At 43.3% G+C, this 72,089-nt stretch overlaps 1 protein-coding gene and 2 long non-coding RNA genes across 3 annotated transcripts; 2 read left to right on the forward strand and 1 right to left on the reverse strand.

Annotated features, from left to right (window-relative positions):
• Positions 1-19,639: 19,639 nt before the first annotated feature.
• On the forward strand, positions 19,640-36,965 carry LOC138671140 (uncharacterized). Its single transcript, XR_011319432.1, has 3 exons — positions 19,640-19,829; positions 20,257-20,350; positions 36,902-36,965. It is a non-coding gene; the product is annotated as an uncharacterized lncRNA (long non-coding RNA).
• Positions 25,269-48,240, reverse strand: LOC138671139 (thread biopolymer filament subunit alpha-like). Its single transcript, XM_069759075.1, has 10 exons — positions 47,582-48,240; positions 45,188-45,399; positions 43,925-43,985; positions 43,006-43,101; positions 42,082-42,258; positions 41,116-41,241; positions 39,687-39,800; positions 39,374-39,480; positions 29,151-29,464; positions 25,269-26,001 (listed from the first exon to the last, which is right to left on the reverse strand). The coding sequence occupies exons 1-10, from the start codon at positions 48,188-48,190 to the stop codon at positions 25,979-25,981; spliced, it is 1,839 nt and encodes a 612-aa protein (XP_069615176.1). The 5' UTR covers positions 48,191-48,240; the 3' UTR covers positions 25,269-25,978.
• Positions 43,996-49,463, forward strand: LOC138671141 (uncharacterized). The gene is made up of 3 exons (XR_011319433.1): positions 43,996-44,142; positions 44,263-44,439; positions 49,140-49,463. It is a non-coding gene; the product is annotated as an uncharacterized lncRNA (long non-coding RNA).
• Positions 49,464-72,089: the final 22,626 nt, after the last annotated feature.

Consider the following 72,089-nt stretch of genomic DNA (forward strand, 5'->3'; position numbering starts at 1 on the left):
CAGTTTTCTTTGCCATCTCTTTCAGTACTCTAGGATGTAATTAATCTGGACCAGGAGATTTAAATTCATTTAAATTACCTAAGAGTTCCCTCACCAGCTCTCTGTTTATAGATAATGTGGATTCTGTTATTCCTTTGATAGCACCATGAAAATCATTTGATGTTACATTTGCTTTCTTAGAGAACACAGATGCAAAAAAATAAAAAAATATGGCCTTCTCAACATCATTTTTGACCACTTCACCCTTTTCATCCTGTAAAAATCCTATAGCATCTTTGACTTTTCTTTTGCTTTTGACATACCCCCAAATTCACTTTTTATTGCTTTTGGTCTCCCTTGCAAGCCTCACTTGATTACTGGCTTTAGCTCCTCTAACGCTTGCACTGCATTCCCTGCAGACAGTATTATATTCTTCTTTAGATATGCCCCATTCTTTCCATTTGATATACATATCTTTTTTTCCATTTATCAAGTGTTTAAGTTCTGTGTTCCTCCATCCTGGCCTCTTTAAATGCTTCCAATTCTTCCCTCTTTTCAGGTTTGTTACTGATGCAGTGAGAATTTAATTTAGCAAAGTTTCCCATCCTTCTTGCACAAAACATCACAGAAAAAGACAGGTGACATGAAGCAGAATTACCATGGGTGATAAACAGTTATGTCCATAAATATTGGACCAGTTCTTAGATAGGGAATGTTTTATTGTCCTCTGATTGGGGTCTGGTTCTGTTGTGATGACCTCACATGGTCTGAAGGGCAAATTCCTTAGTTCCTTAGTTGATGTAAAAAGACATAAATCCATGCAACACAATCATTCCTGCACTAAGACTGTCAAATGTCATCATCAGTTTATATTCCCATATTCTTCTGTCTCTTTGAGATTTGAAGTTACCTTTTAAAACAAGTAATTTCATGTCCATAATGTTATGATTGGGGAGACAAAAATGTATTGCCACAGGTAGATCCATTTTTTTTCTCTTATTGTATGGCTGTGAGAATTCATCCTTGTCCTCAGTTTTTGCCCTGTCTCCCCCACATACAGAACCCCAGTTGGACATTTTGTACACATAATTAGGTACACCACGTTAGAAGTGATGCAGCTGAAAGTACCTGGTATCTTCTAGTCCTGAACAGATTGCGCCTCAATTCAGGACTCTATGCAAACAGATAAAAAACAAAGCCAAAACCTGACAACTTGGACAACCACTCCATTCCAAACACAAAAGCATCTAATTGTGTCATTAATCTCTCAGATTATAAACCCAACAAAGTGGAGCTGGCTGTGCTTTCCAGAGGACTCTCATTTTGTCCTACTAAAGCCCTGAATAAAACTGAACTCTGCAGTGATATGGAACATTTTTTCAGGAGACTGTTCTTGAGGGAATATTTCAATGATACAGAAGATTCAGAACCCACCTTGGCTGAAGGAAAAGGGATCCTAACAACAAAGAAGAGGTCAGACTGGACACCTCCACCTGGATGCAACCCTCATTTGGATAAATATATAGACTCCTTCAGACATTTGATAAAATCCACCATCATAGACACTAACAGGAGACAAGCATCCAACATCAGTGCCCAGAAGAGAAAGACCATACAGTTTCTGAAAACCAACAAAGAAATCATCATCAAACCTGCTGACAAGGGAGGTGCAATAGTCATGATGAACACATCAGACTATATGAAGGAAGCAAACAGACAACTTATGGACACACGCTACTACAAAAAATTGGAGTTGGATTCTACACAGGACTATAACAACAAATTAAACAAGTTAGTATCTTGTCTGCCTGACAAATCCACAAGAGCAGATGACCTGATACCAGAAAGTCCAAGAACAGGGTCATTCTACATGCTTCCCAAAATCCACAAATCTGGAAATCCAGGAAGACCAATTATCTCATGGGTGGGCACCCTTACTGAGCAGATATCTGGTTGGGTAGAGGGTATTCTATAAAACCCCTGGTAAAAGATACACCCAGCTTCATTCAAGACACAACTGACCTATTGAATAAACTAGCGGTAATGGGTCCTTTACCAGAAGGAACCATCCTTGCCACCATGGATGTGAAATCTTTGTATTCCAATATCCCACACCAGGATGGATTAAATGCCTGCAAATTCCTCCTCGAAAACACAGGGACTGATGTGGATTCTGTGGTCAAACTTATAAAATTCATCCTCACCCACAATTACTTTGAATTTGACAACAAGATCTATCTACAGGAGACTGGTACAGCAATGGCCCCAAAGTATGCAAATCCTTTCATGGCCAAGCTTGAAAGTGACTTTTTGTCCTCATGTCCCATCAGGCCTCTGGCCTACTACCGCTACATTGATGACATTTTAATCATCTGGACAGAGTCTGAGCAACAGCTAAAGACGTTCCATGAACAGTTTAATCAATTTCATCCCACCATCAACTTGACACTCAGCTACTCCTGTACTGAAATAAACTTTTTGGACACCATCATTAAGCTGCAGAACAATAAAATAGAGACATCTCTATATCAGAAGTCAATCGACCGTCCAACATACCTTAAATGGGACAGTTTCCATCCAAAACACATAAAAAACTCTATTCTCTACAGCCAAGCCATCAGATACAATCGTATATATTCCCACCCAATGGATAGGAATGAACACCTTGGTTGCCTCAGAAAGACCTTTTTGAATCAGATCTAACATCCAAGAACAATTGAAAACTAGATTACAAGAGCCACCAGAATATAAAGGAATCACCTGCTACATTACAAATCTAGAGAAGAAAATATCCGGGTACCTCTAGTAGTTACCTACAATCCAAATCTGGAAGTGCTAAGGGGAGCTACACGGAAATTACAACCTTTACTACAAAAAGATGCCCGCTTACAATACATTTTCCCAGACCCCCCACTACTGTGTTTTAGGCAGCCCCCAAATCTAAGAAGCATCATTGTCAAAAGTTCCCCTCCCTGTCCTCTCCAACATCTGCAGGTACCTTTCCTTGCAATCAGAAAAAATGTAAAACCTGTCCATTTATAATGACCACGGACAAGATAAAGATCCCCAATTCACATCAGGACTACAAGATACCAGGTACTTTCAGCTACGTCACTTCTAATGTGGTGTACCTAATTATTTGTACTTAATGTCCAACTGGGGGTCTGTGTGTGGGGGAGACAGGGCAAAAACTGAGGACAAGGATGAATTCTCACCACCATACAATAAGAGAAAAAAAAAATGGATCTACTTGTGGCAATACATTTTTGTCTCCCAAATCATAACATTATGGACATGAAATTACTTGTTTTAAAAGGTAACTTCAAATCTCAAAGAGACAAAAGAATATGTGAATACAAACTGATGATGACTTTTGACAGTCTTAGTGCAGGAATGAATGTGTTGCATGGATTTATGTCTTTTTACATCAACTAAGGAACTAAGGAATTTGCCCTTCTGACCATGTGGGGTCATCACAACAGAACCAGACCCCAATCAGAGGACAATAAAACATTCCCTATCTAAGAACTGGTCTAATATTTATGGACATAACTGTCTATCACCCATGGTGGATGCTTTCTATGTATTTCCTTTAAGTAGAGGGCTTTTCGGTCTCTTTCGTCCCGCTACACTTAGCCCAACTTGGGTCTCTCCCTAAGGTGGCTAGCATATATGTATCACCCATGGTAATTCTGCTTCATGTCACCTGTCTTATCCATGTTTTTTTTTCTGTGATGTTTTGTGCATAAATATGTGATTCTCCAGAATTTCTTTTGGTCTATGCCTGATGAAGAGGCCTGAGTAGTCTCGAAAGCTTGCAATTTGTTACCATCTTTTCAGTTAGCCATTAAAAGGTATCAACCACTGAGGAATCTCAATTCTAAATATTTTTATATCTACTGGCTAACAAGTACCAAGATATTTATCTTTCCTGTACCATCCTTCTTGAACATTTCTATCCTTTAGAACATACAGCCATTAGACCTTTCCTACCCTCTATCAGAGTCCATTAAAATCTGCCTTCCTGATGTCTAACCTTAAAGTCTGAGTCTTCGCAAGTTTTCCTACTCTGGTAATTCAAAATTTGAATATAGCATGATTTCTGCCTCCTCGTAAGTTCCCAGCCACCTTTACTTCCTCAACCATTTCTTCGCTGTTGGTAAGAATCAGGTTTGAGATGGCAGATTTTCTTGTTCTCTTTTTTACCTTTTGAAAGATAAAATTGTAAGTGAGATAAGACAAACATTTTCTGGACCCATTGCTTTTGCCTGAGAGAGATTACCAACAAATATCTTTATAGTTAAAATCACCCATGATTCTTATTTCTTTCTTTTTTAGAACAAAGTCATCTGATGTAAAAAGAGTTAATTCATATCTTCAGTCTGTCCAGGTGACTTATAGTGAACAACTACTACAGTGTCCTTTCTGTTCTTATCTTGTTGTATTCTTGACCAAACAGTTTCTTCAGAGCTACCATTCTCTGAAGCTTGGATCTCTGTGGAGATTTCCTATCATACAATGCCACACCTTGGCCCCCCTTATTAAGCCTGTTTCTAATAAAAAAAGTTCTAGCCTTCATGGTTTTATTCCAATCATGTGTATCATCTAACCAAGTTTCAGTGATGCCTATCACATCATATCTCTCTTCTTGCATTAGTAGCTCTGATTCTCCTTGTTTGTTTCCCATGCTCTGTGCGTTTGTACAGACACATTTTAGTTTGTAGTCGGTTTTTCTTGCTACTCTTTTTTCATTCATAATTTGTTGTCTTTGTTCTGTATTTTCACTTCTAACAGCAGGGTTTTAAAAATTATTAATAAACTGCATACTTTTTCCTGGCCATATATTTCTCATCCCATACTGCTCTAGTTTAAAACTCTCCAGAACAGTATATCAATGCGTCTACAATCATGTGTTTTCAATGTAAGGTTAATATGTGGTTAACCACAAATTCCCATCTGTTTCTGCTTTCTGAAATGTAGCGGTTGCAATACTTTGTTTACCATAAACAGGGACTTTGCATGTTAGATCTGGCCAATCCTGACCTTGATAATTCCAGATGCAACTTGTTATGTCTCACTTGGAGAGATAGATCCACAAAGCCATTTGCTTGTCTGATCAGTTGTTAATTAGCACAGACAAGTGGTGATCAAAAAGGTGAGCAAGTTGGAACTGTGTTTTCAGAAGTGGCCAAACTGGAGCAACGGCAGCTAGAGTAGCAGAATAGGAGTTATGGCATCTGCTTAAGCAAATTAGACTCACTGATGAAAAATGGATGTGACAGAGCTGAGTTGTGTGAAGAGGTAAGGTGAAGGAGCTTAATCACGCTAGTTCCAATGCAGATACACAAATGACAACGAAGCATGGTACAATACAAATACTTCCCACAATATTAACCATGCAAACGACAGGACTCTGCTAGCCTATCATCAAATACTACATAGAACACTCACAAAACGATGATTATAAGGCAGTATGTATTAATCAAAAACAAATCTTTATTAAAGTACTACAAAGATTAAAAAACATATTGACAGATTTAGGGGAATAGAAAAATATCCCTCTCCAAAATCAAATGTTGACGCACAGCGCCAGATAACAAACGGGTATATACCATATCAGATGTTAATGGCGGGGAATACCAATATTACCAACAATATAATTCACGTATGGTGTGAACACATACTATAATTATGGCGAAACACAATATCACCCACCGCATTGTTACACACTGCCTGGAAAATATCAATAATCCCCAACCTATCTACAGCCCATACCACTGATGAATAGAACCAGTACTGCTAAGCCATATATTACTGGTAAAATGACAAGCGGTCAGTGGACTGGTATAATTACCTGATAAGGGGCCGAGATATCGAATCCCTGCTGTCACCCATGCCTGCGCGTCTGCCCCGACGCGCGTTTTGGACTCCATTATCAAGGGGCCTGTCCTATGCTAGTCTTATTGATTGATGGATTTTATTGGTACTAGGGTAGCACTGGAAACGTTTCAGCCCTTATCGAGCTTTCATCAGTCACTACAATGTTTGAAGAAAAAATATATACATAAAAAACAGTGTGTAAACAAAAATAAAAACAACCAACTATATGTAACAAAGTATATACAAATTCTCACAAAATTTTACAATAGCCAAGGAAATATTTCATAAATTCATTAAACGTGTCACGTAGCAGTAAGAACACGCGTATAAATTCTCACTCGATAGAATTTATGGTGGATAGAGGAAACACACATACCGTGCTGTGCCTTTAAATGTGTATCGATTGTATCCTAAATTGGGATGCAGATCGTGCCTGATGCCTATTATAGCATAAGAAAGGGATTATGTAGCATTATAGCATGGACTAAGAACAATGAAGCCCTGATAAAATGAAATCATACTCACAGTCAAATGACTGCTAAGGGATAAGGTGGTGATTTCGTGTAGTACACAGAATATTAGAGACAAGAAGAGCTGTGAACAAAGGTAGGGGAGAAAAAAGGTTTATAACCATGTATAATAGGGCTGCATACTGTGGTAACATCCTAATGTGTGATTTACCTTGTATAGGTAATGTAAACGGTAGGAGGTAATAACCTCAGGGGCGGCCAGCCTAAAGAGCAGGGGCTAGAAGGAATATAATAGAAATCAGAGAATAACAAGTCCATATGGATCCATTTAGAAGGGCTGTGTCAGGGTGCGATACGACATACCTGGAGGGAAAACCGCCTGAATGCGTGTGATGTCCTCTGAGACGCGGAGTCCACCGCTAGTCTAAGGTGTGTGTGAAGAACCGCGCTTTTTAAACCCTGCACTAACCCAGTGATGGAGCGCCGAGACCGGAAGTGACGTCAGACGTCCCGGTCAGGGCGGAAGTTGATGGCCGTGCGCTTCACTGTGTGGACATGCGTCCCACCAGTAAAGCGCTATGATGGATATGCCTAGAATCAACCTACAAAGCTAACAGGCCGTGCTACCATGAATAAACATAAGCGGTGATACGTCATAGATGTATGTTTGATATAGGATGATAATGGTGTATTAGGTGGGAGGGATATGAAGAAAGGAGGGTAAATGGGAGGAGAATGGACATAATGATAGGGAGTATAGCAGAGATAGAAGCTACGGGATAAAGGGGCTACGTAGAGGGAATAGGACGTGCATACTATATTACCAATGATACCATAGTGTAGCACAAAAGTGTGTGCGTGCTATGCTGTGTCTGATGGTCTATATCGTTGGACCTATAAAGATGAAGTAAGACAGTGGCAGCAGTGTCATTCATACATCATTCATATACGTTTCCGTGGTGAGTAGTGGCACAGAGAGTGGTGCTTCAGGTGGTGATTCGTGATGTGCCACTCATCGTTAATATAGGCGGCTCTAAAAGACAAAATTTAAAGTCAGTACATACTCCAACAACATTAATATCCATAAGGAGAAATCAGGACAACTACAGGAGCACCCAATCGAAGGTACGGACAATTTAGTCATTAACATCTCGTCCCGAACTTTAAGTGTGGCCGAACATTCACTCCTGCAGAAAGGTCTCTCATTTTGTCCATCCTATTGATGCCGCACCTTCGATCTAGACATGGATCTTCAAAGATTCTTCCGGTTAATTAGATTGAAAGCACATTTTTCTGCTATTCCTCCTACCGCAGACATGGTTTCCACGAGTCATAACCCCAAACTGCTATCTTCATCGAGTTTAGGTTTACGGAACAAAAGCCATTTCAGACCCCCACAGTGCTCCCATGCAGTTGAAACCTTTGTTGGGTTCATTAAAGATTCATTCACATCACTCAAAGAAGACATTGAGAGGGGACACCTAGTCTATCCCCCGAACCTAACTATTGAGGAGAGACATTCTCTCAGAAATCTTCAGGAAGATAGGTCCATTATAATAAAACCAGCGGATAAGGGTGGGGCACTAGTCATTATGGACAAGTCTAAATACTTAGCTGAGATAACACGTCAACTGAGCGACAACTCGGTCTATCAGTTACTAGATAGGGATCCTTCGCTTGATATTCGTCATAAAATCGAGGCCACACTTCTCAAGTACACTGACCTAGGCGTCTTGGACCAAAAGACATGTAGTTTTCTTTTAAACCCTAATCCTATAATACCTGTCTTCTACACTTTGCCGAAAGTCCACAAAAACCTGGAAAACCCACCGGGGAGACCCATAGTGGCCTCCACGGATTCCATACTATCTCCCATGGCTAGGTACATTGAATGAATACTCACCCCACTCATACAGAAGTCCAAATCATTTCTACTAGATACCGGTTCCTTTTTACATCTCATCAGTGAGACCAACACTGTTGTGAGTTCTGTTTTTGGGCTCCCTCTGGTGGTTACTGATGGTACTGGGTGACTTGTGTTCTCTGCGGTCTCTGGTGTCCACCTGTTCCATCAGGTTATGGGTGTTTCCTATTTAACCTGGCTGTTTTGTCATTTCCTCGCCGGCTATCAATGTAATCAGCGTGTATGTTTGCCTTTGCTCCCTGCGTCTGTTATCTTCTGGACAAGCTAAGTTTTGATTTTCCTGTTCTATGTTTTGCTTACTTTTTGTCTTAGTCCAGCTTGCTGTTATGTGACTCCTTGCTGCTGGTTGCTCTAGTGGGCTGAAATTACTCCTCATGTTCCATGAGTTGGCACATGAGTTCAAGTAATTTCAGGATGGTTTTATTGAAGGGTTTTTCGCTGACCGCGCAGTTCACTTTTGTATCCTCTGCTATCTAGCTTTAGCGGGCCTCATTTTGCTGATTCTGTTTTCATTTCTACATTTGTGCTTTCCTCTCATTTCACCGTTATTACATGTGGGGGGCTGCTATTTCTATGGGGTGTTTCTCTGGAGGCAAGTGAGGTCTGTGTTTCTTCTTATAGGGGAAGCTAGTCCTTCGGCTGGTGCGAGACGTCTAGGAATCATCGTAGGCACGTTCCCCGGCTACTGCTAGTTGTGTGTGTAGGTTCAGGATCGCGGTCAGCTCAGGTTCCATCACCCTAGAGCTTGTTTTTGTTTTTCTGCTTGTCCTTTTGTGATCCCCTGCCATTGGGATCATGACAGTATAGCCGGCCATAAAAAATAAAAATTGGTCATCGTTTTGGCTGAAGTAGGAGGAAAAGTAGTCTGAGGTTATTTTTTTTTTTTCTTTCCTCCTCAGTGTGTGCTGCCTAGCCTTAATTGCAGCTTGATTGCTTCTTTCCTCCTCTTAATCCTTGAATGGCTCTGACTTTAGCTGTTAATCATGGACGTCCAGAGTTTGGCTTCCAGCCTGAATAATCTTGCTGCTAAGGTTCAAAATATACAAGATTTTGTTGTACATACGCCTATGTCTGAACCTAGAATTCCTGTCCCAGAGTTTTTTTCTGGAGATAGATCTAGTTTTCTGAATTTTAGGTATAATTGTAAGTTGTTTCTTTCCTTGAAATCTCGCTCCTCTGGAGACCCTGCTCAGCAGGTCAAGATTGTTATATCTTTCCTGCGGGGTGATCCTCAGAATTGGGCATTTGCATTGGCACCAGGGGATCCTGCGTTGCTCAATGTGGATGCGTTTTTTCTGGCATTGGGTTTGCTCTATGAGGAACCTAACCTAGAGATTCAGGCTGAAAAAGCTTTATTGGCTCTTTCTCAGGGGCAAGATGAAGCAGAAATATATTGTCAGAAACTTCGGAAATGGTCGGTCCTTACTCAGTGGAATGAGTGCGCTCTGGCTGCAAAATTCAGAGATGGTCTTTCTGAGGCCATTAAAGATGTTATGGTGGGGTTCCCGGCGCCTACAGGTCTGAATGAGTCCATGACTATGGCTATTCAGATTGATCGGCGTTTACGGGAGAGCAAACCTGTGCACCATTTGGCGGTGTCTTCTGAACAGGTACCTGAGATAATGCAATGTGATAGAATTCAGTCCAGAAGTGAACGGCAAAATTATAGGCGGAAAAATGGTTTGTGTTTTTATTGTGGTGATTCAGCTCATGTTATATCAGCATGCTCTAAACGCACAAAAAAGGATGATAAGTCTGTTGCCATTGGTACTTTACAGTCTAAGTTCATTCTGTCTGTGACGCTGATTTGTTCATTATCATCCATTTCCGTCGATGCCTATGTGGATTCAGGCGCTGCCCTGAGTCTTATGGATTGGTCATTTGCCAATCGCTGTGGGTTTAGTCTGGAACCTCTGGAAGTTCCTATTCCTTTAAAAGGAATTGACTCTACACCTTTGGCTATGAATAAACCTCAGTACTGGACACAAGTGACCATGCGTATGACTCCCGTTCATCAGGAGGTGATTCGCTTCCTGGTGCTGTATAATTTATATGATGTCTTAGTGCTTGGTCTGCCATGGTTACAAACTCATAACCCAGTCCTGGACTGGAAAACAATGTCTGTGTTAAGCTGGGGATGTCGGGGGGTTCATGATGATGCATCTTCGATTTCTATCGCTTCATCTACTCCTTCTGAGGTTCCGGTATTTTTGTCTGATTATCGGGATGTTTTTGAGGAGCCTAAGCTCAGTTCGCTTCCTCCTCACAGGGATTGCGATTGTGCTATAGATTTGATTCCTGGCAGTAAGTTCCCGAAAGGTCGTTTGTTCAATCTGTCAGTGCCAGAGCATACTGCTATGCGGAATTATATTAAGGAGTCCTTGGAAAAGGGACATATCCGTCCATCTTCGTCCCCATTGGGAGCAGGTTTTTTTTTGTGGCTAAAAAAGATGGTTCCTTGAGGCCTTGCATAGATTATCGTCTTTTGAATAAGATTACAGTCAAATATCAGTATCATTTGCCATTGTTGACTGATTTATTTGCTCGCATTAAGGGGGCTAAATGGTTCACTAAGATTGATCTTAGGGGTGCGTATAATCTTGTGCGGATAAGGCAGGGTGATGAGTGGAAAACCGCATTTAATACGCCTGAGGGCCATTTCGAGTATTTGGTGATGCCTTTTGGACTTTCTAATGCTCCTTCGGTCTTCCAGTCCTTTATGCACGATATTTTCCGTGAATATCTGGATAAATTTATTATCGTGTATCTGGATGATGTTTTGGTTTTTTCTGATGACTGGGAGTCTCATGTTCAGCAGGTCAGGAGGGTGTTTCAGGTCCTGCGGGCCAATTCTTTGTTTGTAAAGGGTTCTAAATGTCTCTTTGGAGTCCAGAAGATTTCTTTTTTGGGGTATATTTTTTCCCCTTCTACTATTGAGATGGATCCCGTCAAGGTTCAGGCTATTTGTGACTGGACGCAGCCTACATCTCTTAAGAGTCTACAGAAGTTCTTGGGCTTTGCTAATTTTTATCGTCGCTTCATAACTAATTTTTCTAGTGTTGCTAAACCTTTGACGGATTTGACTAAAAAGGGTGCTGATGTTACTGATTGGTCTCCTGTGGCTGTGGAGGCCTTTCAGGAACTTAAGCTCCGGTTTTCTTCTGCTCCTGTGTTGCGTCAGCCAGATACGTCGCTTCCTTTTCAGGTTTAGGTTGATGCTTCCGAGATCGGAGCGGGGGCGGTTTTGTCACAGAGAAGCTCCGATGGCTCAGTGATGAAGCCATGTGCGTTCTTTTCTAGAAAATTTTCGCCCGCTGAACGGAATTATGATGTTGGTAATCGGGAGCTTTTGGCCATGAAGTGGGCATTTGAGGAGTGGCGTCATTGGCTTGAGGGTGCTAGACATCGTGTGGTGGTCTTGACTGATCACAAAAATCTGATGTATCTTGAGTCTGCCAAGCGTCTGAATCCTAGACAGGCTCGTTGGTCACTGTTTTTCTCCCGTTTCAATTTTGTGGTTTCCTACCTGCCAGGTTCAAAGAATGTGAAGGTCGATGCTCTTTCTAGGAGTTTTGTGCCTGACTCCCCTGGAAATTCTGAGCCCACTGGTATCCTTAGGGATGGGGTGATTTTGTCGGCTGTCTCCCCAGACGTGCGACGTGCTTTGCAGGAGTTTCAGGCGGATAAACCTGATCGTTGTCCACCGGAAAGACTGTTTGTTCCGGATAATTGGACCAGTAGAGTCATCTCCGAGGTCCATTCTTCTGTGTTGGCAGGTCATCCTGGAATATTTGGTACTAGAGACTTGGTGGCCAGGTCTTTTTGGTGGCCTTCCTTGTCGAGGGATGTGCGTTCTTTCGTGCAGTCTTGTGGAGTTTGTGCTCGGGCTAAGCCTTGCTGCTCTCGGGCCAGTGGATTGTTGTTACCTTTGCCTATCCCGAAGAGGCCTTGGACGCACATTTCCATGGACTTTATTTCGGATCTCTCTGTCTCTCAAAAAATGTCCGTCATATGGGTTGTGTGTGACCGCTTTTCTAAGATGGTTCTGGTACCCTTGCCTAAGTTACCTTCATCCTCTGAGTTGGTCCCTCTGTTTTTTCAAAACGTGGTCCGTTTGCATGGCATTCTGGAGAACATCGTTTCTGACAGGGGATCCCAGTTTGTGTCTAGATTTTGGCGGACGTTCTGTGCTAAGATGGGCATTGATTTGTCCTTTTCGTCTGCATTCCATCCCCAGACGAATGGCCAGACGGAACGAACTAATCAGACTTTAGAAACTTATTTAAGGTGTTTTGTTTCGGCTGATCAGGATGACTGGGTTTCCTTTTTGCCGCTTGCCGAGTTTGCCCTTAATAATCGGGCTAGTTCTGCTACCTTGGTTTCTCCTTTCTTTTGTAATTCGGGGTTTCATCCTCGTTTTTCCTCTGGTCAGGTGGAGCCTTCTGATTGTCCTGGAGTGGACATGGTGGTGGATAGGTTACATCGGATTTGGAGTCATGTGGTGGACAATTTGAAGTTGTCTCAGGAGAAGGCTCAGCAGTTTGCTAATCGCCGTCGCCGCGTGGGTCCTCGACTTCTTGTTGGGGACTTGGTGTGGTTGTCTTCTCGTTTTGTTCCTATGAAGGTCTCTTCTCCTAAGTTCAAGCCTCGGTTCATCGGTCCCTATAAGATCTTGGAAATTCTTAACGCTGTGTCGTTTCGTTTGGATCTCCCGGCATCGTTTGCTATTCATAATGTGTTCCATCGATCGTTGTTGCGGAAGTATGAGGTACCTGTCGTTCCTTCGCTTGAGCCTCCTGCTCCGGTGCTGGTAGAGGGTGAATTGGAGTATGTTGTGGAGGAGATATTGGATTCTCGTGTTTCCAGACGGAAATTCCAGTATTTGGTCAAGTGGAAGGGTTATGGTCAGGAGGATAATTCTTGGGTGATTGCCTCTGATGTTCATGCTGCCGATTTGGTCCGTGCGTTTCATCGGGCTCATCCTGGTCGCCCTGGTGGTTCTCGTGAGGGTTCGGTGACCCCTCCTCAAGGGGGGGGTACTGTTGTGAGTTCTGTTTTTGGGCTCCCTCTGGTGGTTACTGATGGTACTGGGTGACTTGTGTTCTCTGCGGTCTCTGGTGTTCACCTGTTCCATCAGGTTATGGGTGTTTCCTATTTAACCTGGCTGTTTTGTCATTTCCTCGCCGGCTATCAATGTAATCAGCGTGTATGTTTGCCTTTGCTCCCTGCGTCTGTTATCTTCTGGACAAGCTAAGTTTTGATTTTCCTGTTCTATGTTTTGCTTACTTTTTGTCTTAGTCCAGCTTGCTGTTATGTGACTCCTTGCTGCTGGTTGCTCTAGTGGGCTGAAATTACTCCTCATGTTCCATGAGTTGGCACATGAGTTCAAGTAATTTCAGGATGGCTTTTTTGAAGGGTTTTTCGCTGACCGCGCAGTTCACTTTTGTATCCTCTGCTATCTAGCTTTAGCGGGCCTCATTTTGCTGATTCTGTTTTCATTTCTACGTTTGTGCTTTCCTCTCATTTCACCGTTATTACATGTGGGGGGCTGCTATTTCTGTGGGGTGTTTCTCTGGAGGCAAGTGAGGTCTGTGTTTCTTCTTATAGGGGAAGCTAGTCCTTCGGCTGGTGCGAGACGTCTAGGAATCATCGTAGGCACGTTCCCCAGCTACTGCTAGTTGTGTGTGTAGGTTCAGGATCGCGGTCAGCTCAGGTTCCATCACCCTAGAGCTTGTTTTTGTTTTTATGCTTGTCCTTTTGTGATCCCCTGCCATTGGGATCATGACACAACACCATCCCTGTGGACGCCCTCCTGGTGACCCTCGATGTGAGGGATTTGTACACTTCCATTCCCCATGAGGAAGGCATCCTCTCGGTACGCCATCTACTTGAAGGTACGGATAGGGATACAGACCAAACATCACTGTGTATTGATCTTCTCAGGACTATACTCACATCCAATTTTTTTCTGTTTCAAGACACATTCTATCTGCAAAAACGGGGGACCGCAATGGGGTCGCACGCAGCACCCCCATACGCAAATGCATACATGATCGATTTTGAGGAGAGCATTATTTACCCTAGTTCTATATTCAGGGACAATGTCATCATATGGAAAAGGTACATAGATGACGTTTTCTGCGTATGGCGGGGTTCGGAAGAAACCCTCCACACCTTTTTATCCCTCCTCAATACCTCTTGGCCTGGCATCACATTCACCATGAGTTATGATTTATGGAGAATGAATTTTTTAGACACACTAGTAGTGAAAGACTCGAGCGGCCTATTAAGTACGGATCTCTGTTCCAAGAGTACAGACCGCAATAGTCTCCTACACTTTCAAAGTCTTCACCCCCCATCTACCAAAAGATCAATACCCAAGGCACAATACCAGAGGGTAAAACGTATTGTCTCCAACATTGACACCAGGGAACTACGCACACAAGAGATGACCCAGAAATTCAGAGCTAGGGGCTACCCCTCATCCCTGCTTGAGGAATCCAGAACCACCACTGACAAACTTAGAACTGACGCTACCTCCCGCATTCCGTTGGTACATTCATTTCACCCTTTTATGTACAGATTACATAGGGCTATACGTAGCAATTGGCCAATCCTTTCAAATGCCTATCCCAATGTCAAGGAATTTCAAAATCCATTTCTCCCATGTTTTAAACGAGCCCCAAGTTTGCGGGACAATCTAGTGAAGGCGGATATTGGCACGAACACTACCACACGGCAAAGATTCCTGGGTACACCGAGGGAGGGGACTTTCCCCTGTTTACGTTGTGTTCAGTGCAACAACGTTCAAAAAGGCAATGCAGTCAGACACCCACATTCTGGAAAAGAATTTAAAATCAGAGGGTATTTCACATGTGACTCTACATACGTGATATATGTGATAAAATGCCCGTGTGGCTTGCTGTATGTGGGGGAGACGTCACAATCAATTAGGGACAGAGTGTCTAAACACAAATCCACCATTCGCTGTAATAATCTTTTACTACCATTACCCCATCATTTTCATGCATTGAAACATAGTATTGCACAATTGAAATTTCAAGTCCTGGAGCAAGTCCCTAAACAGCGTAGGGGGGAGATAGAACACTTATGCTTAAGAGACGTGAAGCATACTGGATCCATACGTTAGACACACTATCACCCAGAGGTCTTAATGGGGATTATGAGCTGTCTGCATTTATATGAGGATACTGTATAAAGTTTTTACTATGTCTATATATCATGGATATTAATGTTGTTGGAGTATGTACTGACTTTAAATTTTGTCTTTTAGAGCCGTCTATATTAACGATGAGTGGCACATCACGAATCACCACCTGAAGCACCACTCTCTGTGCCACTACTCACCACGGAAACGTATATGAATGATGTATGAATGACACTGCTGCCACTGTCTTACTTCATCTTTGTAGGTCCAACGATATAGACCATCAGACACAGCATAGCACGCACACACTTTTGTGCTACACTATGGTATCATTGGTAATATAGTATGCACGTCCTATTCCCTCTACGTAGCCCCTTTATCCCGTAGCTTCTATCTCTGCTATACTCCCCATCATTATGTCCATTCTCCCCCCATTTACCCTCCTTTCTTCATATCCCTCCCACCTAATACACCATTATCATCCTATATCAAACATACATCTATGACGTATCACCGCTTATGTTTATTCATGGTAGCACGGCCTGTTAGCTTTGTAGGTTGATTCTAGGCATATCCATCATAGCGCTTTACTGGTGGGACGCATGTCCACACAGTGAAGCGCACGGCCATCAACTTCCGCCCTGACCGGGACGTCTGACGTCTCGGCGCTCCATCACTGGGTTAGTGCAGGGTTTAAAAAGCGCAACGAGCGAGTAGGGACACTATAGGAATGGAGAGTGCCCAAAGTCCATATCCACCTGGACTCAAGTTGGGACAACCTCCTCACCATATCCCCACCACGGATGCTGATGTCTAACATGTCAATCCCTCGGACCCTAAATAGCGTCCCATCACAATTATGATATGTGCGGAAATGGCGAGGAATGGTTTTGAGGGTTATAATATCCGTTGTGGTCGCTGCGGCTGTTATCCCCAGTATATGCTCCCTGACGCGTACTTTCAGTTGCCTCGTTGTCATGCCTATATAGATCTTCCGGCATGGGCACACGCCATAGTAAATTACATATCTACCAGTGCACGATATCCATTTCCTGATCTTAAAAGTCCGGGAATCATCCTGATTCTCAAAGTGGTCTATCCAATCGATATTCGTGCACGCCACACAGTGACCGCACGTAAAACAACCCAATTGTGACATTATTGTATTGAGGAATGTATTATGGGGCTCCCCAATGTAGTGGCTCTGAACTAACCGGTCCCGGAGGTTTTTAGATCTCCTTGCTGCTATTGCAGCTCTTGCCGGTATAAACCTAGAGATCACCGGGTCCGCTTTTAAAATATGCCACGATTTGTCCATAATTTGCCTCATACGAGTAAACTGTGAGTGGAAATCCGTCACAAACCTGATAGTATTCTGATCCCTTTTGAACTCTTTAGGTCCATATAGTAACGTGTTCCTGGATGAATATTTTGCCCTATTGGAGGCTTTTTTAATCATGCGGTTACTATAACCGCTTTCCCTCAACCTCAATTTGAGGTCTTCCGACTGGACCATAAAGTCCTCCTCGTTTGAACAAAGTCTCCGAAGACGTAAAAACTGTCCGGTCGGAACTGATTGAATCATATGTCCCGGATGGGAGGAGGTAGCATGCAACAGCATATTCGTAGAGGTTGGTTTCCGAAAAATGCTCGTCTGCATTTCACCACTCTCATCTTTTTGTAATAGTACATCCAAAAACTCCACTCTTTTAGGATCGTACTTATATGTAATATGTATATTCAATTCATTATTGTTTAATGATGTCATGACTGATGATGATGATGTCAAGGTCATCCTGTGATCCCTGCCAGATCAGTAATATGTCGTCGATGTACCGCATCCACGAAAGGACACGGCACATCGGCGACGACTGATCTGGCAGGGCGAAGTCTCTCTCCCACAGCCCCAGGAACAGATTAGCGTACGATGGGGCAAAGGACGCCCCCATCGCTGTCCCCTGGAGCTGTAGTTAGAAAGACCCCTTAAAGATGAAAAAGTTGTGGGTCAGCGTAAATCTGAGAAGCTCAACAATTAATGCCTGAATCTCTAAAGGTAAATTCGTCATTCTTAGAAACGTCTCTGTAGCCTGAATCCCATCCGTGTGCCTGATACTCGTGTACAGGGACTCAACGTCCCCCGTCACGAGTAGCATATTATCTTCTAATTGCAAACCATCAACACGTTTTAAAAGGTCCCCAGTGTCCTTTAGGAATGATGGCAATCCCTCCACTATTGGTTGTAATTTAGAATCGATCCAACGATTTACGTGCTCTAGATAGTTACCACGCCCAGAGATAATTGGGCGTCCAGGGGGGGTCTGCGCGTCCTTATGGATCTTCGGCAGTAGATAAAACTAAAATGTAGGGATTGTAGGCTCAGATACTATTAGAGCCGTAGCCAATTCCTTTGTTATCACACCTGTTTCCCTTGCCTGATTAATGATGAGATGTAATTGTGTGGTAAAGGAGGATAATGGGTTGAATGTAAGCCTTTTGTAACAGATGTTATTATTGAGTTGGTGAAACGCCTCTCTCTCATATAATATTTTAGGCCAGACAACCACATTACCCCCCTTATCAGCGGGTTTATATACCACATCCGACAATCCCTGTAGGACGCGCAGACGCCACCTCTCCTCCCTCGTAGGATTATCCCTATGTATATAACGTGGAATCTCCTTAAATTCTTTAGAAACAATTTGGACAAAGAGATCCACATTTGTACATGTTGACAATGGGGGAAATTTCTTAGATTTGGGACGTATCGAAGATGGTACTATACCTCCTTCCGGGGTACACTGCTCAATAGATAACTCCTCTAGCACACGCAGGGCTACTTGTTCTTCCTCTGTTGGAAAGAGTTCAGAGAGATTGCCATCAAAGAAATGCTTTTTAAAAATCAAAGACCGAGCGAAAATGCGTCAAAAGGTGCCGCAGGCGAGAAAGATAAGCCCTTCTCCAGGATAGCCAAATTGGTACTTGTAAAAGTATGTTTACTTAAATTAATTACCTTATTGGACTGCCTGGTAACTGCCGAGGAATAGTGTTTGCGTCTACACAGATGGAATGAAAATTCTCTCTGATCGCGTTTTACTGAACCAGATCTTGTATTCATGGACGACCCCGATGCTTCTGATGCATCACTCACAGATGAAATTGATGTCTCAGAGGGGGCACGGCCCAATTGGTGGTTCTGAGAGTTAGATTTACGCCACAGGTACACAGTCTCATTTTCATAATCACGTCGATCACGGCTTAATTTGTTAAGCTGAGTAGATTGTATTTTCTTGACCACTGTTTCCAGTGTCCTATCAAGTTGGCCGTGAAATATGTCTAGCTTCTCAGCTGACCCAATCACTTTTAATTCATCCTCCACTTTTTTGATGCTTACATCCAACTGTGATATCATGCTGTTGTTATGCTCACCAAGGAGCTGCATCAAAGTCTGTGAACAGCTGTTGCAGGCCTCCTCCCACCGGGACATAAAATCCCCATCATCCACCCGGAATGTCGGGATGACTCTCACCCTGAGTCCACGTGGGATCATTTTTTTACTCAAATATTTATCCAGGAACATGCGGTTCCACCATAACTTAGTCCGTTTCACCACAATCTGTTGGAGTGTCACCGTCAAATCCTCCCATCTCCCATCACTCGTTGCACATTAGATCCATTACCCCCAAATACTTGGTCAATATGGGACAGCCAATTTTTCTCCTTGGCCTGAAAATCCATGTCAGATGTACAGCCTGAGCAAAACACAGCAAAATTTATCCATATACACAAATGACAACGAAGCATGGTACAATACAAATACTTCCCACAATATTAACCATGCAAACGACAGGACTCTGCTAGCCTGTCATCAAATACTACATAGAACACTCACAAAAAGATGATTATAAGGCAGTATGTATTAATCAAAAACGAATCTTTATTAAAGTACTACAAAGGCTATTTATAGATCCGGTAAGCGGCGAAAACGCCGTGAACCCGGAAGTGCTGCTCACTGCCCCGGAAGTGGCTACGGTGCTCCATTTTGGTGAATATACTATGTCTATGCAGTGGTCCCGGCGATCCTGTCCCTGCACGCGTGTGTTGCCTGCTTGCGGTCACGCCCACCGGCTCTTGGCGTCTGCTGGCGTGGTTGGGGCCCGCCCCGGCTCCGCCCGCGCTATGACGCCGACGCCGGCTGGCATGCCCGGTGACCAAGCAACAGCGCGTGTCACTTCCAGGGCAGTGAGCAGCACTTCCGGGTTCATGGCGTTTTCGCCGCTTACCGGGTCTATAAATAGCCTTGGACACTAGCATAGGACAGGCCCCTTGATAAAGGAGTCCGAAACGCGAGTCGGGGCGGACGCGCAGGCACGGGTAACAGCAGGGATTCCATATCTCTGCCCCTTATCAGGTAATTATACCGGTCCACTGACCGCTTGTTGTTTTACCAGTAATATCTGGCTTAGCGGTACTGGTTCTATTCATCAGTGGTATGGGCTATAGATAGGTTGGGGATTATTGGTATTTTCCAGGCAGTGTGTAACAATGCGGTGGGTGATATTGTGTTTCGCCGTAATTATAGTATGTGTTCACACCATACGTGAATTATATTGTTGGTAATATTGATATTCCCCGCCATTAACATCTGATATGGTATATACCTGTTTGTCATCTGGCGCTGTGCGTCAACATTTGATTTTGGAGAGGGATATTTTTCTATTCCCCTAAATCTGTCAATATGGTTTTTAATCTTTGTAGTACTTTAATAAAGATTTGTTTTTGATTAATACATACTGCCTTATAATCATCTTTTTGTGAATGTTCTAATTCCAATGCAGGAAAGAGGATCAAACCAAAGGGTGCCATGTCTCTTGCTGGTGTAGCACAGTAGTAACAAACAAAGAGAAAATGGAAGGGATGGCACACCCAAAGGTAAGTAAATAACATGATTAAGGACTTGTGACTCACCAGAAACACATCCATTTTAAATCCTTTGTGTGTTGTTTTAATGGATACAAGATTAAAGAATTATTGACTTTTACTTTCCTTTGGATGTTCGGTCTCTTCCGTCATCCCTTGGTGCAGAACTGAGTTGTGATGGAGGCTCAGTGTACCAGGAATGGTAGAGTAGCAGAAAATTATCAGATTGCTCAGGCAGTGCCCCACCACCTGAGCTGGGCTGAATGGTCTGGGAGGGTGATAGCACAGCAGCGCATTAGTTTGCCAGAGGGACCCAGCAGCAGAGGACAAAGGAAACAGCAGTCTGACCTGGATCAAAGAGAGTAACAAGAGTTTGTTTTTGTGGACCATGACAGGAATGGGACTGCCAAGGTAATATTTATATTTTGGGGCTTTGGATACCACATGAGTCCACCTGTAGCTGGTTCTTGGACCTTTCGGAGCTACAGTGTAGAAGAAATCTAGCTGTGGCCTTTCTGTTGAGTTCATTTTCCACCTTTCTGCAACCTTATAACATCACATTAACAGTCATTAAAGTCACATCAGTTCAGGTATTTCCAAGAATGAGAAATACAATAAGGTCAGAGCTGCACTTGGTTCCTTGATAAACTTAACTCTGATTAAAACACTGCCAGGTCTGTGACATCATGCAACCACAAGCTTATGCCATCTGTGTGGTTTTCCATGCCAGTTGAGATGTGGATGGTACAGAGGAAAGTTCAGTGTTTTGTGGCTTGCTAAATTTGAATCCGTGACCAAAGTGCTATGTGAATATCGGCGCGTTTATAACGAAGCGCCACCAAATTGGAATAACATTACTCGGTGGGATAAGCAGCTGAAGGAAACCGGCAGTTTGGTGGAGAAACCCCGTTTTGGTTGGCCATCAGTCAGTGACGAGTCTGTAGAGGCTATACGGGATAGCTACCTAAGGAGCCCTAACAAATCTGTGCGCGCGTGTGCTCGACAATTACACATAAGCAAGACTTCAGTTCATAAGGTGTTAAAGAAACATCTCTGTTTTATGGGGTGCAAATTGTGGCTGTTGCATGCTATCAAACTGGCAGATAGACCCAAACGATGCATGTTTGCTACAGATATGCTTCATGAGGTCGACAATGATGCAAGATTTTTGCAGAAGATTGTGTTTAGCGATGAGGTGACCTTCCATATCTGTGGACATGTTCATCGCCATAATGTCCGAATATGGTCTGCTGAACATCCTCATGCCTACATTGAGTACGAACGTAACACCCCTAAAGTGAACGTGTGGTGTGGCCTGATGCATGATAAGGTGATAGGCCCATTTTTTTTTTGCAGAGCGGTCTGTGATGGCAAACATGTATCTTGACATGTTGGAATTGTATGCAGTGTCACAATTTACAGAAGGTCTCATCTTTCAACAGGACGGTGCTCCTCCACACTAAGCCACCATTGTTCATGAGTTTCTGGATAGAACATTTCCCCGGTGGTAGATAGGAGGGGTTCTGTCAAGCCATGGCATCACGATCCCCGGATCTGACGCCCTTAGACTTTTACCTTTGGAGTTATGTGAAGCAACATGTGTACATTGAAAGTATCAACGACATTAATCATTTAAAACAGAATCACAGACGTTATTCACTCTGTGACACCAGACGTCCTTACCCATGTGCTCGTGTGTGGCAAGAACGTCACTATCGTTTGGATGTGTGTAGGGCAACAAATGGAGCCCACGTTGAACTGCACTGAATAGGTATTATACTGGGAGAGTTTTTCTTTTATTTGGAGCAGATTTCACATTTCTATCATTTTTTGTTGCTTTCCAGCGACTGGTCAAAAGTGCACCATGACTTTACGGACACACTGTATACAATGAACCCCTTCCCCCCCCCCCCCCCCCAGTGGCTGCAAAAAATTATTGTCAGAAAGCAGAAGAAGTTCTGTGTGTCTTAGTAAGGGTATTCACAGGATATGTCCTTTTTAAAACATATTGTTATAGTTCTGCACAGCATAGATCTGTAATATCACCATTAGTCTTAAATGGTCACTGTCATTGAAACAAACTTTTCATAAATCAGTAACATGAGCGAAAAAAATAAACTTTGCAATATATCTTATTAATGAACTCCGCTTCTTTCTCAACTCACATCCACTTCTTCTCCTCTCCTCTGCCCCTTGAACTCATTATTAACTCTAAAAAGCAATTAAATCCATCCTGCTCAAAACACAATTTGACTGCCAGCTAACGAAGGGATCAAGTTACTGCTGCCTGCTAAATTCTTTGGAGTGGGGAGGATGGCCCAGGAGGGAGGAGCAAAATGGGAGAAACACACAATGCTACTGCTTTTTAGAAAGTGTTCATCTCCCTCTAACGCTGGATTCACAGCTACCCTGCTCCATACTGCAGCATAATATCCTCCATGCTGCTGCTGCTGCTTCTAAACATCAGCTACATAGACGCAGGAGAACAGAAATCCCTCTTGTCTGTGTGTTTCCGGTGTATGTGAGACATCTCTTCAGCCACTCTACACCCACTAGCAGGAGAGATGCAGGATAGAAATCTACTATATAAAGCTGAATGTGTGTATGTGTGTGTGTGTGTATGTGTGTGTGTGTGTGTGTGTATGTCCGGGATTGGCATCTGCACCGTCGCAGCTACAGCCACAAAATTTTGCACAGTCACACGTCTGGACCCTGAGAGCGTCATAGGCTATGTTGTGAGGTGAAATTTTAACCCCGCACTTTCCAATTCACCAAACAATTTTGCCCCTATCTACATAATGGGGAAAAAAAGTGAAAGGAAAAGTGTTGGAGGCGTCGCAGCTACAGAAACAAAATTTTGCACAGTCACACGTCTGGACCCCGAGAGCGTCATAGGCTATGTTGTGAGGTGAAATTTTAACCCCGCGCTTTCCAATTCACAAAACTATTTTTCCCCTATCTACATAATGGGGAAAAGTGAAAGGAAAAGTGTTGGAGGCAAATTGACAGCTGCCAGATGTGAACAAGGGGGACTTAAAAAGTGAGAGCGATGGCGCCAAAGAGTATATACCGATCAGTTGCTAAGGTGGGGCCCCGACATGAGATACTCACCACACATGGGGATATGAACACACACACAAAATGCGCCACACACTACCACGTGCTTGAACACATATACCACCCTCAGCACACATTTCACCACACATACACCAACCTCGCCACATAAAAGTCGAAACACAAAAGTCGCCGCTCAAAACTCGCCACGCGCAAAACTCGCCACATGCAAAAACTAGGCTCACGCAAAACTCGCCACAAGTGCAAAACTCACCTCATGGAAAACTCGCCACACGCAAAACTTGCACACGCGGAAAAATTGCCACACATGCAAAAGTTGCCTCACACAAAACTTGCACATACTCAAAAGGCACCAGACATAAAACTCACCACGCGCAAAACTCGCCATGCGCAAAACTTGCTGCACACAACTTGCTACACTAACCTGTCACATGCAACTCGACACACAAAAAGTTGCTACACGCATGTTGCCACACAAAACTCATCTCACAAAAGTCGCTACATGCATGTCGCCACACACAACTCAACACACACAACTTGACAGACGAAACTTGCCCTAAAACACACACAAGTCTGGTATTAGCCTTCAAAAATAAAAATCTGATTAATAAGCAGACAAACTACAAGAGCAACAAATGTACCATATAGGAAATACAGCAGCTGTCAGTCACATGACCTGTCTATTATGTGTATGTGTGAGCTAATATATACTGCCAGGGGGAGGGCTTCCTGTTGGCTGGGGATTTATCAGGCTGCCAATTTATCTTACAAATACTGAGGTAAAAATACTGAGCAAATAACGTGTTAACGAGGTCTAATACAGGAGATCACACAGGTATATACTATATACAGGGGAGATGACACACAGATATATACTATATACAGGAGAGATGACACACAGGTATATACTATATAGAGGAGGAGATGACATACAGCTACATACTATATACAGGAGGAGATGACATACAGGTATATACTATATACAGGAGGAGATGACACACAGGTATATACTATATACAGGAGCAGATTACCTACAGGTATATACTATATACAGGAGGAGATGACATACAGGTATATGCTATATATAGAAGATGACATACAGGTATATACTATATACAGGAGGAGATGACACACAGATATATACTATATACAGGGGAGATGACACAGGTATATACTATATACAGGAGGAGATGACATACAGGTATATACTATATATAGAAGGAGATGACATACAGGTATATACTATATATAGGAGGAGATGACATACAGGTATATACTATATATAGGAGGAGATGACACACAGCAGGTATATACTATATACAGGGGAAATGACATACAGGTATATACTATATACAGGAGATGAAATACAGGTGTATACTATATATAAGGGAGATGACAAACATGTATATGCTGAGGTGAAAATGAGAGGTGTGAGGTGAAAATGAAAAGGTGTGAGTGCAAAATGAGAGGAGTGAGGGTAAATAGTGTAGTGATCGGAAAATGACAGATGTGAGGTCGAAATGACAAGTGTTAGGCGGGAATGAGAGGAGTGAGGGAGAAAATGAGAGATGTGAGGGGGAAAATTAAAGATGTGATTGGGAAAATGAGAGGCGTGATGGGAAAATAAGAGAAGTGACGTGCTATAACTAACCACAGATATTTACTATGCCCAGGCAACGCCGGGCTCTTCAGCTAGTGTAATATAATAGTGTTATCCCTTATGTACATGCATGTTATTCGAAACAGTTACCAGCAATGACAGGTTTACTTTAAGAAAACATTTAACGACTTGTGATATTATCACTTAAGATTTAGTAAAGAAATTCATAATACACAGACTCCTCCCACACGTAAATGTTTAAGAAATGCTTTTATTTTGATTTCTTTACATTTTTGACATCATAAAGCCCTTATTTTGCACAAGGATCTGTTAAGTGTTCTGTGGAAACAAGAACTCGATGGGAGACTCGAACACGCTCCTTTATGTTAAAGAACACATGGTGCCTGTACCTGGAAGGTAAATGTCTAAGTGTTGGCGGCTCGTTAGTCTCCGTCATGACACATACTGCCAGTATATTATTGCACGCTTACAGCCTTACATACAGTGTGGTGGAGATATGCCCTTGTCTGTTCAGCAGTCCATAGCTCAGTGATAATTCCCAGATTAGGCTAAACTTCCTGCAGCTCAGCAATTAGAAATTTACGTGGCAAGCCTGGGGGTTACATGTATAATTTATGATTTGGTGGGAAAAAAAAAAAAGAATAAGAAAGATATGGAAGAAAAAAAAAATAAAAACAACAAAAGCCTAAAACCACCACAAGCTCACACAGTAGAAGAATAATACAATATGTTCGAAACAAACAAACAAAAAGGTCCCATGCTAGAAAACGGTAGAGATAAAGCGATGTCGTCTTCTCTGGAAGCTCGTTAAGTGCAGATATGAATTTTTATTTTTTTTGCATGAAGAAAAATCCGTCCGGGCTTTTATTATCACAGCAAGATTGTTCAGTGGGATTTCTCAGAAATTCGACAGACGCTGCTCTTCAATTACAGGTTCCTGATCTTCAATAACTGGTGGAAGTAGATACTGGAATATAAAGCCGAAAATGAATTAGTCGCTGATATAATACATCACTGTTGCTGACATTATCTTTACCGTTAAAGAAGATTTCCAGTTTTATGCAAATTAAGCTTAACGGGAACCTTTGTCATCAAATATGGTGTCTTATCTGCCATCTTCATGTTATAGAGCAGCAGGAGCTGAGCTGATTGAGATAGTTTTTTAGAAGTTTGGGTGAATCTTGCAATTTATTCATTTAAATTCATGCTCTTTCTATGCCTAAGAGTCCAGTGGGCGGTCATATTTAGTTTAGGACTCAGTAGGACCTCACTCGACTCCTAAGCATAGAGAGAACAAGAATTGAAATTAATTAACCCTTTATCTACCAATGTCATTTTTTGGGGAAGCCTAATCTTTAGCTTCTAGCAACTAAGATTTTATAATTTTTATAATTAGGTCCAATTTTTTGTGTTGTGTTTGTAAAATGAATGTTTTCAAAATAGGAAATCATGTCATTGTCATTTTTAATTGAATATTGGGACGTCCTTTTCTGAAAAATCCGTACTTGTAAAAATTTTAATTTGGAAAGTAATGGGTTAAACACAGGTTGTCCTAAATCTTTTCCTACAAAACTATATATCAATCCGCTCAGCCCTTCCTGCTCTATAACATGGTCCCTACAGATAGAACTGCTTTCACAATGTGAGAGATTCCCTTGAAAGGGTTTTTTGAGTTTCTAATATTGATGGCCTCTTGTTATAGGCCTTCAATATTAGGTCACTGAGGGTCTAACTCTTGGCAATCTTGCTGGAACTTTATCCCCTTAGCAGAGTTCCGTTGTCAGTCACAGGGGTGACGCCGGCAATGTTTGTCACCATTTTCAGTACACAGAGCGGCGGCTGTAACCGTGCCCCTGGCCCTGACTGGCAACCGGTCCTTATGCACAGCCACCGTCAGTCAGGGCTACGTGGTTACAGCCGTCTCTCTGTATACTCAGAACGGTGGCTGTTGGACAAGTTAGTAACGCTATCAACCTGCAGATTAACCCCATATCTGCAGGTCAGTGGTGTTTTTTTATGGTGACAGGTTCCTTTTAAAGGGAACCTGTCACCTGAATTTGGCGGGACTAGTTTTGGGTCATATGGGCGGAGTTTTCGGGTGTTTGATTCACCCTTTCCTTACCCGCTGGCTGCTTGCTGGCCGAAATATTGGATTGAAGTTAATTCTCTGTCCTCCGTAGTACATGCCTGCGCAAGGCAAGATTGCCCATATGACCCAAAACCAGTCCTGCCAAATTCAGGTGACAGGTTCCCTTTAATGCTTGACTGACTCTACTAGGTAGATGGCATTTTGTGAACATTTATGGAGGCTTCAGTGATTACACAAGCCTTGCGGCTTCTTTAAAAAGCAGATCCCTACCAATCTTATATTCGATGTATGGAGGGAGATGGCTACTCTTAGTAAGCACCTGTACACACCAGTTTTCTGTTTGGAAGTGGCAGTCAGTCTTTTGATAATCTTATATTCAGGGTTCTACCAATTTCTCAACTTGGCAAGATATCACCTATCCATAAATAGGCAATAACTTGCCGATCAATGGAGTCCAACTTCTTCTGATTTCAAGAACAGGGTTTTGAACTTTTCCATTAGCTTTGAGCCTCAATGATTCATTCTAAGAGACTACTGAAGATAATCGGGGATGAATAGTGCAGAATCAGTGGCGATCCAAGACCTTAGATCCCCAGTGAGCAACAGCACATTATCACCTATATATATATATATATATATATATATACACACACACAGTACACATACAGCTATACAAAACAGCTTTAAAAAATCAACAAAAAGCTGTAAAAAAATAATTTGAAATAAATTGCAACCATCATTGAATACAGTTAACCAATAGCTGAATGTATGTGTAAAGGGTAAGTGCTGGGTTTGGGGATGGGCGTGTGTGGGGACAGTAGAGAAAAGTGCAGAAAATCAAGAAAGGGAAAATTAAATTGTTGTTTCATTCTCTATATCATTTATATTTATTGTATTTATATGCATATGTAGAAAAAATATAAGAATCAATTAGTAAGGCTGATGCTGAACTTTCAGAAGTGGTATATAGACTTTCAGAGGAGATATGTGGCTATTCTATATAATCATCTACAATAAGCATTGTAATTTGAAAAAAAACATGTGAAGTTGAATTGCGCTCCCTTCCCGTATCTCATATACTGCTTCTACTTATTCCACATCTGATTGTGTAAAGAGTAAAACCTTCTATACAAGAAATTACACGTTGCTTCATTTCGCTAAAACAAACAGTGCAAAAGTGTAAAATGTTAATCCAGAACTGGCAAAATGGAAATTACCGTATATTGTAATTACATTATATCTTCTCTGTAAATATGCAGGTTAGCGTTATTCGGCTCAGCTAAATTCGTATTATATGTGAGATAAGCAATGGTGGTTCTCTCATATATAGGGGTTAGTAGTGAAGGGTATGGCCTAACACAACAAGGATGGGATATCAAAATCTGATCTGTGGGCGTCTGATTGCTAAGACCCCGAAAGTGGCCGTGGATGCACGATGCCACTTCATCTACTGCAAGCTCCACATGATCAACCCATGATAAGCCACAGAGACCCTGAAATGGCCATCCCAAAATACAGTCATTACATTCTAGCGACTGGTGTGGATCTCAGTGATCGAATCCCCACAGATCGGACATAGATGATGGACCCTACTGATGGGCTATGACTATCTGCTCTGGGAATCCCTTCAGTGCATTAATTATGATAATTAACCAATAAATAATCAAAATGTTGCACTTTCATAATATGCAAATAAAGGGCTTGTTTACACATGGGAAAAGTGTGAAAGAAAGATTTTTTTTTACATAACCTCTGTTGAAACTGAAGAAAACTGCACCAAATACTTGTATGTTTGCACCTGGTTTTGATAAAGTGAAATACTGTAAAGGTGTGAAGGCAATTAAAAAATCTGTTCGTTAAAGATGGCGGCTTTCCACGTGGGTTTTGCAGGCCCGTTGGTTGAAAACATAATGGTAATTGATGTTGGATTGGCCAAATAACACATAAGCACATTACCTTCTATCATACATTAATTTTTAAAAAATAAGAACATTTTTAAAGATTCCTTGGTTTATGAGTGCACTTACTTGAGCTGGAATTTAGGCTTCCATACTGTAATCCTCCTCCAAAGCTAGATCCAAATCCAAAGCTTCCACCTCCCAGGCTTACACCACTGCCAAGTCCGGAGCCAAGGCCAAGCCCTAAGCCACCTCCAATGCCTCCACCTAGGCCACCGCCAAGGCCACCACCAAGTCCAAGACCTCCTCCGAGACCACCTCCTAGTCCTCCTCCAAGGCCACCTCCAAATCCGGCTCCACCACCAGCACCTCCACCACCTCCCACAGCAGAGGATACAGAAGATTTGGACATTTGGACAGTGATGCCACTTCCAGAGCTGAGTCTGTAAGACAGAGAGACACAGGATTAAATACATTTTATGTGCACATTTCCAATCTCAACTGATAAAGTTTGGTAATGAATCCAAACTTGGGAGCTACTAGGAGGTGGGTGATCCTTGTGACAAGGATCCTGCTCCATAGATCTGGAGAAAGGAGTAAAGGCCCAATACACATTAGATAAAAGTCATCCAAACCTACTAATTTTGCAGGGATGGGTTGACCACCTAATGTGTATGGGAGCCTTTTGACTCTCCTTTGACCAATGATGTCAGGAGAGAGAAGGATCTGACCTGTTGAATTTCAATGGCCAATCTATTTTTTCACCATAGAGAGAGGCAAGGCCGGGTGAGATGGGTGTACTGTATGGGGGAATCAGGAGAGATAGCATGATCGTTAAGGTGACAGCTATCTAAGGTGTATGGTCAGCTATAATGGTGAATATCATATATTTTATTTTTTCTCAGGAGTAGAAGAAGATGATGGTCTGCAAATGACAATTTGTCTTGTATCTGTAGTTTTTCTTTAAGCAAATGATTGTGTTCCTTCTAGGCTGTGAAGCAAGTGATGTTATTATCTACAAACTCATTTATCACAACCCCATAAATCCAAGTAATTAGGCACTTCATTCAGAAAATAAAGATTCTTGTAGCTTTTAAAAATACCTAAAAAGCAACACAAATTATCACTGTCTTATTAATGTACACCACATGCCTGGGAAAAGGGAATACATGAAATGGAACTGATCCGAATATGAAATGATGAGAGATGTGGATCAGTCAGTGTGCAGAATTTCAGGTATTGGGTCGACAGAACCTAGTAGCTGTTTGGGATTTTGAGGTAGGGGGGAAACCTGTATTGGTCAAGGAGTCTGCAACTTGGACAACTACCAACTAGTCTGTGTCAGCTTCAGAAGGTACCACAAACTTTAGATAACTGATGCTTGTTTAGCTATTTCTCCAGACTCCATCGTACCCATGAATAATCAGCTTGACCACATTTTCTTGTGTTAGAGGGAACAGGGGCTGTCCAGTTGAGGGAACACATTTTTTCACACTTAAATGCATGTATTTCAGGATAAAAATCATTTTTGCAATCGGTTTAGTTAAAAATGTTGCACTATTTGGCTTTCACAGGCTTTTTGCTTCCATGAACATTAAATTTTGAAGTGGTCTATGGTCATAAATGAGCTGAGAGGAGCTCAGAAAAAGAGTCAGACCGGCAGGACAAGCTCAATGACGGATTTTCAACTGATTCTGCATCCATCAATAGACCGTTAAACACAGAAGCAAACAGGAGGCAACCAGTCCAAAATTTTGAAAGGAACCCAATTGCAAAGAAAAAAGATTCCCCCCCCCCCAAATACATACAATTAAAAAAAAAGAAAATTGTTCCTAATGGTTGATAACCCAAACTTATTGCATACTGCTGTGTTATTGAGCTCAATACATAGACAGTATACCACAAGCTGAGCCCTAGAAATATATACAGAAGTAAAAAACCAGCACAACATTTTAGACAACAATTTTAGGTAATAATTAGTGATGAGCGAGTGTACTCGTTGCTCGGGTTCGAGCACGCTCGGGTGATCTCCGAGTATTTGTTAGCGTTCGGAGATTTAGTTTTCATCACGGCAGCTGAATGATTTACAGCTACTAGCCAGGCTGAGTACATGTGGGGGTTGCCTGGTTGCTAGGGAATCCCCACATGTAATCAAGCTGGCTAGTAGCTGTAAATCATTCAGCTGCCGCAATGAAAACTTAATCTCTGAGCAGTCATAAATACTCGGAGGTCACCCGACCGTGCTCGAGAAAACCCGAGCAATGAGTGCACTCGCTCATCACTAGTAATAATAGCCCACGTGAACTTTTCACAAATGTTAACAATTGTATGTAAATAGAGTTACTTGTGCAAAAAAAACCTGGAGTAAAATTTTAGGCCTGAAGCTTGTAATAACGATTTCCACATGCCGTGACATTAATAATACCAGAAACTAAAGTTTGATATTCAGACTTCATTTAGATTAAAGTTAATCAAGTCGGGCTTTTTTTCAAATGTTAAATTCTCTTTAAGGTGCAGGCAATTAGAACTTTAATTCCTGTTGTATAGACCGCTGCTAATCATTTATTGAATTTCAAAAACTCTAAACCTCTTCTGAAATATTTATTTCCTTCTTTCAAAGTTTGATGAAAGATTTCTAGTCTGGAATGAATGGTGCGCCTGGCTGTTCTTTTCTATAGGAAGAAGAAAAGCACTTAAATGGTCACCGTTCTTCCAGCCGACTTGATGTAATTTCATAGAGAATGTGATAAATAAGCTATCTGCAAATCACTATTTAAAAAAAATAAATTATGCTGAAAAATCACTCTAAAGTGTTGGAGAGTGGAGAGTAGTAGCAGAGACATTGACAGAGATGGCAGGAAATGGGGATTGGTCTTTGTCGCTTTACAGGAAGTGGGGCGGCTCTTTGTCTCTCTGCTCCTGCTCTCCTGTCTGCCAAACTGCATATAGGCCTAACAAAGTAGTGGGAAAGGCAGTCATTGAACAATGGCTTACCAAAAAGTCAAAGGCCGACCTTCATTAATCAGTTTTTGACAAGAAATGTACTTTAAGAAGTCATATTTACATATAGTGGTACGCTTGAAAAAAAGATGTCCATCATTTCAACCAAGTGATGGGAAATGTTAAAGGGAAGAGTTATAGGATCATCCATAATGCAAGATCCATTCTGCCCTATATGCAAGTTTTTTCTTTCTGATCACAAGTGTTGATCAGCACAATCAACACGTAGAACAAGAGTTGCAGGCATTTTCCGGAACATACTTATTTTCTGGGTTTTTTTTTTCTTCGAATTGGCCAATCATACTTGCACATAATTTAGCGACTTTTCTCGAAACTCAACTGAATTGGCGTAAAGTGCGCTTTTTAATACATTTTGCATTAAACCAATTTTTACACTGGATAGGAGTCAATAAAGTTCAGTCTTATTAAATGTGGTCCAAAGAATAAAAAATATTGACCCTTTACATCGCCGATGTCACAGCAAGGGACGGAGAGAGCTGAAGCAGCTCCTCTAACGGAGCAGCACAAAAGGGTTAATGATAAAATGGTAAATATAGGTCAGAGTATCAATTACACACCAGCAGGAAAACATAAGGTAAGTAACCTCTATGCAGGTTGCCACGCTGTATATTACCAGTGATTTATTGATTACAACAAGCAATCTATAGAAAGCTCTATGCAAATGTCACCCTGAGAACCCGGCACGACGCAAGTATCTGCTGCTCCAGTGTTCTGCACCTAGTATCTCCCCCGGCGCCTTCTGTTATGCAATCCCAGCTCTGTTCTTTTATATTATTTCATTCCTTCTAACAAGGTATTTATTCCTCTGTTCTGCTGTAATGCCAGGAAGATAGCAGTCAGCGCCGCATACAGAACATAATGCATTATGCCGCTCTTCTGTGCTCTGCTCTATTTCACTAGTAATATTTTACTGGAATACGGCACGATTATTTTTAGCAACCCATTAACAAGTACGCAATGAAGGAACACATTAAAGTGAGGGTCTTGTTTGATGCAGAAGCCTCTCCAATGTTCAGAGGGATACGCCAGAACATCAAGAGTGAACATCAACAGAGAGGAACATGGTTATGTTTTTTGTAGGGACGATTTGCTCGGAATGATAAATCTATGATGAATAGCTCCTTTTCCCGTTTGTAAAGGAGTCTGTGTCTTTTACATTGGTACATATGCAAAAGAGGGCAAACCAGGAGAGAATGGCTAGGTATCTGTTACTTTTTCCCATCTCTAACCCGTGAGCCATTCCTTACACTCTAATTTACTAACAGTGCAGTTCCTCTGGGGCGGGACCTCTGTGCAGATTATTCTGCCCAGTAGCAAAGAAGATACCACATATTCATGGCATATCTATATTCATCTGTGATGACCAAAGCTGGACATAAACAGGGAAAGGACTTATTGGGTCATAGGAATGGGTTTGGGTGTGTGTTCTTTTCCCCTATTGTAGAGTCATCTGTTTAATGTGCAATGGTATGCATAGACCATAGGCGATTCCATATCAAAGATCAAAATGGGGCCCCCACCCAAGTTATACAGCCAAAGAGAAATGGGACATGTGTCTACCACTGCATCCCATATCTCTTGTTCCTTTTTGATTTGCTAACAGTCCAGTTCCTGATTTGCTAACAATCCTGTTCCTCTGGGGTGGGGACATCCGCATAGCACATTCCACCTGGTAGTAAGGATGATACCATTAGCCAGGACCATGTTGAAGCTGCCTGGCCTGCTTTTATGGCATATATAGAAAAAAATATATAGGTACACAGGAATGGATCTGAATATATGTGGGTGCTTGAGTCACAAAGGGCCCCCATCCTATCCAAGCTCAGCTTGTCAACTCTACAAATGGTTTACCTAGCTTGTTAAGCCTCCTTTAGCACTCAAGTACAGTGGACTCTAGAATTTCCCAGGGTTGTCTGGTGCAGAGATCAACCCTATAGGCAATCCTACAATTAAATAGGTTCTTGAGTCCTGACATATGAGATCTCCTTAGTAAAAATCATCAATATCTAATCGGTGGGTATCTAGTACCCCCACCGATCACTGATTTTTTAGGTCTAGGACCAGCCGGATGTAAACATTGAGCGAAGCTGCACTGCATAGCTCCAATCAATGTGTAGCAGCCGCTGTTCAGTACCAAAGAATGGCACATCTTCTCTTGAGGTTAAAGGTACCGTCACACTCAGCAACTTTCCAACGATCACGACCAGCGATACGACCTGGCCATGATCGTTGGAAAGTCCTTGTGTGGTCGCTGGAGAGCTGTCACACAGACAGCTCTCCAGCGACCAACGATGCCGAAGTCTCCGGGTAACCAGGGTAAACATCGGGTTACTAAGCGCAGGGCCACGCTTAGTAACCCGATGTTTACCCTGGTTACCATTGTAAATGTAAAAAAAAAAACACTACATACTTACATTCCGGTGCCTGTCACATCCCCCGGCGTCCGCTTCCCTGCACTCCTCCTGCATCCTGTGTAAGCGCCGGCCGTAAAGCAGAGCTGTGACGTCACCGCTGTGCTCTGCTTTATGGCCAGCAGGCGCTGACACAGGATGCAGGAGGAGTGCAGGGAAGCGGACGCCGGAGGACGTGACAGGCACCGGAATGTGAGTATGTTTTTTTTTTTTACATTTACAATGGTAACCAGGGTAAACATCGGGTTACTAAGCGCGACCCTGCGCTTAGTAACCCGATATTTACCCTGGTTACCAGTGAACACATCGCTGGATCGGCATCACACATGCCGATTCAGCGATGTCAGCGGGTGATCCAGTGACGAAATAAGGTGCTGACCTTCTAGCTCCGACCAGTGATGTCACAGCAGGATCCAGATCGCTGTTGCGTGTCAAACACAACAATATCGCTATCCAGGACGCTGCAACGTCACGGATCGCTATTGTTATCGTTGTAATGTTGTTCAGTGTGAAGGTACCTTAAGTCATCAACATCATTTGACCAGAGAACCTCTTTAAGCCTCTGGGAATGAGACTATTAGGGAATATGTGGTTGTCTTCTACTTCCCAGGCCCAGAACGCTCATCTGACCTCTCATTTTGCATTATGCTGCAGATCTTTCTGTTCGGATTGGCTCCTGTATACTAGCACGTGCCCATAACTGGGGAGTTCATGCACAAAGAGTTGATTTCAAGCAAGGAAAAGTTAGAATAAATCCAAAGAAAATAATGCAAGCGAGTGTCAGTAAGGTGAGCACCCTACAGTCCATACTCTATTTGTTTGTACTGATATAAAAATGCAGTACTACTACCCCAGTAACTTATTATAGCTATTAGTCATTTTGCTATCTATCTGGTCTATCCGGGCACTTTTGTGTTCAGTTTTTATTTTCTGTTCTCCCTTCTACATCTGATAAGAGCGTGTTCTTCTCTCCGGCTGCCTATTAAGGAATATCTACTGTTTTACATTCTGGTTTTACAGCAGAAAAGGCAAAAAGAGAGATAGACAGCTAAGACCCGACCATCGTTACAGTATAAAACATTTCCCCTCCCCCCGAGGGCGGCCTGACCTCCTGGGCAATATACCTGTCATATTATGACAGACTATGGAGGCCATAATGTAATCAGTCACATTTTGATTACCCAGCTTTTTTTTTTCTCCCGCTCCGCTCCAGTATATTTTTCACATTCTCTCAATTTCTGCTTATTTTTGGCTGACATGTCCCTCTCGACTCTAAATTGCTCTGCTAAATAATTTAAAATGGATTAGACCAGAATTCTTCCCAACAGTGTCAGGGTTGTGAATAAATGCTCCATTCAGGCTTTTTTCAATATTATTTTTTTTTTTTCTTTTTTTCGACAGATTTGCTTGGCATTTTTGGTCACTTCCAAAACCACTACAATTACCGAGGTTACATAAAAAGGCAGAAATGTGTCTGCTTGAAAATGATCATACCATGTATGAAGCGATCACTAAGTAGGACCTAGATTTTATTCTAGCCAGGATGAAGAATCTATAAATTATCCTGGTTTCTACCCATCGAAGTCTCGTTGCACATTTGGACTAAAGGTTGTCCATACTCCAAAAAGTCCTACAACCCAATGATCTGACCCGGCCCTATTGCTTATTAAAGATTAAAGCTATTGCTAAAAATTTAAATTGTCCATTTCTACCAATGTATTCTTTCTCATTTTTCCTTTGGCTCAACTGATCCCCGAGATATTAACTGACCTACCTAATAGGAAAAACATGATTTTTCGATATTCCATCAGAAGACATTTATGCTATATGTGTCTATACATGGCGTCGCAGTGGTTGCGATGTGATCTACAGCCACTTGTATTTTTTTTTCCAGTATAACACTATAAAATACAGATTTTATACTGTGACATTGTCAGATGTCTTAAAGAAATTTTGGAAAAACTAAGAGTGGACAAATCAGAAGATCGAACGATAGCCTTTTCCTCCATGTTATTAGTCCTATTGCAGGATGTCAAAGTGGTATCGGTCTGGGGACGCAAGGTCATAATGAAATAATTAAAGTGATTCCAGCTCTAATATTGACTGTCTGCAAAAATTGGAGAATAGCCGGTTAAATTAGTTATAAAGGTTAAGGCTCTATTCACATGTCCATCCGGATAGTTCAGATGTCTGCTCTTTTTTTAGGAACAGACGAATGGAATAAGTTATGCGTAACATCACTTATGTAAATGGAAAGCAGAAGGGCCTCAATGATAAAAATGAAGTCAATTTTTTTAATGGAAAAACAAGTCCCACATGTAGAACTTTTTCTACTAATCTGGAAAATATAACCCAGATAGACCCCATACTAGCTAATGGGGGGCTATGCCTCTGTTTTCATAACTGATACTATGTAGCACTTATTCTGTTTGTTTGTTTCCATAACAGACCAAGTGGACATGTGAACAGAGCCTTAAAAGAACTTCACTTGACCCAGGCTTCACAATGTCAGGTAAGGCCTGAGTAGAAAATGTTTTAGAATTCATTGATGTTATGATGACATACTGTACTACTGTATAGGTCAGTGGTCCCCAACTCCAGGCCTCGAGGGCCGCCAACAGTGCAGGTTTTCAGGATTTCCTTAGTATTGCACAGGGGTTGGAATCATCACCTGTGCAGATGATCACATTACCACCGATGCAATACTAAGGAAATCCTGAAAACCTGCACTGTTGGCGGCCCTCGAGGCCTGGAGTTGAGGACCCCTGGTATAGGTCATAAAATATACATGTATGGGATGTTGTTGTCTAACTATTTAAGTAACCTACTCCTCGGACCTTTATCAATCTCAAGATTCGGGATGTGACCGGTCACTTTGTTGCCATGTGGTCATTTTTCATTTAAAGAGGTTGTCCACTACCTTTTGATTAATGACCTATCCTTAGATAGTTCATCAATGTCTGATCCGGGGTCTGACATCCGGCACCCTCACTGATGAGCTGTTATCAGGGTCAGTGGCTCCCGCCGGCTACTGGCCGTCCTCTAGTAGTAGACGAGGCTTGGTGCTACATATCCACCTCCTATTCAAATCAATGCTGTACTCAGTGGCGGCCACCAGCAAATGATGGCCAGCTCCGCAAGTGAGACATTCTGAACGGTCATAAATAAAAAATCAATGGACAATCTCTTTCAGTGTATAGATTACATTGAAACACCAGGGAAGAGTTTTCTGAAATTTAGGAACATTTAGGAAAAGTGGTATCTTATTTTATTCCTGCTGCTCCCCCAAGTATTTTTTTTTTCAAAATCTGCCATACACATTCATAGTCATGGGCCCTTTCAGTTAGCGCAAATTTTTCTGTCATTTGCACAAAGAGGTGTCGGGGACATGTATTTAAGTTCCTCTGAATAATTACTCAGTGAGCACCGTCCACTTTGTAAAGACCATAAAAATGAGACTAAATAAAAAAGGTCACATCTTGGCAACTGAATGGCAAATTGGATAAAAAACAACATACAAAGACTCATGGGAGTAGCGGGAACAATATAAGCCCTGGTGAATGACAGGTCGCCTTTTATTCCAGGGACCCTATACACCTCTGCCTGTGACTGTGGCATATCCCATTGTAATATACGCTCTCATCTGATTCTAGCGACAGGCTGATATTTTAATGCCGGTTCCTCAGTGAAGTAAAACATTGCCTCATATCCAGTTCTTGGTGTCCTAAATTTACCGAATAGTCACCTTACCTGATCTGCTTAGGGTCTGATTAATTAATCCCACTCTCACTGTATGCTCCTGGGCTGTTTGAGCCGAGCTCTCTAATTTACAGCCTGCTACACTCCGTTACTCAGCAAAACCTGCTATCAATCAGCTGGGATCACGGAAACAGCTGTTCACGGTAAGACAAATGCAGGTCAGGGAAGGCAGTAGATCCTGAATGAACAAATCAAGGACGGCATCCTATTCCATGCCGCAGGCTATAAAGCGCTGTTTTATGCACTGCACTTTTACCAACCAACTAGCTCTGATAAATCACATGGTAAACAGCTGATAACTAGTGATGAGCGAACGTGCTGGGATAAGGTGTTATCCGAACATGCTAGTGTGCTAACCGAGCATCATCGGCGTTCTTGAAAAATATGTCCAAGTCCCAGTGGCTTTTCGACAGCCGCAACACACATGGGTAGTGCCTAACAAGCAGGCAATCCCCGCATGTGTTGGGGTTGTCGAACAGCCGCGAGACATGTAGGTGCAGGGACTCAAACATATTATTCGAGCACACCGAAGACACTCTGTTAGCACCAGAGCATGGCGAATAACACCTTCTCCAAGCACGTTCGCTCATCACTACTAATAACTAGTGTGACAGAGCACCAATGCCATATCATCCAAAATCTTACACAATCTAAAAGACAATAAAATATTTGAAGCTTTCTCCTATTTTTCCAAGAAACTAGCCCAAAATTGGGCAGAAAGCTCTGTTTAGGAATATTTAATGGATGTTCCACCCCTTTAGGAACAGGACTGATCCATAAAAATTGAGTCTTTTTGCAAATCAGTACATTTTTGCCAACAGACTCAACACTTTCCAGCGTTTAGAAAGTGTCCTCCTAGAGAAGAAAAGCTGCCTGATACGCACAGATAGAATTTTTTACATGAGTCCTTCCCCTTTTGAGAGGCTACACCCATCTGACCCTGTTCCTACCCCTTGGACATCTAATAGGATGTCTGAGGTCAGTCTAATGATTGAACATTCCAATGTCAGGCACAGGAAAACTTTTGTGATGTGATGTTTAGGCTGCAAACAAAATATTTGCCAACTCTTCTTGGAGTTTGGAAGATTTCACCTTTTTTTCTGGGAGAGTTGTGATCTATAATTAATAAATATATATACAATATAAATTATTGTTTCATACCTCAGTTCTTCACTGTCCATCAGTTTCTTGTAGGCTGTAATCTCTACATCCAGTCCCATCTTCACGGCCAGCAGATCCTGATATTCTTGACCATAGTGAGCAATTTGCTGTTTCGGTAAAAACAAGCACTATGAGAACCACTAGAGCACTGATACTATCCTTATCAGATAGTCCTAAAGTTAAAACATGGATTCGTCAGCCTAACGCTCGGTCATAATGCTAGAAGTAATACGTTGTAGTGTATTTTTTGGATCACCGTTTCTCACAAGTTGGGTACTCAAGATGTTCCTACCATGGATCTTGCGAGCCTTACCTTTCTAATGTCATCTAGTTGAGATTTCAGAGCTGAAGCCTGCTCTTGGTAGGTGTCAACCTCGCTGGATGAGCTGGACTCAGCTTCTGCGATGGAAGATTCCAGCTGAATGTTCTGTAAACCAAGATAGGAGTCAGTTATGTTATATAAGGTACAAACTCTGAACATTTAGACTTAAAATTCATGGAAACATACACTGAGAAATGATTTTCTTTCTTATATCCAAGAAATATATTTTGTTTATACAGATATGAACATCTTTTCTCTTTGGAAGAAAAGATATGAAATCCAGCACCGCTAAAATAAATAAAAAGACAAACTTTAATATACAAATTTCTTCATAAAATGGAATTAAAAAGTTAAATGGAAAAGTATATGAGTCTTACACATTTTGGACTACTGTGAGTCCTTAGTCATAGACATAGGATTTGGTATGTCTATGTCTAAGGACTTGCAGCAGTCCGAAACACGTAAGACTCATTATATACTCTTCCATTGGATTTTTAAAATTTTGTTTTTAGCGTACATTTGTATATTAAAGATGGTCTTTTAAATTATATCTGCGGTGGTGGATTTCATATCTTCTCTATTAATTGTTGCTCGAGGACACCTGGAGTTTCCGTGCATCGCTTGTATCCTTCACATTTGGCATTTCTCGCATTAGTGGTGATTCTTTTCACTTTGGAAGTCATCTGACCAGAAGTTAATATGGAAGGGTGGGGTGTCTTGAACATGGAAGCTGTTCGGGCACCCCAAATCAACTCAACAAGGGATCCTCACTCTATGAATTTATTTAGCACAGGATAGATAATAAATGTATTATCATTGGAGTTTTGAAGACTGTGACCCTCCACTCATCAAAAAACAGTGGTGGCAAAGTGCACTTTGTGAATCAAGTGTTAGTGAGCATGTGCGACCGAAACTCTATTCACTGTCTATAGGAGTAGTGGTCGCACATGCTCATTACTGCTCCATTCACACTAGGGAATTTGGGACCAAAAGGGTCGGGGGTCTCTGTAATTGGACCCCTTTTAGTCATACATTAACTATGTTGTGTATCGATGAGAAATGTTTTTGTGACTGTAGGTGCTTGAGACCTGAATATTATTTTGAAGGACATATATCTGGTTTTGAAAACCCATGCAGTATATGGAGAGATCATTGTTTTTGATGTGTAGATACATCTTTTCTTCTTTTCTCCTCTGGGAGCGCTGTACGGGAATCAAACACTTACTGCCAGGCTGCCCCACAGATCACAGGTGATCGCCAAGATTCCCATCATTGGTACAACCTGGGATCGGCTCATTTTTAAGAAGCCCTTCTAAGGGGAAACCATTGTAGAAAGCAGACAAACCCTTTTTGTACATTATATATAACCAAGAACATGCAGACATCTAAAGTATAACAGGTTTAATTATTTGATACCTACCAGTGACTTAACCCTTTCAATTTCACGATTTATGCCGTCGACTTGGAGTTTGACAGACCTGTATTCTTCCTTGAATGCTGTCAGTGCTTGTACAGTTGGCTGTGTGGATCCGGATGCCACGTAAATCTGTAATATATGGAAATCATTATTACAGTATATATTGCAGAATAATATGACTATATAATTATATGGTAGCCGATAGTCCTGCAATCCTCTTGTAGGTAGGATTTGTTTGAGCAGGTCACTTAAAGGGGTCTGCTCATCTCCTATGTTCAGGGGTGCACCAGTTTGCTTCCCTCAACCTCATGAGAAAACTTAACCAAAGGGACAGTTCTGATGTCACATCACCTTACATAGTGAAAGGAAGGGTGGAACAAGCACAGGGTCCTTTTGTCCTCAAATGCAAAAAGTGTAAAAATCACCAGCAGGGAGCAAATGCTAATTGTTCCTATCTAAGGGCGAGCAATATGATTGTTTCCTCTTAGAAGCAGAGCTGGCCTCCCAATACTTGTTCGTGTCAAACGCTATTCCTCCTGTCCCACCTACAGGTTTGGCTAGGTCCAACACACATATTTCCAAGAGCCCAATAGGGGAGGGGAGAAAGCAAATTCCATATACCTCTTACTATAGCTCATCTCCTCTCAGAAAGGATCAGGCAGATGAAATTCAACATGTCCAATTGGTGTTGAAATGGAATTTGTGCATCCCCAAACACTTAAAGGGGTCTGCGCATCTCCTGTGTTCAGGTGTGCACCAGTTTGCCTTCGGGCATCATGCTAGTTAGGGAGCAGTGTGATCTTGAAGATCAACAGTTTGGGCAATGGGCCTGGTTGCACCACTGGTCTGAACTGTGTACATTTCCCTGTTGCAAGCAGAGGCAGCTTTGACTCTGCAGCATCGGAGGAGCACAAGAGGACTGAATCAATCCAGTTTCTAAGCAGCGCTTGTAAACTCTAAGACACGTACCTTGCTCTCGGCAGCTGCGAATGCCTCGTGTTTGGTCTTTGCGACAAGTAATTCATATTGTGATTTCATATCAGAAATAGCTGATGTCAGGTCCACAGCTTGGGCATAGTTGTCAAATGAAATGGAAATTGCTGCCTTGGTGCCGCTGGTGACAATGGACTGGACTTCTCTGACTTTCTGTGATTTGGAAAAAGGAGAAAAGTAGATCATCAATCACACAAACATAGGGAAAGCATTAAAAGGAAGCTTTCACCCCCCCAGGTGTTTGTAACTAAAAGAGCCACCTTGTGCAGCACTAATGCTGCATTCTGACAAGGTGGCTCTTTTAGTTCAGGTCCCTGGCACTGCTGAAAGAATCGCTTTTGACATTTGTTCCTCATACCGTGAAATCGCCACGGGGGCAGGTCTTTCCCCCTAATACAGATGCCTCACAGCCGTCAATCATGGCCTCTGCGCACTGGGCGCCGCCTCCTCTTCCTTCATTAGCGTCCCCAGCCTAATGAAGGAAGAGGAGGCGGCGCCCGGGGCGTAGAGGCCATGATTGACGGCTGTGAGGCATCTGGATTAGGGAGGAAAGACCTTCCCCCCGGGGCGGTTTCACGATATGAGGGACAAATTTCAAAAGCGATTCTTTCAGCAGTGCCAGGGACCCGAACTAAAAGAGCCACCTTGACAGAATGCTGCATTAGTGCTGCACAAGGTGGCTCTTTTAGTTAGAAACGCCTAGGGGGTGACAGGTTCCCTTTAAGGATGCATAGATTATAATCTGATAGGTTGGGGATATGTATGGAAAATAAATTTCACCTCTCTGATTCTTAATAGTTTTGTGAGTTGTAGAGGTGGATCAAGACTATTTCACTAATGTTCTTATGTAATATTTGAATTTGCTTTGTGACTAATGTTCCTCATGTATCTGTTACTTACAGCGTCATAGATCTGCTTGGACAGAGTGATCTGATCTTCCACTCCAGTTAGTTTGGTCTGCAAGTCGAAGATTGTCAGGTACAAGTGATCAACATCCTGTAAGAAAGAGAAAAAAAGTCTTTAGCTTCCAAGTGAAACATATATAAATATTATGTACAGAGAGAGAGAGAGCAAGCGATATTGGATATATAGATACTGAGATAGAGATATAATAGATAGATAGTATGAGGCAGCGACTGGTGTTATTTGCGAGGGTCACTATGTGTCTCCCAGGATGCGCTCAGAAACGCATTAGTCTCACTGGAGTGCCTTGGGTCACAGCAGGACGCCCGCAAATCACAAGGCAGAATAAAAGTAAGCATGAACCTGGTCAAGCTATTTGGCCAAGACATTATTGAGGAAAACCTGGTATGGGCTTCTATTTTTTAAACGGACTGCAGGAAGGTAGTGGGGCCGGTCCGTTTCCACCAGGCCAGTTCTGAAAAGTGGCCCATGGCCACAGATTCCAGTTTAGAAAAACCCTGCAGGAAGGGTTTGGGTGTGTCAGCGTAGAGTTTGTAGCAAGCAGAGCAGTCGGCTCTTCAAAAGCTCAACCTGTGTGAGGGAACACAGAGCCAAGCAGAACAAACTTCTGGAACCCTGCAGTGTGATACGGTGGTGCAGTCGCCCTCGGCAACCGGACACATTTATAGACTGTCTTGTTACTCAGCTGTGATCCGGAGGATACCGTTGTGTTTTGTTTGTGAGTTTGGACATTAAAGATACGTTTTACTTTGAACTTTCCTGGGTCACTGCCTCATCGCTGCATAGCATGGACACCGCTGCACCACAATAGATAATGAGATAATGAAATAGATAGATAGATAGATAGAAAGATAGATAGATACAAAGGCAGATAAGCATGTTAACGCTATCTTACTTCTTTAAGTGTAGTCCATTCAGCCTCCAAAGACTTTGTGCTTGAGCTGTCCTCATCATATCTGCAAACACCAATGATAAATCAGTTTAGTTCCAAAATATTGCGAAATTATGAAAACATTTTCAGTCGCTGTGGTTATTAATTTTAATAAATTTTTGAGAATCTCTTTAGATAACACCTTCCTGGATATCTGCTATTATCTGCAGAGGAAGCTGACAGTAAGTGTTCTGTTTCCTTGCAGCTCCCCTACAGGATAAATGAAGCATTGCACAGTGCTCATCTACATTAATAGGCTATTAGTATAATGCACAGACATATTATATCCTTCTGGTTGACAGATAATCATTGTAGTTGTCGAAGAAGAGTGAATGGACCTGTAGAAGCGTCAGCCAGACGCGAAAAGGCCATAATCCATGTATGTGTTTGGTCTCCCCTGTCTGAAACTTCCTTTCTACCTGCACAATTGGATATGTTCATTTGAAGCAATTAAAGGACTTTTAACCACAAAGGATCAGGTAAGTGCGGCTTTTCCATTTCTCTTGTAGTTGTTCTCTACTCTGCAGTGGCGATTTTATTTACTAATTGGCTATCAGGTGTGGGTCCTGAAAACTTAAAGGGAATCTGTCAGCAGGTTTTTGCTACCTCATCTGAGAGCAGCCTGATGTAGGCAAAGAGAAAATGAGTCCAATGATGTATTACATAGATTACTGGGTGCAGCGGTTCTCACACAATCAGAGCTTTTAGATTTATCAATGCAGCAGAGCTGAAAAGCTGCTCCCGCCCACAACAGGCTCTGTACATACAAAGTCCATAAACAGTAAACTGCCTATCACAGAAAGGGGCGTTGCCGGACTACATTAGTCCGGCAATGTTAATCTCTTAGTGATAAATCTTTCACAGTTAGTAAACAACAGCATGCAGTTTGACAAGTGACAAATCCCTGAATTCTGTGTTTCAGCCTCTATCTCCCGCTGTTTTTAGATTACATAGCGAACACCTGCCGACAGATTCCCTTTATGTGTTACTAAGTCTTACGTTTTTTGACTTCTGAAGATATATTTTCTAAATTCACTTAATCTAATAGGAATTGCAGCCATTGGTCACAATTCAGTTTAAAATGATCTCTCACTGTGTAGCACTGAAACATGTGATGTGAATTCTCAATAAATTGTGATTATGGAGAAGCCCTCTAAATTCAGCAACGACATTGAGCCCACTAGCGCCCTGCCATTTTAATGATCGGCATTTCTGGTGCTCACTCACTTGACTTGGATTTCTTCAATCGCTTGCTTGTAGTGATCAATTTCAGCCAAAAGTGCTGCCTTAGTTTGGGATAGGACGTCAATCTGGGCTTTGTAGCCGGCAACAGCAGTAGTTGCAACGACTCCGGCGCTGGCTGGGGCGCTGGGGTCACTTCTGTTGTACAGATTGATCTGGGCTTTCAGGATGGTGTTCTGCTGTTCCAGACTGCGGACCTGAAAGCATAAAACATCTCTGCATTCACGTGGTTCATGTATTAACATAAGTGGACACACTCAGTTCTGTATCTTTGACAAAGTTGCCTAAAACTAACTTTTGTCATATCTGGTATTACAACTCAGACTCATTGAAATAATTGCAATATACTGGATACAGGCCATGATGGAGCGGGATCAGGAAAAATGCAGAATCTTTTTACTTTATTGTAACCAATCTTAATAAAATAGTACTCTGGAAACATTATAGATTCTTTTAGTTCAGTGCATGTGATATCTATCTGCTCCCACCAAAGGGCTCATAAAAAAGGGCCATTTGATGACAAAGATCTGAGCTGCTCCTCACGACTCTCACTGAGCTGCTCCTCACGACCTTTACGAGTCTTACTGAGCTGCTCCTCACGACCCTTATGAGTTTTACTGAGCTGCTCCTCACGACCTTTACGAGTCTTGCTGAGCTGCTCCTCACGACCTTTACGAGTCTTGCTGAGCTGCTCCTCACGACCTTTACGAGTCTTACTGAGCTGCTCCTCACGACCTTTACGAGTCTAACTGAGCTGCTCCTCACGACCTTTACGAGTCTTACTGAGCTGCTCCTCACGACCTTTACGAGTCTTGCTGAGCTGCTCCTCACGACCTTTACGAGTCTTGCTGAGCTGCTCCTCACGACCTTTACGAGTCTTACTGAGCTGCTCCTCACGACCTTTACGAGTCTAACTGAGCTGCTCCTCACGACCTTTACGAGTCTTACTGAGCTGCTCCTCATGACCCTTATGAGTTTTACTGAGCTGCTCCTCACGACCTTTACGAGTCTTACTGAGCTGCTCCTCACGACCCTTATGAGTTTTACTGAGCTGCTCCTCACGACCTTTACGAGTCTTACTGAGCTGCTCCTCACGACCCTTATGAGTTTTACTGAGCTGCTCCTCACGAGTGTTCACAAGTTGCGTTTTTCTCTGCAGTCAATACCTGCTCTCTTGGCAGTATAGAAGTTGCTTACAAAAAGCAGGTTTTGCTGCCTTTTTATTGTCTCTTTTGCATGCTGATTAAGTTCAGTGCCCCCCTCCCTCCAAAAAAACACAATGCATCTTCCTTAGGTCTTGCACCAGCAAAAGCCGATACATTTGTTTTTTTGCTGCGTTTTTGCACTAACCCACTTCTTTCTGTGGTTGAAAAAATGCTGCAAAAACACTGAAAGAAGTGACATGTTGCAGTTTTCAAAAACACAGCAGTTTTCCAATTCAGTAAGGGAAAAAAATTATGTGTGTACAAGAGATTTCTGAAATTTCATAGCTTTTGCTGGTGGTGTAGAATGCAGATTAAAATTTGCATAAAAAAGCTGCAAAAACGCAACGTGTGAACATAGCTTAAATAAGTCTAAACTATACAGATATTGTCACTCACTGCTTTAATATGCAATGAAACAAGAGGAACATCTGAGCAGCTTATTGGCAGCCTATGGTCATGGTCCTGAACAGCTTTTAAAAGTCATTAGTTCATCCCCTAGTACATCACTAAAAAAAAAAAAAAAACCTGTTTCTTGATATTTTATTCTGTGGTTATTACTCCTTCCGTCATGCACAAGGAGGGTCCTTCATAAAAGTTACAGGACATTTTGAGAGTCAAGGATCCAACATTCACACTCATGACAGTCTCTATGTGACAACTAGTGATGGTGGAAATAGTCAGAGCATCGCTAGAGTGAAGGTATCATATGTTCATAAGCAGTAACATTCATTGCAGTGCTACGTATAGTTTCATTTTTCTCATATAGAGCGACAAAATCCTGATCGAGACATAAAGATTACATGATACAATTATTACTACCTGTAGTCACCACTAGAGGGAGATAACATAATAGCCAAATACTGATAATATAGTATGCAATCAATGCTTGCACTCCCCCTAGTGGTGACTGCAGGCTGCCAGGATGTTATCACATAGCTATATTCTCTCTATATGGGACCTCTATATGAGTTAATGAGCAGAGATACTTGGAGATATCGAGTTAAGAGAGATGATGCGAGGAAAGGATTAGAATCAAGTTTAAAATAAACCAAAGTGATTGAAGGGAACAGGGTAAGTAACCCCCATTATTAGTCATGTGCCCTATAAACAATAATGTTACAATGTTAAGATCAAGATACAACCAAATATAAATAGAATTAATCCTTAGAAATACCTTGTCAATGAAGCTTGCAAATTTATTGTTGAGACCCTGGAGCTCCTCCTTCTCCTTTAGGCGGGTGACTTGAACAGTGTCCACAGAGGGTAGGGATGGGTCAATAGATGGGATATCAGGAGCACCTGGACCACCGCCCAATCCACCAAGTCCTCCTAGTCCTCCTGGTTTGCCAGCAGCAAACAAGAAGGATGGGCTTCCACCATAGCTGCCAATTTTGAAACCTCTACCACCTAGGCGACCTTTTAGTACACCAATGGCTCCACCAAATCTACCTCCAGCACCACCAATTCCACCACCTAACCCAAATCCTGCTCCTGCACCGCCACCGAAGCCTCCACCAAACCCAGCTCTCAGACCAGCACCACCAGCCAGACCAAAACCACCTCTTGATCCAAAACCTCCGCCACCAGCTGCTGCTCCTAACCCAACTGCTCTGGAAAGTCCAACTCCTCCAAAGCCACCACCATAGCCACCACCAAAGCCACCGCCAAAGCCTCCACCAACCCTAGCACTGCTCCTGGCTGCAGAGAAGAGTCGGTTGCCTCCATAAGATGCGCCATAGCGCACAGCAGAGCTGCTGACTTTCACTTGCTTTTCCACAGTCATGCTGAGATGTATCCAAGGCTGAAACTTCCAGAACAGAGCTGTATCTGGACCTCTGTGCAATTTTATACCCCTGCCTGGTGTCCAGAGGAGACGCACAAACTCTGCTTCCTATTGGGTGAGGCCCCTTTTAACAAGACTCATCAAAATTCTGCAATCAAACTTAGCCTAAGGGCTGGTGATGTTGAAGTTCAGGACAAGGGCTAGCAAGCTGCTGAAAGAATTAAGAAAATGTCAATGTACAGTGTCTAAATTTAAGCTCATTGCCAAAGGCTGGCGTTGCCTTCGCTTTGCTCTCAGGCTGGAAGTTGTTGGAACTTGTCGTTGTTATATTCAGATGATCATCATTTTTTGGTGGGATGTTCCTCAGCCATTACATGTGTTAAATATACTGTATGCAGGCATGAGTGAGGAGCCTGATGTCAAGTCGGGGACGATCTTGCCACGTAGCTGCTTTTCTTGACGTTAGATGCTAATATTGTACAGCTATGGTCACATCTCCAGTTTTTCAGTGCAGAACATAAAATTAGATCCTTCTAATCAATTCACTTTAAAGATGCGCAGAACTTAAACTCAACCTGCAGTAGGGTCCTTAATCCTACCTAAAATCAATCCATCTATCTATCAATCTATCTATCTACCTACCTATCTATCATCAATCTATCTATCTATCTATCTATCTATCTATCATCAATCTATCTATCTATCTATCTATCTATCTATGCAAAAAGTCCAATACTTGCCCAATTTAACTTCTTTCACCTTAAGGATTTTGGAGTGCTGCCTTCGTTTTTTCTTCTATCTATTAATCTATCATTATCTATCTATCTATCTATCTATCTATCTATCTATCTATCTATCTATCTATCTATCTATCCAATATCTATCTATTCCATATCTATTATCTATCTACCTTTTAATATCTACATCTATTTGTAATTTTCATTCTCAGACATACTAGAGTCAATTCCATAGGAAGTTAATTAACCCATCATGCCTTTTTGGAGTGTGGGAGGAAGCTGGAGTGCAAGAAGAAAACCCCGGCAAATATGAGGAGAATAAGCAAACTCCCAAGAGCGTAGCTAAAGGCTCATGGGACCCGGTGCAAAAGTTGAGCTTGCGTCCCCTCAGCGTTACTTCTTCTTAGAGCCATAGGCCACGACTCACCTGCTACTGTCAGCTGCATCACTGGATCTATTAAAGGAAAGTTATCCTCCGAAACTGACCTATTTGTTAAATCAAGTTTTTTTTGTTAAATGTATTTAATTTTTTTGCCAATTTTTTTTTCTTTATTACATTTCACAATTAAAGTACTATGAAAAATCTTGCAATTTTCACTATTGACCAATGGGATTTTTTTTAGACTCTCACTTCCTTTTATTTCAGGAACCAACACATGGAAATAGCCACAATGGCTGTATTGAACCATTTGAATGAGCATGTACAAAGATCATTGTGGAGGGCAGGGTCAGCTGTGACAACACCATTGTGATTGGTGGATCCTGTGTTATCAGCTGTGTATAGAGATGCTATTTTACTTTAAGACTGTATAGCTGGTGAAAAGGAAAGTTGGTGACCTATGGGAGCGAGAAAAACTTGGACACCACACGGACCATCAGTCTAGCTTGCGACAAATGCGCACACATTTTCCTCATTTCAGCCCATTGAGCCATTAAACTCAATGGGGAAAATCAGTGAAAAATGTAAAGCCATATGCATATCATACAGATGTCATACAGATTCATAGGGAGAAATTCTCATAATCGTATTGCAAAGTTTAGTGTGACGCCGGCCTAAGGAAGAGATAGGCAGGGTTTCATCCACTACCATAATATGCAGTACAAAGCAGCTCTTTTTAGGGTATGTGCACACGTCCGGATTTTTAGCGGTTTTTTTGCGGAATTTTGCAATAAAAACGCTATAAATCCGGTAAAAAAACGCTAACATTATGCATCCTATCTTTTAGAATGCATTCCGCATGTTTTGTGCATATGTTAGCGTTTTTTTCCGCAAAAAAAACGCATTCCGCAAAATAAATGGACATGCTCATTCTTTTTGCGGATTTTTTGCGCATTTCTATACCAAAATGACATTCAGGAAAAAAAAAAAACGCAAAAAATCCGCGCAAAAAACGCACAATTTCCGCGAGAAATCTGCGCGGAAAAAAACATGAATTTCTTGCAGAAATGTCAGGATTTTGTCAGGAAAAAATCCTGACGTGTGCACATAGCCTTAGAGTCAAATAATATTACTTAGTACCAGCATATACTTAAAAAAAATTTTTTAGCTACATAATATTCCTGTGTGCCAGCATGTAAAAAACTTTTTTAAACTTTTTTTTATTCCTCGCCAATTGCTGAATTAGCTAATATTTATCTAGCAATTGTGTGACTGGTGCAAAACCTACTGCACTATTTACCAGTAATTTCCCGGAGTCTGCTGTTGGCATGTGTCATAAAAGCGATATCAAAGAAAAAACAAAAAAGTATATTGGTTAAATAAATAGTGTATCTTTATCTAGCAGCTGTGCGACTTCTGCAAAGTCTGCAGAGATACGCAAACGTCACAATTTACCAGTGGCAATAATTTTCCTTACTCTGCTGTTGCCATCTATCAGAAAGGCGATATAAAAAAATTCTAATTTTCAATTGGTTAAATAAATAATGTACATTTATCTTGCAGCTTTGCGACTTCTGCAAAGCCTGCAGTGATACACAAACGTCACAATTTACCAGTGCCAATAATTTTTCTTACTTTGCTGTTGCCATGTATCAGAAAGGTGATATAAAAAATAATAATTTTCAATTGGTTAAATAAATTGCGTATATTTAGCTTGCAGCTGTGCGACTTCTGCAAAGCCTGCAGTGATATGCAAATGTCACAATTTATCAGTGCCAATAATTTTCCTTACTCTGCTGTTGGCGTGTGTGTCATAAAAGCGATATCAAAAATACAAGTTTTTTATTGGTTAAATAAATAGCGTATCTTTATCCAGCAGTTGTGTGACTGGCGCAAAGCCTGCTGAGATACGCAAATGTGACTATTTACCTGTCATTTTTGTAAGTCTGCTGTTGTCATGTGTTATAAAGGTGATATCTGAAACAAAAAATACTAACACATTGCTAGATACAGGGAATTTGTACATAACACCTCTGTGAGGGTACTTGTAAAAAATAAAGCCATGACCTAATTTTTTCATAATGCATTCAATATGGGAAAGGGTGACATTAAGGAACTTGGACATGGATGTGGTGGTGCCTGCCACTGCCGTGTGACAGATCAGAAGATGACTATATCTCGTTCTAGCGTCCTGTCAAAATTCATTATGTGCGCTACATCACTGTTGAACCCAGACAAGTGAGAGGATATTGTGGGTTGGATGGCAGACAAAGGCTCCAGTGTGTTGACAAGCAGCACCACTAAGTCTTCCACACAGTCCAGTCTCAGTAGCCAAGAGGCTGGGCCGCTGAACCCTGAACCTGTTCCTTCCTCCCCCATCAAGAGTCCCAGGAGACATATGAGCCCAACGCTGGCCACTCCGAGGAACTGTTTACCTTCCCTGATAACTATTCATGCCTGTCAGCATGCACCATTAAAGAGGGTCAAGAGGAAGTGGAGTGCACTGATGCACAAACATTTGAGCACCCACAGGCAGGTAAAGCCATGTTGGGGAAGGTCAATTCATGTCTGAAGAGGTGTAGGATAATCATGATGCACAGTTGCCATCAGATCAACCTAAAATGACAACTCAGAAGGAGGATCAGATTGATGAATTGGAAGACCACATGGTCGATGATGAGGCCACTGATTCAACCTGGCACGGTGGCACACCTAGCGAGCACAACAGTGCAGAGAGATGGATCCATAGCACTAAAACAGGCAAGAGCTAGTGGTTTGACCAGAGGGAGAACTTGGTCAATTGTTTCACAGAGTTCCCCCAGTTGGCTAGATAACAGGCCAAGAGTGCATTGTTCCCCTGTATGGCAGTTTTTTCTGAAAGTCCTTCAGACAAAACAACTGTAATTTGCAGCATTTGCCATACCAAGCTTAGAAGGGCCAAGAACACTGCCAACCTGAGCACCACCAGCATGCAGAAGCACATGGAAGCTTGGATGCAAAATCTGTGTCTGAGGGTGAAACCACTGACCCTTCCCCTGTTTTACGGCCTTTGCAATATGCTGTCCAGAAAGCAGGCGCTGATGCCTCCTGCCCACAACCTGCAGTTGCACAGACACAACAGTCAGCAACCACTTTCACTTTGTTGTCCCAGTGCAGCATTCAGTTGTCCCTGGCCCAGATATTTCAAAGGAAGCAGAAATATTGACTCACCTGCAGGCCCAAATGCTAAACACCCACATTGCCAGATTGTTAGCCCTGGAAATTTTGCCATTTTGGCTTGTGGGAACTGAGTATTTCCACAACCTCTGGGCGGTGGTAACCCCACGGTACTCAATTCCCAATTGCCACTATTTTTCCCAGTGTGCCGACAGTTACATAAGCAGCATGTGTTACACAATATCAGTCATCCTCTGGCCAACGCAGTCACAGAGATGGCCCACCTAACCACAGACATGTGGACAAGTTCTTGTAAACAGGAACGCTACATTTCCCTGATGGCACACTGGGTGAACCTGGTGGAGTCTGGGACAGAGTCAGAGGCTGGGACATGACACATCTTACCCACACCAAGAATAGCGGGCCCAACTTCCATCAGGGTTTCAGTCTCCTCGTATTCAAGTTCCTGTTTCTCCTCATCCTCAGCGGAACTAGCCTCTCCATCTCTCCGCAGCAGGGAGGTCTGCAGCACTGTCTTGGTGAAGCGGCAGCATCCTTTACTAAAGCTCATATGTTTAGGTGATAAAGCTCTCAACGCAGCAGAGCTGTTGAAAGGGATGAAAGACCAGACTGATCAGTGGCTCTCCCTACTGAACCTAGGTCCATGACTTGCTGGACCAACTTGCCAAGATACGCCATGTCAGCGCCCATTTCTGAAAGTCATCTCAGGATTTCACCAGTCTGGCTTAGCTGCAGCAGCGCTTAAATTTGCCTTGTCACTTGCTGATTTGTGACCTGCTCACATGCTGGAATTAGACCTTTCATATGTTGGCAAAGCTTAGGGAGCAGTAGAGGTCAGTGTCTGAATTCCAGTTTATCAATGCCCATCAGAGTAACACTCAGCCCCCACGCATAACAACTGCTGAGTGGGTGTGGATCGCTGACATATGTGAGGTTCTTCAAAACTTTGAGTACTTCACCAGGATGGTGAGCACTAATGATGCTATTATCAGTGTAACCATCCTGCTGCTCTGTCAATTAAAACTTTTGCTGCAGAATCTCAAAGAAGAAACTTTGAATGCCGAGCAGGGGACTATGGAGCAAGATTTTACAGTGGCTGATACCACACAGCCCAGCCTCACACAATATTCTCAGGCCACATTGGGTGATGATAAGGAACAAGAGGAGGAGGAACAGGAGTTTTTGGTCTGCGCCACAGAAGGGACTCCCAATCCCAGCTTCATGCCTGTCCAGCATGGGTAGCCTGAAGAAGAGTTGGAAGGGATGATTAGTGTTAGTCCTGGTGGGGATACTGAACGTTTGACTTTTTGCAGTCTGCCACACATGGCACAGTTGATGTACAGATGCCTTTCCCAAGACCTTCGGGCGAAAGACATTTTGTCCACAATGAAATACTGGCTGTACACCTTTCTTCAGCCACGGTACAAGGAGAAATTTCCTTCTCTCATGTTGGAGGCAGACTTGCCATTTTCAGTGCATGCATGCCAGAGGGCCATTGTGGAAGACTTGCTGAAAAGTTTGCCCTCAGACAACGATGCTGCCAGAGGTACTGGATCTTTTCACCCACAAGGATTACAGGAGAGGGACATGGTCACCAGGTGCAACTCAAGGGGGAGGGGGGATTTCCACCAACTGAGCCATTTTCATGAAACCGTCACATCAGCAAGGGCTGTCTGTGGGTGCAACTGTGACGAGGAGGAAGAAGTAGACCAAGATGGTGAAGGAGTACTTAAGTGACCATAACAGTGTCTGTCCTGTTTCTTCAGTGCCCTTTAACTATTGGTTGACCAAGCAGCACACTTGGCCCGACCTCTACTTGTACGCTTTGGAGTTGGTTATGTATGTATACCCCACGTGGGTAATGTTTTTACATTTTTGGAAACCTTTGTACATTGTGCAATGGTCAAACTTGTACTCCCTATCTCTTCTTATTCTAATAACTGCAAGATGTATTGTGAGGTCCCCATGACGTTGTCTTTCAGCGTGTATGATACAGCGTGGATGACCCCTTGGGTAATTTTTGGAAAACTTTGCACATTGTGCAATGGTGAAACTTGTACTCAGTGGTACTCTTGTAGTCTGAGTCTTTAATCATTCTTAGCTCTCTAGTTACTTTGGGCTCTGCTCTGGGGTCTGCTGTTAATATATGGTCTGGACTAGGGTCTGTAGCTATCTTCAGGTTTTGACAGCAGACTTTTATCATTCTTTGATCTGCATCTGTAGTTATTCTGAGGTCTTGTCTGGGGTCTGTAGTTATTCTGGAGTCTGGAGTGTGTTCTTTAGGCATTCTTGGGTTTGGTCTGGGGTTGTATTTATTCTGGGGTATTCTGGGGTATGGTCTAGCATCTGTAGCAGATTTAGTTATTCTGGGGTCTAATCTAGGGTCTACGGACTGGTCTGGGGTCTTTAGTTATTCTCGGGTCTGGATGTGAGACTTTCTTCAAAAATATTTAGAATTGAGAGACTTTCTTCATTCTTTGGTTTAGTCTCTGTAGTTATTTTTGGGTCTGGTCTGGGGTCAATAGTTATTCTGGAGTCTGGTGTGTGGTCTGTAGTTATTCTGGGTCTGGAGTCACTTTAGTCATTCCTGGGTCTGGTTTGGAGTCTATAGTTATTCTGGAGTCTGTAGTAATTATGTGGTCTGGGCTGCGATCTGTGCTTATTATGGAGTCTAGTCTGGGGTATTTAGTCATTCTTGGGTCTTTTCTGACGTCAGTAGCTATTCTTGGGTCGGGTCTTGAGTCAGTAGTTATTATTGGGTTTGGTTTTGAGTCATTAGTAATTCTTGGCTATGGTCTAGACCAGGGGTCCCCAACCTTTCTTACCTTGAGAGCCACATTCTGCTATGAAAGTTGGTCGAGAGCCACATTGTAACACAGTGTATAGGGTCAGTGTACAGGTAACACACTGAGTCACCAGTGACGTCTGTACGTGAAGTCCTTCATCCTTGCTTTTCATCTTCATCCAGCACAGACAACCGTTACTTCTTCCAGCCAGGGCTTGTCTCTGCAGGAAATAACACAGTTATCTAGAGCTCCATTTGCAGAACACATTACTTTTTTTCCCCAAATTCAAAACTACACCAGATGAAGAAAAAAAGGTGACAGTGTTGCTCTGCACAGTAACAGGACCGCCTCCCCATTAAAAACACTATCCTCAAAAAATAAAATAAATACCTCACTGCAGTAATAATATCCCCCATCCTGGCCCCGTGTGTCTCATTCCTTGCTTCAGCCATATGTTCTCCCATCCTGCCTCCATGTGATATCCCATCCTGCCCCATCTGTCCCATGATCTTGCCCCACCTGTCCCATGATCCTGCCCCATCTGTCCCATGATCCTGCCTCATGATACTGCCCCATGATCCTGCCCCATCTGTCAATATTATATACATCCTGCCCCATGATCCTGCACCATGTATCTCCATCCTGCCCCATGATCCTGCCCCATCTGTCTCCATTCTGCACCACCTGTCTCCATCCTGCCCCATATTCCTGCACCATGTCCAGTTTTGGGCACCGGTGCTCAGGAAGGATATAATGGAACTAGAGAGAGTACAAAGGAGGGCAACAAAATTAATAAAGGGGATGGGAGAACTACAATACCCAGATAGATTAGCGAAATTAGGATTATTTAGTCTAGAAAAAAGACGACTGAGGGGCGATCTAATAACCATGTATAAGTATATAAGGGGACAATACAAATATCTCGCTGAGGATCTGTTTATACCAAGGAAGGTGACGGGCACAAGGGGGCATTCTTTGCGTCTGGAGGAGAGAAGGTTTTTCCACCAACATAGAAGAGGATTCTTTACTGTTAGGGCAGTGAGAATCTGGAATTGCTTGCCTGAGGAGGTGGTGATGGCGAACTCAGTCGAGGGGTTCAAGAGAGGCCTGGATGTCTTCCTGGAGCAGAACAATATTGTATCATACAATTATTAGGTTCTGTAGAAGGACGTAGATCTGGGTATTTATTATGATGGAATATAGGCTGAACTGGATGGACAAATGTCTTTTTTCGGCCTTACTAACTATGTTACTATGTTACTATGTGTCTCCATTCTGCCCCATGATCCTGCCCCATCTGTCTCCATCGTATCCATCCTGCCCCATGATTCTGCACCATCTGTCTCCATCCTGCCCCATGCCCCTGCACCATATGTCTCCATCCTGCCCCATGATGATGCCCCACCTGTCTCCATCCTGCCCCATGATCCTGCACCATCTGTCTCCTTCCTGCCCCATGTTCCTGCACCATCTGTCTCCATCATTCCCCATCTGTCTTCATCCTTCACCATGTCTCCATCCTGCCCCGTGTCTCCAATCCTGCCCCCTGTGTCCGTTCTGCCCCCTCTCCATTCTGCCCATTTCTCCCATCCTGCCGCCGTGTCTCTATTCTGCCCCTTGTCTCCATTCTGCCCCCTTGTCTCCATTCTGCCCCCTTGTCTCAATTCTGCCCCGTGTCTCCATTCTGCCCCTTGTGTCCATTCTGCCCCTTGTCTCCATTCTGGCCCTTTGTCTCCATTCTGCCCCCTTGTCTCAATTCTGCCCCCTTGTCTCAATTCTGCCGCCATGTCTCCATTCTGCCCCTTGTCTCCATTCTACCCCTTGTCTCCATTCTGCCCCCTTGTCTCAGTTGTGCCCCGTGTCTCCATTCTGCCCCTTTTCTCCATTCTGCCCTTCATGTCTCCATTCTGCCCCATGTCTACAATCCTGCCCCTGTCTCCCATCCTGCCCTGTGTCTTCCATCCTGCCTCCGTGTCTCCGTTCTCTCCCATGTCTTCAATCCTGCCCCTTGTCGCCATTCTTCCCCGTGTCTCCATTCTAACCCCGTGTCTCCATCCTGCCTCTGTGCCTCCATTCTGCCACTTGTCTCCATTCTGCCCCCGTGTCTCCCATCCTGCCCCCTTTCTCCATTTTGCCCCCTTGTCTCCCATCCTGCACCCATGTCTCTATTCTGCCCCGGGCAGGATGGAGACACATGGATGGAGACACATGGTCCATGTGTCTCCATCCTGCCAGTGAAACATATTGCTTTAAAAAAATAAATAAATTAAAAAAAACAACTTTCTTCGTACCTTGCCACGCTCCTGCGGCAATGATGATCCCTCTAGACGTCTCAAGCGCGCACTTGCCAGAGAATGACAATAACATCATACGCCGGTGAAGTGCGCGCTGATGTCAGCTGCCAGCCTCCGATTGGCTGGTGGCTTTAACTATTGCCGTTTGGGCCTGGACCCACACTGCAATAGAGTAACGGAACCTGCGCCTCGGATGCAGGTTCAGTTACTGCACGGAGCAGAAGCCTGCCGCTGGGGCTCGATCAGCAGAAGAGACAGGGCCCAATGTGGGCCTCCTCTGCTGATCAGGCCCCATACGCCAGTCAGGGCAGTAATGCCCTGATGGCAGCCCTAGTGACGTGGGTCACTGTGCTCTATTAAAGCCGCAGTAACCAAAGTTTTGCGAGATTTGTGAAGTCTCGCAACACTTTGTGCAGCTTCAATAGAGCACAGTGACTACTGCGCAGGAGTGAATGCAGTCAGTGATTGACACAGGAGGGGCGGCATATTACCATCAGCGGGGCGGGTATTACAGGCGGTGGGGCAGCTCCCTGGAGACTTAAACACAATCTTCTTTCCGGTGACCGTCGGCGAGCCACATTTCAGGAGCAGGCGAGCCACATGTGGCCTCTAGAGAGTCTGTAATTACTCTGGAGTCATTACTTATTCTTTGGGCTAGTCTGTGATCTGCAGTTATTCTGAGATCTGTAGTTTATGTTGTGTTAACCCCTTAATGACCGTCAATACGCCTTTTAACAGTGGTAGTTAAGAGTACTTAAATCACAGCGTGTTAATTAACGGAGCTGTGGGAAAAGTGTATAGCGCCCCCAGAGTCGGAATTTCCCTGCGGTCATGGATGACCGCAAAAAAAGCGCGATTTGCCATTTAATTTCTCTGTCCTTCGATGTGATCGCACATCAGAGGACAGAGAAATAGGATCTCCGATCGCCCCCGATACTTACCAGTGTCTCCTGGTGTCCCTGGGTCCTCCTGCTTCTCCCCACTGCTGCTGGCGTCTTCTTCCGGTAAGAAAATGGCAGACGCATGCGCAGTGCGCCCTCAGAGATCTGCCGGCCGGCACCCGGCAGCAATAGGAAGATTTTTCCTATTGGTTCATTTTGGTCACTGTGATAGACCCTATCACAGTGATCAAAAAAAAAGCAAATAACCCCCTTCTTTATCACCTCGTTAGTTAGGGAAAAATAATAAAATAAAGAAAATGCATTTATTTACATTTTCCCATTAGGGTTACATTTGGGCTAAAGTGAGTTGGGCTAAAGTTAGGGATATGGTTGGGGCTAAAATTAGGGTTAGGGTATATTTCCACGTTAAGGATTTGTTCAGGATTTGCTGCGGATTGGACACTGCGTACAGCCGCAGCGTCCAATCCGCAGCATCCAGATGTTACAACATAGTGGAGGGGATTTTATAAAATCCTGTCTCCACTATGGGTGCAGGGCCGCATCCAGCGGCCCTGAGTAATCGGGCATCTTTCCAGACCACAGCATGTCTATTTATCTTGCTGAGATGCTCCATCTCCGCAAGATAAATAACACAGTCTATGAATATGATGTGGTGATTCCGGATGTACATAGTAACATACATAGTAACATAGTTAATAAGGCCGAAAAAAGACATTTGTCCATCCAGTTCAGCCTATATTCCATCATAATAAATCCCCAGATCTACGTCCTTCTACAGAACCTAATTGTATAATACAATATTGTTCTGCTCCAGGAAGACATCCAGGCCTCTCTTGAACCCCTCGACTGAGTTCGCCATCACCACCTCCTCAGGCAAGCAATTCCAGATTCTCACTGCCCTAACAGTAAAGAATCCTCTTCTATGTTGGTGGAAAAACCTTCTCTCCTCCAGACGCAAAGAATGCCCCCTTGTGCCCGTCACCTTCCTTGGTATAAACAGATCCTCAGCTAGATATTTGTATTGTCCCCTTATATACTTATACATGGTTATTAGATCGCCCCTCAGTCGTCTTTTTTCTAGACTAAATAATCCTAATTTCGTTCAATGAATGTTCAATGTGTTCAATGAACATATCCAGAATCACAGCGCGTGCAACAGAGGGCAGCGCTTTGGTCGGAGCGGGGTATCAGCTGCGTCCAAAGCGCAGAGATTGCGCCCTGTGGAAACATACCCTTAGGGTTGGGGCTAAAGTTAGGGTTAGAGTTGGGATTAGGGTTAGGGTTGGGATTAGGTTTAGAGTTGGGATTAGGGTTTGGATTAGGGTTAGGTTTGAGATTAGGGTTAGGGTTGGGATTAGAGTTAGTGTTGGGATTAGGGTTAGGTTTGTGGTTAGGGTTATGGTTAGGGTTGGGATTAGTGTTAGGGGTGTGTTGGAATTAGGGTTGGGATAAGGGTTAGGGTTGGGATTAGGTTTAGGGGTGTGTTGGGGTTAGGGTTGTGATTAGGGTTATGGTTAGGGTTGGGATTAGGGTTAGGGGTGTATTGGTGTTAGGGTTAGGGTTGGGATTAGGGTTAGGGGTGTGATGGGGTTAAGGTTGTGATTAGGGTTATGGTTAGGGTTGGGATTAGGGTTAGGGGTGTGTTGGGATTAGGGTTGTGATTAGGGTTATGGTTAGGGGTGTGTTGGGGTTAGGGTTGGAGTTAGAATTGAGGGGTTTCCACTGTTTAGGTACATCAGGGGGTCTCCAAACGCGACATGGTGCCACTATTGATTCCAACCAATTTTGCGTTCAAAAAGTCAAATGGTGCTCCCTCCCTTCTGAGCTCTGCTGTGCGCCCAAAGAGTGGTTTATCCCCACATATGGGGTATCAGCGTACTCAGGACAAATTGGACAACAACTTTTGGCATCCAATTTCTCCTGTTACCCTTGGGAAAATAAAAAATTGGGGGCTAAAAAATCATTTTTGTTGAAAAAAATGATTTTTTATTTTCACGGCTCTGCGTTATAAACTTCTGTGAAGCACTTGGGTGTTCAAAATTCTCACCACACATCTAGATAAGCTTCATTGGGGGTCTAGCTTCCAAAATGGGGTCACTTGTAGGGGGTTTCTGCTGTTTAGGCACATCAAGGGCTCTGCAAATGCAACGTAAATGCCTGCAGACCATTCTATCAAAGTCTGCATTCCAAAACATCACTACTTCACTTCCGAGCCCTGATGTGTGCCCAAACAGTAGTTTTCTCCCACATATGGGGTATCAGCGTACTCAGGACAAATTGGACAACAACTTTTGGGGTCCGATTTCTCCTGTTACCCTTGGGAAAATATAAAAATGCGGGCTAAAAAATCATTTTTGTTGGAAAAAATTATTTTTTATTTTCACGGCTCTGCGTTATAAACTTTAGTGAAACATTTGGGGATTCAAAGTTCACACAACACATCTAGATAAGCTCCATGGGGGTCTAGTTTCCAATATGGGGTCATTTGTGGGGGTTTCTACTGTTGTTTAGGCACATCAGGGGCTCTGCAAACGCAACGTAATGCCTGCAGACCATTCTATCAAAGTCTGCATTTCGTGTCACTTTTGGGTATTTTCTGTTATGTACACCCCACAAAGTGACTTTAAATGTGAGATGGTGCCTAAAAAAATGATTTTGTGAATTTTGTTGTAAAAATGAGAAATCGCTGGTCAACTTTTAACCCTTATAACTTCCTAACAAAAAAAAATTTGTTTCCAAAATTATGCTGATGTAAAGTAGACATGTGGGAAATGTTATTTGTTAACTATTTCGTGTGACATATCTCTCTGATTTAAGGGTATAAAAATTCTAAGTTTGAAAATTGCAAAATGTAAAAAATTTTCGCCATATTTTCGTTTTTTTTCATAAATAAACGCAAGTAATATCGAAGAAATTTTACCACTAACATGAAGTACAATATGTCAAGAAAAAACTTTCTTAGAATCAGAGGGATCCTTTAAAGCGTTCCAGAGTTATGACCTCATAAAGTGACAGTGGTCACAATTGTAAAAATTGGCCCGGTTATTAAGCTGCAAATTGGCTCCGTCATTAAGGGGTTAATAATGCACCATAAGACATCTCTTTACAATGATCTGTGAAGAAGTAACTGCTAGTCCACTAAAACAACGTCTCAGGCTCTAGGTAATCACTGGAGCACTCAGGGCATAGTTATTACACATTACATTGAGGAAGCTATTAAAGGGAAATAAAGGAAAGTGACAATAGCTGATAGATAAATGAATGCATGTGATGTCGTTGTTATCCTCCATGCTATTGAACCAGTCCTTGGTAAAGAAACTGCTCCAATTACAGTTAGGGCACTCGAGCGATGGCGTGAGCAGCTTTGCATGAGAAGTAATTGTCTTATTCCGCAGATACCTCCTCACCTTACAAATCATTATGTTGCGATGCACAACCTTCATTGTATGCTTTCAATTTGCCATTCATTGCTGAACAGAATTTAAAATAGATCAAAATACATTAAAAGTCTGTTTAATCAGTTCACATTTGCTTATGGGCTGGAAAGCTGGTTTCCATGAAATTCAATTATATAATATGCTTCATTCATGTCTGACAATAGATGCTTCCCACAGAGTGGTAGCATGATGGTTGGCATTGCCATGACTCAGAATTGCCCTCCCAATAGGCTGGAATACTTAATGGAGATAGTATGTGATTATGCTGTATGTATTATGTAACCATGACAATTTTTTTCACCTTTTCGCCTCCCAGATTTATTAATTGTTCTTTGCTTGTCTGAAGACAATGGTGGCACTAAGAGTCAGTGAAGTAAAAATAGGAGATGACCCTGACGCCGAATGCTATGGTGTGACTCACATGTTATTATTATTATTATTTATTATTATAGCGCCATTTATTCCATGGCGCTTTACATGTGAGGAGGGGTATACATAATAAAAACAAGTACAATAATCTTGAACAATACAAGTCATAACTGGTACAGGAGGAGAGAGGACCGTGCCCGCGAAGGCTCACAATCTACAAGGGATGGGTGAGAATACAGTAGGTGAGGATAGAGCTGGTCGTGCAGTGGTTTGGTCGATCGGTGGTTACTGCAGGTTGTAGGCTTGTTGGAAGAGGTGTGTCTTCAGGTTCTTTTTGAAGGTTTCGATGGTAGGCGAGAGTCTGATGTGTTGTGGTAGAGAGTTCCAGAGTAGGGGTGATGCACAAGAGAAATCTTCCATGCGATTGTGGGAAGAGGAGAGTAGAGCTGGTCATGTTCCTGAGGTTCTTATCTATAGACACCAGGGTGGACTGCTTTAATATCATGAAACTTATTACTGCAGATTTGTAACATGTACAATTGAGTTGGATGAGATAAGAAAAAAAAAGGTAAAACATTTTTTCATCAGATACACAGCTACATCTTATGCTTGTGTAAAAAGAAGCAGTGATATCCCTGAAGAGCCCTTTCAGGATGGGCCATTAATGAGAGGAGACTGCCATCTGCTGGCTACGCTAAATCAAGGGGAACCAAATTGTGCTGGATGATTTGCAGAAGGAGCCACTTCCTTGATATAAATGCCTTGGGTGCCAAACCGCAGACATATTTGGCACCAGGGAAGAGAGCGGGGTAGATGTGCTCCAGAGACACCGCTGAGACAAGCGTGACAGGCATCAGCGAGAAGTCTATGCCACCAAACTGCCAGTCAAAACCTGGCAACGTCCAGGTTCGCCCCAGGAGTAGTCCAAGTTTTCCTTCGCTGGTCAGGACCAGGATCCACAACCTGCATTGGTCAAGCCTCCGAGACCCATCATGGACTAGTCCTCTCCGCATCAAGCTTGAGAGACTTCCGCTGATGGTCAAGCCAAGAAAAACCATGAGAAGACTGAGATAGCAGAGGCATGCCTGTGATTGTGGTGCAACAACGCAAGTTAGGAAGGCTGTCACTTCCAGCTATAACCTATGATACAGGGGTCGGCTGGGATTCGGATAACAGGTTGGGAGGGGGCCAGTTGGTGTGTGAAAGGCCCAACACGTGTTAATAAAGTTCATCAAAGAGAGAATTAAGTCCTAGGGAGAAAACTTGGTGTCCCCAGCTAGGGTCATAGCTGCAGAGAGAACTTATGTGGTGACTCCCATGACTGGGTGAACCACCCTTGGGAAACGACATTAATGTTATATAGTGAAAGGCTTTCTTTGCTATTCCAAACTTACTGTTTCACTAATACTAGTTGCTTAGAGTTACTTTAAATCACTGTAAAGTTACTTCTGTATATAAATAGAACTATATTGATCCCTGACTCTTCCCCCTCGTGTCCTCTGTGTGTTGCATACAGACACCTGCATTACTTTTGGTGTTGTAGGCAGGATGCAATATTCAGACACAGAGATGGAGAACCAGTCCGTGACCAAGCCCAGCAGTGAACATATACCCTTGGGGACTATGCTCAGCAATATTCCCAAGTTCACGGAGAGCAGCGTGTCACTTTGGGACTAGGTAGAGAGTCTGAGAAGCATGTTGCCCATGTATCCCTTGACTCCTTCCATTCAGGCCGAGTTAGCCCTTCTGACCCTTGATGAGGAGTCCCAGCAGACTCTGTGGATAAGATGATAAAAATCTTGGTGGACATGCATGATGACAATGTGGCACCCCTAGGGGTATTTGCCACAAAAATAGTTACTGACAGTAAGTACAAATACTAAAATAGCAAGACTGCACTACCACCTCCGGCCAGAAGGGGGAGCTCCAGAGACTCCCCTTGATCCATTCTGGTCTGAGGGAAGAACTGGCAGTTGGGCAGTTGGGCTAAGGAGCTGAAAGTGAGAGGTCATACAGTTGAATCTCTAACAGCCCTGTGACTGTTACCAGGCCTAAATCACCGGCCTGAGGAGAAGAGGGATAGAGAAAAAGGACATTGTGAGAACCGGGTAGCATTAATCACTACCCAGAACAGGCGCAAAGACGGATACCGGATCCGTGGCTGTATTCATTATATATAATACAGCAACCGGAAAAACGTGAGGTGATATCAGCTTCACTAGGGTCGGATGCAGCAACAGACACAGAGTTCAGCGGTACTCCCAGAGGGGGTAAACCGATAAAAGGACTCGGGTTGCCCGTCGAACCAGGACCCGGAGGGGACAGATTGGGCCGGCAGCCAGTTCACATACAGCAGCAGGGCCACACAGAAATTGCGCACAATAAGAGGCGAAGACCCCGGCAGGGTCAAAGTAACTCAGAGTTCCCATACAGACTCCGGTGACAGGACTGGTTGTAAATCCTTTTATGTTAAAGTAAACTGGTTAAACGTTTCAGTGCCTCAGTCTTTCATTTGGACAATAGCCATCTATCCAGGATCGGGATCGTCACCGCTGGGAGAACCTGCTGCTGATCAAGTAAGTGCCTGTCCCCTCATGATACCCCTTACACTGTGCATTGCCTGAGGCCACAGCACCTGGTCAAGCCACCCGTGACATCCCCCTCAAGAGACAGACTCCATTGGTCCGGTGCTGGGTATCCCGGTCTCCTGGGCGTCACAATTGGCGTCACGAACAGGATCTAGCCAGCCCGTATACCGGGTATTGTGTGCCGTGATTGGAGCCCAAAACTGTGAAAACTGGGATGAAAAATCTTGAAAATTGACTTTATTAAAGAAAAATCCATTCCCCATTGAAAACTATTGAAAGTGACTTTTCCCCATTGGTTATAATGGAGTAAAGATGGTCGCCATCCCCTGAGGTAATCACTTCATAACCGTTAGGCACGAGACTGTTAATTGAGCTACGCCATCACCTGAGCCCCAGTCTAACTGAAAAACTTCAGAATCCGCCATTACAGAGCGCGGTGGGTGGGAGCAGCAGGGGGCGTGTCATTGTGGGCGGCACCAAGCTGAGCGCTCTGACATCAGAGCAAGGGGAAAATCGATCCTGCTGCACAGCGGAACGAATCTACACTATCCCGACGGAAGCGGAGGACCGGAAGGGTCCGGATTAACTAAGGGGGCACAGTATGTCGCAGCACGGAGACGCCGCAGCACCCGGCGACGCTAATGCAGCTGAAAGATAGAGTGTCGATAGAGAGTCCGGTAGCGCAGCGGTGCAAGGAGTGGTGCCCATCATGCCGGTGCTGATGCCATATACCCCGGGTGGCCCATGGCTTCCAATGTATGAAGGTGAGCCTAATACCCTTGACGATTTCAGAGAAAAGATGCTGGCCCATTTTGACATGTTCCCTGTGGGTGAAGTTCAGCGTGTTAGTCTCCTGATGATGCAGTTAAGTGGCCATGCTAAGCGAGAAGTCACAGCATGGGCAGCTGATCTAAAAGGCACTGTTGAACGCATATTTGCTGGATTAAAAGCTACATTTGAAACCACGGCCAGCAGCAAAGCTAAAATACGATTCTTTAGTTGCAAACAAAAAGCTAATGAGGGCGTGAGAGACTTTGCCTTAAACCTGCATGAAGCCCTTAAATCACTTACACTGGCTGAACCCATTTTTAACACCGGAGTGGATAAACTGCTAAAAGATCAATTTATTGAGGGACTCTACACCCCTTCTCACCGGGGGCATGTGAGCATGCTTGTTTTTAAGAACCCTGAATTGACATTTGCCCAATTAAAGGAGAGCGCTATACGTCTCCAGCTGGCAGAGGCACCTCGGGATCAGGATCCTGCACAACCCATGGCAGAGGCACCTCAACAACAGGGAGTGCCAGTGACATCAGCTATGTCTGGGGCCATTGCTAAGCCCCTGGGGCCCAGTACTAATGAGGCTCTTCAACAAAAGCTTGACTCTTTAGCTGATGTTGTTGCTTCAATGGCTAAAACCATGCAGGAGATGAGAGGACACAAGATGGAGTTGGCAAACTGTAGAGAGGATGTTCCATGGATGAGACCCCGGAGATACCCGACATGGAGAGGACGACCCCGCGACCGCTACCAACCGGATGGACAGCCCATTTGCCGCCGTTGCCAGCAGCCGGGCCACTTTGCACGAGATTGTGATTTAAACGGGAATCCCCTGGGAATGCGGGCCGCTTCGCAGGAATGAACTTTCAAGGCCCAACACCCTGGCACGACAGGTACATCGGAGGACGACCCATTATCCCTATCGTGCTGGACGGAATTCCCCTCAACGCTTTGCTGGACACAGGTTCCCAGATTTCATCTATACCGTATATCCTTTATAAGAGGTACTGGGCTGATGCAGATATTGATAAAGGGCCCTCTGATGTTGAACTAGATATATGGGCCAGTAATGGTAAGTTGGTACCGAAACTAGGATTCAGGGAGATGACCATAAAGATTGGTAAAGTAGAACTGAAGAAACAGGGTATAATTGTTGTTGATGTTGACCGGCGGAACTGTGAACCAACTGTATTGATAGGAATGAATGTGTTAGAGAACTGCTTTTCCGAAGTCATTTCTGTCTTACAGCAAATTGCTGAAACTGCCCAATCCTGCCAGCAGAGAGTTCTCCGGAGGGAAATAAAAGTATTGATGTTAAGGCAACAGGTAGAAGTTGCAGGTGGAGAAATCGGCAGTGTGAGGGTAAGTGATCCAACGTCTATTGTAATCCCACCAAAAACAGAAATGCTGGTATGGTGTAGAGCAGCCATTGGTACTAAGGGACGAGATTATCAAGCCTTAATAGAACCAGTGTACACCGACAGCAGGCCCACTATACTCACAGCACGAGGGATAGTCGAGGTACACCGGGGACGAGTGCCGGTACGACTTTTGAACTGTGGAGAGGAAGAGGTCACTTTGCCAAGGTATGCTACAATGGCAAAGCTATATACTGTTGACAACAATGCCATCACAACCATTGAGCCCTTAGAACCAACCTGTCAGGTGGAAGGCAATGGCTCAGATGGAGAAATGGAGGATTGGTGCCAACAGCTACACGTGGGCATAAATTCAACACCTACCCATCAAAAACAAGGGGTGTATAGGCTAGTGACGGAATATGAACAAGTCTTCAGTAAACACCCATTGGACTTCGGACGGATAGAAGGGGTAGAACACACAATCCCCACAGGTGACCATCCCCCAATAAAAGAAAGATATAGACCCATACCGCCCGCTCACTATCAATGTGCAAAAGATATGCTGAGGGAAATGAAACAGGCCGGGGTAATAAGAGACAGCTGTAGCCCCTGGGCGGCCCCTCTAGTGATTGTCAAAAAAAAGGACGGAACCATGAGAATGTGCGTAGACTACCGGAAGATTAATAACATCACCCATAAAGACGCCTACCCCTTGCCTAGGATAGAAGAGTCCTTAACTGCTTTGAAATCTGCTAATTATTTTTTCACCTTAGACTTAACAAGCGGGTATTGGCAAGTCCCTGTGGCTGAGAGAGATAAGGAAAAGACGGCATTCACCACACCAATGGGTCTATGTGAATTTAATCGCATGCCGTTCGGACTCTGCAACGCATCCGGTACCTTCCAGCGGCTGATGGAATGCTGCCTCGGACACAAGAACTTCGAGACCGTCCTCCTGTACCTAGATGATGTGATCGTCTACTCAAAGACTTACGAACAACACTTAATAGACCTGGCAGAAGTGTTCGAAGCCTTATCCAGGTATGGCATGAAAGTCAAGCCATCCAAATGTCACCTTCTCAAGCCAAAGGTACAGTACCTGGGACACATTGTGAGTTCGGAGGGAGTAGCACCAGTTCCCGAGAAAATAAGCGCCATAAGGGATTGGCCAAGACCTACCAGCGCAAAAGAAGTGAGACAATTCCTGGGATTGGTGGGTTACTATCGCAGATTTATAAAAGGATTTACCAAGTTGGCAGCACCCTTGCAAGACACCTTGGTAGGGCAGACGAAGAAACCTTCAAACCGAAACCCTCCTTTTCAGTGGAACGACGAAAGGGAAGACTCCTTTGAACAACTAAAGAAGGCACTAACCGGAGAAGAGGTTCTGGCATACCCAGATTACCATAAACCTTTCATCCTCTACACCGATGCCAGTAATGTGGGACTAGGAGCGGTGCTGTCACAAAAGCAAGAAGGTCGGGAGAAAGTCATCGCCTTTGCAAGTAGAAAGCTCCGGCCTACTGAAAGAAATTCAGAAAATTACAGCTCCTTCAAATTGGAACTACTGGCAGTAGTTTGGGCTGTGACGGAGCGTTTCAAACACTATCTGGCCGCTGCAGAATTTATTGTCTATACTGACAACAATCCGTTGACCCACCTGGACACAGCCAAATTAGGTGCGTTAGAACAGCGATGGATAGCCCGGTTATCTAATTACAACTTCATAATCAAGTATCGAGCAGGTCGCAAGAATGGAAATGCCGATGCCCTATCCCGGATGCCACACTTGAGAGATGTAGAAGAGGAAACGGGGGAGCTTGAAGAAATTGAACTACCAGCCTTCCATCGTCCCAAGGCAAAACATCATCAGTCAAGTACCTATCAGAAACAACAAGAGGTGAATTTTAATCCGTTAGCACACCATAGATGGGCTGACACCCAAGACAGCAATCCGGCTGTGAAGTTGGTGAAGGAACTGTTGACTGAGCAAAGTGCATATCCCTATGAGGATGCCCCAGAAGAGACGCATCAACTCTGGAAAGAGAGAGGCAAAATGTTCCTGTATCAAAGGAAGCTCTGTAGAAGATACACCAATCCGAAAACACATGAATTGGTTTGGCAGATTATTGTGCCTAAACAAGATGTGAAGATGGTCCTCGAAGCTTACCATAATGGTGCTGGTCACTTCGGTTGGAAAAAGTTAGAAGTACTTCTAAGAGAAAGATTTTATTGGGTCGGATGAGAAAATCAATCGAACAGTGGTGCAGAAATTGTGGCCCGTGCAACCTCAGAAGAAACGATCAAAAGAACCAAAGAGCACCACTGCAGCCCATAATCACCAAACAACCACTTGAACTTGTAGCCATGGACCACGTGAAGTTGACACCAAGCCGGTCCGGCTATGTCTATGCCTTGACCATCGTGGACCATTATTCACGTTTCTTGGTAGTAGTACCCGTAAAAGATCTGACAGCAAAAACAGCAGCCAAAGCGTTCCAAACTTACTTTTGTAGACCCCATGGATATCCGGAACAGGTTCTCACCAACCAAGGTACAGCCTTTGAATCAGAGATCTTCAGAGAATTCTGTAATATGTATGGTTGCAAAAAGATCCGGACGACGGCCTATCATCCACAAACAAAAGGCTTATGCGAAAAGATGAACCATATTGTAATAGACCTACTAAAGACTTTACCTGAGACAGAAAGGAATCAATGGCCAGAGAAATTGCCTGACTTGGTGGATCTGTATAATCATGTCCCGGTGAGCTCCACCAACTGCACCCCAGCTTACCTTATGCGTGCAAGACCCGGCCAATTACCAATCGATCTAGAAATGGGAATTCTGAAACCAGACGCAGAAGTTCAAGACTCCAATTGGGATATCATACGGCAAAAGCAGTATCGCCAAGTGCAAGAGAGTGTGGAAAGAAGCCTTCAGCAAACTAGAGAAAGACAAGAGCGAACTTTCAACCAGAATGCTCTAGCGACCCCATTAAGACCGGGTGACCAAGTGCTCAAGAGAAATCGTCGAACCAATAAACTGGACAATCAGTGGGAAGCCGTACCCTACACAGTTTTACCAACAAGAGTGGATAATCCTAAAATGTGTCTCATTAGCAAAAACGGAGGCTTAACATCTGTACTAGTGTCAAGAGACAATCTTAAATTATGTCCGGAAGCATTGAAAGAGCCAGACGTTGTCCAGCCAGAACCAGAAGTTATTCAACCCATACAGGTTCAACCAGTAAAGGAAAAAGAAGAGGAAGTGTATCACACCTGTATAGGAGACTTTCCCAAAACCCTAGTAACATACCATGGTGCAGTAGTGGTTCCCATGGTGGCCTTTTACCCAACACCGAACCCAATACCAGAAGTCCCAAGACAGGAAGAGGCTGACCCCGTACTACAGGAGGTTCCAGGCCAGGAAGAACAGATTCCTGGTCAGAGTAATCCCATTCACGGTGGACTTGCCAACTCCATAGTCGTGAAATTATCTTTAGCAGAGCGGGCAGATACTACATCCGCAGTAGACAGTAGTACACCACATGAATAGACACCGCTATTACGTAGATCACAGCGTAGTACCCAGGGTCAATTACCGGCCAGGTATGCAGATTACCAACTATAAAGCTCATAATGTGAATTGTATATATGTTATGCCGTATATAGTTAAACAGAAAATGTAGTATAGTCATTGCTATCAGTCTGCAACGTTTAAGCCCAGTGCCTACAGAGACTTGTCTGTATGAACTTATTGCATATTCTTGAACTTTTTATCAGCCCGGAGGCACTAAATCAAAGCTCCGGAAAGACTGCTTTTTGAACTTTGCTTTTTGCTCTTTTTGAACTTTCTTTAGACTTTATATTGATAACTCCGTTGGAAAAATGGAACTAAATTCCTGGACACTAAGTACAGTGCCGTTCCTAATACCTTCAAGGATAGAACTGTATTAATGGACGCTATTTGAAGTGACTTTTTACAGAACTCTATTTTTGTTTCCTTGAGTGGTTTTTGTAACTTTTCATTTTTAAGACTCTGTACATATTAATTGTTATTTCAAAATGTTATTGTCCCACAGTCCCGGAGTACTGTTCTTAACTAAGGGGGAATGTGGCACCCCTAGGGGTATTTGCCACAAAAATAGTTACTGACAGTAAGTACAAATACTAAAATAGCAAGACTGCACTACCACCTCCGGCCAGAAGGGGGAGCTCCAGAGACTCCCCTTGATCCATTCTGGTCTGAGAGAAGAAATGGCAGTTGGGCCAAGGAGCTGATAGTGAGAGGTCATACAGTTGAATCTCTAACAGCCCTGTGACTGTTACCAGGCCTAAATCACCGGCCTGAGGAGAAGAGGGATAGAGAAAAAGGACATTGTGAGAACCGGGTAGCATTAATCACTACCCAGAACAGGCGCAAACACGGATACCGGATCCGTGGCTGTATTCATTATATATAATACAGCAACCGGAAAAACGTGAGGTGATATCAGCTTCACTAGGGTCGGATGCAGCAACAGACACAGAGTTCAGCGGTACTCCCAGAGGGGGTAAACCGATAAAAGGACTCGGGTTGCCCGTCGAACAAGGACCCGGAGGGGACAGATTGGGCCGGCAGCCAGTTCACATACAGCAGCAGGGCCACACAGAAATTGCGCACAATAAGAGGCGAAGACCCCGGCAGGGTCAAAGTAACTCAGAGTTCCCATACAGACTCCGGTGACAGGACTGGTTGTAAATCCTTTTATGTTAAAGTAAACTGGTTAAACGTTTCAGTGCCTCAGTCTTTCATTTGGACAATAGCCATTTATCCAGGATCGGGATCGTCACCGCTGGGAGAACCTGCTGCTGATCAAGTAAGTGCCTGTCCCCTCATGATACCCCTTACACTGTGCATTGCCTGAGGCCACAGCACCGGGTCAAGCCACCCGTGACATCCCCCTCAAGAGACAGACTCCATTGGTCCGGTGCTGGGTATCCCGGTCTCCTGGGCGTCACAACACTATGAACTTAGGGCAGTTTTTTTCAGTCAAGATGGGGTGCAGAGTGTGCATTAATGAGAAAAAAATGAACTTTTTTTTAAT

This window comes from Ranitomeya imitator, chromosome 3 (genome assembly GCF_032444005.1).
Source record: "Ranitomeya imitator isolate aRanImi1 chromosome 3, aRanImi1.pri, whole genome shotgun sequence".
In the NCBI taxonomy this organism is placed as follows: Eukaryota; Metazoa; Chordata; class Amphibia; order Anura; family Dendrobatidae; genus Ranitomeya; species Ranitomeya imitator.

Coding starts and splice junctions, on each gene's coding strand:
- LOC138671139 (XM_069759075.1), bottom strand. CDS start 48,190: ATGACTGTGGAAAAGCAAGTGAAAGTCAGCAGCTCTGCTGTGCGCTAT. Junction 41,242..42,081: donor TCGCAGCTGCCGAGAGCAAG/GTACGTGTCTTA, acceptor CATATATTACAG/ATTTACGTGGCATCCGGATC. Junction 26,002..29,150: donor AAGCCTAAATTCCAGCTCAA/GTAAGTGCACTC, acceptor TTTATATTCCAG/TATCTACTTCCACCAGTTAT.